General features: G+C 38.1%; 4 protein-coding genes across 6 annotated transcripts in view; 3 read left to right on the forward strand and 1 right to left on the reverse strand.

Moving 5' to 3' along the window:
• The first annotated feature begins 5,356 nt into the window (after positions 1-5,356).
• LOC139983183 (uncharacterized) lies at positions 5,357-27,442 on the forward strand. Of its 2 annotated transcripts, XM_071996568.1 has the most exons (3): positions 5,357-5,589; positions 9,924-10,228; positions 25,281-27,442. In XM_071996568.1, the coding sequence occupies exons 1-3, from the start codon at positions 5,432-5,434 to the stop codon at positions 25,313-25,315; spliced, it is 498 nt and encodes a 165-aa protein (XP_071852669.1). In that variant the 5' UTR covers positions 5,357-5,431; the 3' UTR covers positions 25,316-27,442. The 2 variants fall into 2 exon arrangements, with proteins under 2 accessions (XP_071852669.1, XP_071852668.1); XM_071996567.1 differs by lacking the exons at positions 5,357-5,589; positions 9,924-10,228 and adding an exon at positions 15,355-16,269 and having other exon boundaries at positions 25,281-27,436.
• Positions 27,443-32,587: 5,145 nt separating this feature from the next.
• Positions 32,588-36,544, forward strand: LOC139982707 (uncharacterized). Its single transcript, XM_071995774.1, has 2 exons — positions 32,588-34,176; positions 34,930-36,544. The coding sequence occupies exons 1-2, from the start codon at positions 34,031-34,033 to the stop codon at positions 36,029-36,031; spliced, it is 1,248 nt and encodes a 415-aa protein (XP_071851875.1). The 5' UTR covers positions 32,588-34,030; the 3' UTR covers positions 36,032-36,544.
• Positions 36,545-44,303: 7,759 nt separating this feature from the next.
• On the forward strand, positions 44,304-63,797 carry LOC139982784 (uncharacterized). The gene is made up of 13 exons (XM_071995878.1): positions 44,304-44,451; positions 45,812-45,892; positions 46,480-46,603; positions 47,092-47,191; positions 48,201-48,347; positions 49,218-49,334; positions 49,749-49,909; positions 50,465-50,714; positions 51,750-52,067; positions 52,654-52,898; positions 53,399-55,306; positions 56,360-56,462; positions 57,214-63,797. The coding sequence occupies exons 1-13, from the start codon at positions 44,427-44,429 to the stop codon at positions 57,559-57,561; spliced, it is 3,927 nt and encodes a 1,308-aa protein (XP_071851979.1). The 5' UTR covers positions 44,304-44,426; the 3' UTR covers positions 57,562-63,797.
• Positions 63,798-68,205: 4,408 nt separating this feature from the next.
• LOC139983654 (uncharacterized) overlaps positions 68,206-72,089 on the reverse strand; it is a 4,471-nt gene continuing 587 nt past the window's right edge. Inside the window, exons 2-5 of one of the 2 annotated variants that reach the window (XM_071997355.1) lie at positions 71,172-71,663; positions 69,710-70,083; positions 68,999-69,200; positions 68,206-68,791 (exon numbers count right to left, since the gene is read on the reverse strand). In XM_071997355.1, coding sequence (XP_071853456.1) covers positions 68,525-68,791; positions 68,999-69,200; positions 69,710-70,083; positions 71,172-71,663 — 1,335 coding nt within the window. In that variant the 3' untranslated portion in view covers positions 68,206-68,524. Of the gene's footprint in view, positions 68,792-68,998; positions 69,201-69,709; positions 70,084-71,171; positions 71,705-72,089 lie in introns of both variants that reach the window. The other variant, XM_071997356.1, reaches the window with a different exon arrangement.

Here is a 72,089-nt window from a genome sequence, read left to right on the forward strand (position 1 = left end):
GCAGAGTTGTGATAAGGAATATTTTGAACAACATTACAGCCTCGATCCACGTGTGATTACGCTTCAGCAAAATTTCCACTTTTAATAGAAATTTTGAAGATTGATGTCAACAGTCCGTCGAATTTCGTGACACCCACCAAAATAGCTGTTAATTTTTATGTTCTGTGGTACATTATGTAAATGAACATTATTTTTGCTATCTTTTACTAGCTTTACTATTGGACTTGATCTCCTCCCCATCCTTTTAACAATGACATTTTATAACTTTTTCCATACTTTAACTTTCCTATACCTTTAACCGCCTTTTTACCATGTCTATTTGTATCTCCTGTTCTTTTAGGTGTTTTTTAGTATTTTTATTCGTTGTTTGTTTTTTGCAGTTTTTGTAGTTTTGCATTTTTCTGTTTCACCTTTTACTGTAAAGCGCTTAGTGGCCTTTGTGATGTTAGGCGCTATATAAATGCTTTATATTATTATTATTATTATTATTTAACTCTTTCCTTCCCCTCCCCCTCCCCATCCCCCCGATTCAACCAGTTCCATGCATCATGAATACAAGCTTGACAAGGACGAATCTTGACTTAATGACAAACGACTTATGTGGGTAGCATCTGGCCGTTTTGGTCCTTTAAATAACCCCAGTGACATGGGCGCAGATCAGTCTTGGATAATGGTGGGGACGCGTGTCTGTTCTCTGACATTATCCGAGCGGAGCGCGACCATGGGTTCGCGCGTAACGTACACGAAATTTGTTGGCAAATATATCAAATAACACTTCCCAGACCCAATGAAAGTCTTGCTAATCAGTTTGGTGATATCTTAATAAACAAGGTAGCAGCTATTCGCGAGGAATATGATACTTTTAATGCCACGTTCAGTATGGACATAATGGCAAACGATAGTATTTTTGATGGTTGTCCTCTTGAATCTTTCTCTCCTGCCACCGAAGAAGAGGTACGGAAGCTAATTACAAGCTCCCCATTAAAGACCTGCAGCTTGGATCCTATACCTACCTGGCTATTGAAACAATGTGTCGATGCACTCCTGCCAATTATAACCACCATCATAAACCAATCACTCATTGAATCAAAGGTGCCGTCTTGATTTAAGCGTTCTATTGTTAAACCACTGCTCAAAAAGCCTGGTATGAATAAAGAAGTGTTTAAAAACTACCGACCTGTATCAAATTTACCTTTTATATCCAAACTGGTAGAAAAAGTTGTTGCAATAGGCCTTCAACATCACTGAAATGCCAATGCTTTGCATGATAATCTCCAATCTGCATATCGCCAGTACCATTCAACTGAGTCAGCTTTACTAAGAGTACAAAACGATATTGCTGCAGCTCTTGACAAGAGGTCCCAAAACAATGATGGTCATTTTGGACCAATCGGCAGCCTTTGATCTTAGTGATCATGATATCTTATTTAATCGTTTCCAACATACTTTTGATATTGCGTCAAACTCATTAAAATGGTTTAAGTCCTATTTTAGGGACAGAGTGCAATGTATACAAATTGATAATGTTATATCTGATGAGAAATAGCTAAGGTTTGGGGTACCACATGGATCTGTACTTGGTCCTTTGATATATTGTATGTTTACCCGTGCAGTTGGAGAAATAATTCAGCGCCATAACATCAACCATCACTGTTATGCTGATGATACGCAATTGTATTTGAATTTTGGTGCCCTTGAGTCCTGGAATGATGTATCATTAAAGCTCCAAGCATGCCTTTCAGATATAGACAGGTGGATGCGGGTTAATTGTTTGAAACTTAATCAGGACAAAACTGAGTTCATTGTATATTTTCAGGGTCATGCTATTCAAGACTTGTATATAAATATGGGACCTAACACCATATGTTCAGTTCCTAAAGTAAAGAATTTAGGTATATATCTTGATCACAATCTTACCATGGATAATCAAGTTGACTCTATCTGTAAGTCCTGTTATTGGCAGATCCGAAATATTGGCAAATAGAAGGTATATCTCAGATGATGCGTGTAAGACTTTAATCCATGCCCTTGTGACATCAAAACTGAATTACTGCAATGCCCTGCTATATGGCCTGCCTCACAAGCTGACCGATCGCCTTCAGCGAGTTCAGAATCACGCTACCCGGCTTGTAAGTCGCACTCGTAGACACCGGCATATTACACCTGTATTACGTGATTTACATTGGTTGCCGATTCATTGCAGGTTCAATTATAAGATTCTGTTATATACATATAAGTCACTTAATGGTTTAGCCCCTACCTACCTCTCTGAATTAATACATAAATACAAGCCTACTCGATCTCTACGCTCAGAATCCAAGTCCTTACTTACCAAACCTGTCATTAAAACTTCTACATACGGAAACAGGCGTTTCGATTACTCATCTGCGACATTATGGAACAGGTTATCGGAGGAAGCTAAGTGTGCCAAAAATATAGATGAACTTAAAATAACTAGTCAAAACCTTTCTATTTACATCTGCATTCCATTAACCGTGCTTTCTATACTATTTATATTGTCACATATTATTACAACGCATTTTACATTTTGCATTTATAGCGCTTTTCAAATTTAAATTTTACACCTATTTATATATTTTAAATTTTAAGAATTTGTTTGTATAATTTTCGATTTCCCATTTGCAGTTTTTTTATACAATTTATTGTCAGGTGGTATATAACTAATTTTCTACCCTTTTTATACCTTACATGATCGATTTATATATTTGTATATCATGTTTTTATTTTTGTATTTTACTGTAATTAAAGAGCAATTTCTGATTGGATAAGGCGCTATAGAAATTTTGTAAAGTAAATAAATAAATAAATAAATAAATGATGCTCACAAACCTCCTTAAATTCTAGATATCATGGCTTAGATATTTAGTCTGGGGAAATACATGGGCGTCTGCAGAAAAAATTCAGGGGACAAATAAAACTAATTAGACTTTTGTATATACGATGGGTTTGGGGTCCTATCCAGTAAACAATTATAGACTGCCGCAAATGCGATGTCCGTCCAATATTTAAAAATTGTGGATAAATATCATAAAATGAGAACTGCTGCATGTCATTTTCACAAAATGCTGCATCAAACTGCGCCAAAGTTTAATACAGGGTAACTTGAAATACAGCGTTTGGTCAAGACAATTGGTGGGAACACACACATTATGTCCCCACCACTGACAAAGTTGGTGGGGACGCGTCCCGCTGACCCCACCAGGATCTGTGCACATGCCCAGTGAGCCTTTGATTTAGAATTAATCTAACAAAGATTTTTTTGACAGACATCAAAAGTGCCTGGAAATTGCAATTCGAAGATTACGAACACGCAATGAGACGCCGTCTTTGTCAATGTGTTTCCTCGTAATCGGAAATAGTACTGATACACAATGGTTTTATCACTACTACGAACAGTCCATAACCACCTACCCTGTTGATGTTTAGATGTGGTTGTTGCTTCATTTGTTTTGCGTGTGTTTGTGTGCTTTTCTATTCTGTGGGGATCGTTTTCAGCTCGTATTTCCGTTTTAGCTGTGATGTTTTGATTCTGATAGACTTGGGTCTCTTGATGTGAAGAAACCATTGAAATTGTGGTGTGAACTTTACTGTCACAGGTTAATTCCGAAAAGGGAACTCAATTTGAGGTTCCCCGCTTAGGCTTGTACATATTAAGACCAGGTCGAGTGCCTCTCACCAGTGTGTGACGTAATGGGGTCACTTCTTTCTAAACAGTGCGTTACCGCAGGTCCTCATATCACAGTATACCCGCTTCGTCAAGTACGAACTATATCATGTCCCTGAGTCCATAATATATCTGGAGATATATGTTAAGACCAAGGGCGGCGGAACCGGGGGGCACAGGGGGCACGTGCCCCCCACTTTTCCTCAGGCCAAAAATGTGCCCTTTTTCTTCATAAAAATGGTACTCTTGATCAACTTATAAAGTCATCTATATTTCGGTAAGAGATCTAATCCTAATTTAGAACTATCAGGGGCGTAGCCAGTATGTAGCACTGTAGGCCCGGGCCTACACTTTTTTTGGCCAAGTTATCTTTTTTTTTAAACACCCATAATTCAAATTCATAAGTTAGCTGGACGAGTTTAAGAGTCTAGACAGGAAAAACGATTGAAATGAACGTAGGAAGAACATGGCTAAATTAGGTGACCTATGCTTCTGTCATTTAGGCTGTCATTTCTATCGTGTGTCGTTTCATTCAACACTCTACCCGCCGAAAAAGACAAGGATCCGATCTTGTCAGTTTTTAACATCTAGTTAAGAACCCGTTTATACAGATAAAATTTCAGTTGAGAACATTCCACAGTCAAATAAGCCTATCGTTGATTAACAGACTTCATATGTATAGAGCTGCAGCACTTTGTTGCCTGTTGTTGTCACGATCGGCGTTACAAGTTCCAAAGCAGCCTTTTTGATAAACATTTACTAGCTACAGTTGTATCAAAGACAATTACTGGCTATAGTTGTATCAAAGGCATTTCTGGCCTATCTTTGTATCTACAAGTATCAGAAGTTGAAAAGTAAGACTAGGCCTAGCTATTCTGTACATGTACCTTGCTAATATTAAATACATTATGTAGTATTGAATTACGTACTATTTTAACTCGTTTGTTTTTTGGGGTTTATAAGTGATATTGAATGAGGTGTCTCAAGTTAGCAAGAGGCCAGGGAACCAGAATGAACACTAGGGAAGGGCCGTTTCCGGCCATCGGGGGGGGGGGGTTTGTAAAACCAAAAATTTTCTAGTACGCATGGTGGCGCTCCGCTCAGATAGTCGTGCCTATACAACTTTGCAAATCCTGGCTACGCCCTTGACTTTTAATGAATTTCTGTGGGTCAAACTCAAAGCTATTTCGAATGGAAAAATTGTTAAGCTCTTTAACAAGAAATAAACTCTAATTCGGCAGATTCCTGCTTTAACAATTAGCATGATTGCACCTCATTTTGTCTCAAAAGAAAACTTGTTCCTTGTTTCCCAATTTGCACATTGGATATTGCAGTGCTAGTATGTATTTTTTCATTGAGGGGGGGTTAAGGAATGATGTGTATACGCAAATAAGATAATACATTAAGAGTTATATAGGGTACTAAATATCAGGCTTTCGATTTTCTGCAAAGTGCCCTTTAACGTCGGTTCCCCCAGATTAAAAGTGCTTCCGCCGCCCTTGGTTAAGACTGTTTACTATATCTTACTCGCTGACAGTTATACCACACTGCAGAATAAAGCTTCCACTCGCGCATGACAGTTATTTGGCTCTTAAGCAAACGTTATGGTTGACCGAATTCAAACTGCACGCGATGACGTTTTTGGTTCCCCCCCCCCCAAAAAAAAAAATAATGAAAAAGTGAAGGTAACAATAATGTCTCTGTTGCAGCTTTAACTCGGAACTAGTCTGTTAATGGTTTTACAAGATGATGGGTTACGGGAACTCTCGTTTCATATACTCGGTTTTGAGTGTTACTTCGTTCATGATATTGTGGTGTTTTTCAGGTCATCATTCTTGGATAAGTGTCGCGACCAAGCTGCAAAAATCAAACTGGCGGCAAATAGCTCCTCGGCAAGGAACAGAGTAAGTACAAGTTAGTATATCATACTTGAACGCTATCATTAAAAACAGAATATTCAAACATGGTAGACGAAATATGGTATCCATATACATGTGCAAATTTGATAACAAAATTGATTTGTTCCTTCAATTATTATTTTGCTAGCTGAAAACAAAATCCTACGGGATCTGGAGGGATCATAGTTATAGGTTGTATAGTGTGTGCGGAAGTGCTAGGAATCAGTAGCACATCCTGCAAGATTTTCGATTGGTTCGATTTGCACCAAAATGTGCATGCATATACTTCTGCACTATTATCAGGTGTTATTCCCATGACAGAGTAATATGTTCCACTCAAAATACAAAAAGAAAAACGTTTTAATGATAAAAATGTTGCTCGCTATCAGGCTTCAAACTAGACATATATCTACTCCGGAAGTCCATATAGCCTTATGTAGAGAAACTATAAGTAGAGTGACTAGCCGGCGTATGTGTTCACTCGCTCCATATATATACTGACATATACTGTAAACGACAGTATATAGGCCTGGTCAAACTTATGTTCACGTCACGCCCTGCATTGTTCGCCATATAGTTGTATAGGATTATATAAACCACATATACCTGCATATACCGTAATGCTTAGCCTATGCGTCATCTACACGCGATAACCATATCCAAACCTACGCGGAGTTTAGCCTATATCATGATCTTGTTGATAGGCTAAATACTCGTCTTCCTAAACAATTGAGCAATTCGCGAATCTTGATTGTACTTAGCCCATACAGCGAACTTTTACTCATGAAAATCGAAAGTTTTGTAAAATAATTGCACACATTTTACCTAACATATGTGTACTGAACTTTTTCTTTTGCTCAACTGCTTACAGAGTGTAATAAGTAAAATATTTGTATCAATTTACATACAAAACTTACTAGATAGTATGATAGGTATATAGAGGTCATAATAAGTTGAAGAATTTTTCTTCAGTTTTCTTAATAGGCTACTTTTCTCATGATTTCCCTTCTGCCATGATACATCATATAGCTATCATACGCAAGGTTTCTAGATTAATTGTCAAGTTGTGGGTTTATGTCGCAATCTTCAGGTTAGGCTACTGTATCCAACAATTATTTTGAACCGTGTATTACTTTTTCACCTAATTGAAAGACCCTTCGTCATTTCTTGCTTCGCACCCATATAGAGAACTGCTTTTCTCACCTTTATTTAACGCCTTAATGTTTGCAATCTAAAGATATAATCAGCTCTGTCTTATCGAGTCTGACAGTTTCTGGTTATTGCCTAGCGTTACACTTCACGCATCACTGTGCAACAATTATATAGCAGGTTAGGCTATACCAGGGAAGGTGTCTTTACTCATTGTTCAATTACGGGTTGTAGTGTAAGCGTATAATCTGGTATTGTGAGTTTAAGATCTTTATCCAAGGTTTTCAACACACCCTGTACTGTTGCTACTGGCATAACCTTGTAACCTTGTGTGTTGATATGATACCTTGTTGTATCGAAATGTAGGCCCCATATACTTTAGACAGTGAGAGTCAACATCAAACATTCCCGCCAAAGTAGCCTCCTAAGCTGTCGACAATGGCTTTACCACATGACTTGATCGCATATACAGCTATTGTGAACACATAGTTATTGTCGTATCGAGTCCGCTTCCCGGTGGAAGAGGTACGTACAATGTACCTATACCTGCATGTTGGTATAAAGAACTGTAAGATAAATATTAAATAATCTGACAGAGTATTTAATCTGCCGTAAGAAATTATTCATTATTTAGTAAACTTGTTTCAAATTATATATATAAACAAAGGAGAAACCACCAGGCTGGGAAGAATTAGAAGACTATAACCAAACTGCAACATCTTCAAGTTTGTAAGATGATTAATAACAAACATGCATGGCCATCAGGAGAATATTAAAAATTTCTTTAAATTCCCACAAAATTACATCTAAATCCTCATGAAATCCAGGACAATGTGCTGTTATGAGTGGGATATCACAAGTCTAAATTGTCAATTCGAATAGTTGAATGTGTCAACACGGTGTTTGAACCTAAAATCCAGATGAGGCATCAAAATACGTAACAGAGTGCATGTCTACTTGGAAAGCGAGGTCAAAAACATGATACTGCCCAACCCCACTTTCAAGAGCCGGGACATTTGGAAAAGTTGCATATTCCGTATGCTATCCGGCGGGGCCCCTTAAGTAATTGGCTCAATGTGTGATTTCTGTGGTAATCGACTTTCTCCTCCAATAATTACATTGGGTGCCCAGTTTATGTTAATTGGAAGACTAATGTGTCCAGCAACGTTAAATACATCAACTTTCGTTCAGTTTCGTGTCGGACTGAGTGTTTGAAAATAAACCGTACATAACATTTGTTTTCAGTGGAAATTATCCTCAAACCCTCGAAAGTCCATGTTGGTTCTCGTTTACTCACAACGCTCTTACTTGATCAAAGCGAATATGGTTGCTTCTGGAAAACGGTTTTAGATTGAATATTTTGTAAGCTTGCTAAAGCGGTGCCGATTGGTTCAGTATAGTTTTATCGGACTTGACTGTTCTTTCATACGAAAATCAAGTGACAGATCACCATTAAATAGCTAATGGATATGCAACAGTTGATCAACAAGGATCACGTGACCAGGTTATTAGTTTTTCGTTTCGTGTTTGTTTAATTACATAAGTATTGAAATGCTTTAAGATTTGTTACGATTGCTTTCCGTCAAACATATGATTAATATCTTGTAAACTAGAAAGCAATATTCTGCGAAAAAATTAGTTTTTCTTATGATTATGCTGACTATGGCGACCTAATTACAATACACACTCTCTACACACAAGGTACGTTCCTGCGAAGTGTACAAGAAGTGTTCACTAAAACACACATAGGCTGGTATTCTAATATACGACCGTACGGCGAGTTTGCCGAACAAATGCGGTTACCATCATGGGATTTAACAGTAGTTCCAATCACTGAAAAATATAAAGAATGCCACTTCAACACATGGTAAGTTACCTATTGTTCAACAGATTTGGTCTATAAAGGTAGCAGTTGGTCAAGGTGATGAATTCCGCATCGTTTGAGTCATATATATATTAGAAGGTACTAACGTATCCTAGCCTATCAGTACAATACGTAGCTATATACCTATGTTAGGCTTATTAGTATTGTAGTAGTAGGATGGTGGTCAACATGTTGATGCGATTGTTGTCAATAAAGTTGAGCACGAAATGAAAATAGTTAATCAATAGCCACGGGTGCTGGACTGTGTAAAGATGGTAACTGAGCTGATCAATAGATATGTGCATAAACCATATATAGGGCCTGTTGAAAAATGATCATTACCCCCCCCCCCCCACCCCAAGCGAACGGAATGTGTTTATATGAACGAGTTTACATCATAGAATCGTGGTATACGTATTGCGCAATGTTTAAAGTGACAAACAGCCAGAGCCTTTCTATATGCTTCTTGCTCCCCTTGGTCAAAATATTGAAAACATTAACGTCAAATCATACATTAACGCTGGAGGAATGTATATGTACCAAATTGTTCAGTGGACATAAGCTATAAAGCAAATATTTGGTATGTACGTACTACATCGATAAGAAAGTGCTGGTTTTGTATCCTGCTCTTCAACTATCGATTCAAAACTAATGCACTGCTTCGACAGTAAAATAATCTTTCACAGCAGATAAACTAATATGTTACCACAAGTATACTAATATATAAAGACAGATCTACTAATCTCTTGCGGCAGATTAACTAATCTGTTACGACAATACAATAGATGGTTCGACAGATTAACAAATCTGTTATGACAGATTAACTTATATGTTTTGAAAGATTAACTTATATGTTATGACAGATTAAATAATCTGTTACAACAGGTTTGCCAATATGCTAGGACAGAATGACTAAACCGATATGGCAGATTAATTAATCTGTTACGATATATGAAATTGATCTGTTATCTCTGATTAACCAATCTCTTAAAATCAAATTAAATTATCTGTTACTGCTTATGCAATGATCTTCTACGTCAGATTCATAAACTGTTATGAAAGCTTAATAGTACGTTATGACATTTATATCGACGGATTTGAAAAACAAGTTACAACATACTGATTTGTTCTCTATTTGTTTCTTTGACCAAAACTGAACCAACATTATTTCCAATGGGCCAAACATTGTCGATGGCACTAATGGGCTTTCGTAGCATTGTAACCCATATTAAGTTACATTTAAACACACACCACCCCTCTCCCTCCTTTTTGCCCATTCACATGTACACCTGGTAGTACAAAATGAGTTTAATTGTTCTCTTTTCAGGATCGGTTCCTCTACCACCTCACCAAGTGACATAGTCGAGGTGTCCGACGAACGTCGAACGTTACTTGTCCAACATTACGGTCCTTCAGGAACACCACTCCCAAACTTCTTCACCAAAGGAAAACCAGGAGGTCTTACACTACGGGATTACTCGAATGGCGTCGTTGTATTTGTTCACCATAACAAAGCAGCTGGAACCACGATCAAATCTTGCATGAGGAGAATGCAGCGTACAGGGATCATCGATGGACCAGAACCGTTTCTAGTACATGCTCCTGGAAGAATGGAGCTTCACTTACGAGCACGTAAGGGCAGAAAATACAAGCAAATGAAATATTTTATGGGTGGCTATTCGTTTGGAATGTGTGATTATTTTACAGATAACCGAAAATGTTCATATTTTACATTCATGAGAGATCCAATCGAACGAGTTATATCCTCAGTAGTACTATAGTAGTACTATTGCCATCGTAACCGCGGGGACCAACTTTGTGGCCCTACTAGGGTGGATAACTTTACCTTGGAAGAATGGGCGATATACCAGGGTAGTTATTTCTTTTATCAACTTCTTATCCAGCCTGTATTTTGTTCAAAAGATTGGCCTTTAAAAAAGGTTAGCACCAGTGATCAGTATATTTTAAAAGAGTTTCAAACCAATGTGACAAATGTGACCAATGTAAGACAATGCTGGTTCCGACAGAGACAATATTTTGCAAATGTTCTGACCTCTGCTGAACTAACAGTTTTGTTCGACTACATATCTGCTAACTTGGAAAACTGGTTTGCATTTATTGGGATGACTGAATATTTCAGTTCATCTTTGAAAATGCTTACACACATCTACAACATACCGTTTGAGGATAAATGCGATCGGAAAACTAACGAAGGACGATACAAAACAGATTTAAGCCAGGTTAATGATCATTCTTACAACAAATCAGAATTAAGAGATACGTTGATGGGAAACCCACAAGTTATGAAGGCCTTAGAATTTGATATGTTGTTATACGATAAGGGGATGGAAATTTTTCAAAACGAGGAGAAGGTTTTTGCCCGAAGGGGTTTGAGAAATTAAATGCGATTACTTGATAACAATTTAGTGAGAATTAAAAATGATTCAAGAAATGTTGTACATTGACACTCTTCCATTGAACTTAAGAGCGTAAACATTTATAGAACGTATATGTCCCGATAATATAAAATATAAACGAGTGCTGCAGAGTCCCTCAAAGTATTAATTCTTAATTCCGACAGCTAGAGGTATTAGTTATAGTACTGAATTCAACTGTTGCTAATTCATTCTAAAAAATACTCAAATACATGTAAATATTTCCGATAAATTCCAATACTTTCATATTCATCGAGGTATTATATTCTTATACGGCTTCTAAAATTCTTCTTGGAATTTTGCACGTTCTTATACCTTAGGATGTTATACTTCCAATACATGGCTGTATGCATTGTTGAAACTGAAGTTAAACAAGTAAAGAAATACTCTGTCAACTTCAAGTAATACCGATACTGATTTCACTGATGCGACAATAACAGTTGTAGTTTTCAATCTTCCAACTTTGAGCGGAACAGAAGCTTAATTCTATGGACATGACGGTTGCATTTCTCAATGGCATACCAGTTATACCACCAACTTTGTCTTTCACAATAACACATGGCAGAAAAAACCAACCCCTTAAAAACATGGTATAATATTGCTCACAATTTTGAAAAACAAGCGAGCTGCAAAATTTTATGAGATTTGCTCAAATAATCGTCATTCCATTTCAGTCTCTTCTTATGTTTGGCGAGCTTTTTATTTAGTGTTGCCAGATAAACGAAATGCTAGATTCTCTCTGATTATATTAATGTGAATTTCAAGCCTGTAAGTTTATATTGCAAGCTTGTGAACACTAAAGTAGGCAAAGAGGAAATAAAATTGATATTACAAACTTGTAAATAAATACTGAATTCTGTCCTGTTATATTTTTTGTAGTCTCAACTTAGCTTAGCTAGTAGTTTCGTGTCACTATATAGTCCCGTTAAGAGCAAGTGTCACAACATGTAAGGTTATATTGACGTGAAAAAGACTTCATATCTGGGGGACGGGGCAAATTCTCAATTCATATGACATATTAATGTCGGGGCATCAACTTTTAGAGAAAAGAGGTGGATTTATGATTTTATGAAGGAATATGTGTAGTCATTGAGTCGTTTAGCCCGATTCTTATGTAGAGAGGGTCTGATAAGGTCTCCCCAACCCTGGGAATGATGTCAGATGATGAATTGTGAGGCATATTTAGACTATAAATTAGCAACATAATTAAGTCTCAACGCAGATTTGTGATAACTAATATTTTGAACAACCTGACACAGCCTCGATCCACGTGTGATTACGCTACAGCAAAATTTCCACTTTTATTAGAAACTTTGAAGAAAGATGTCAAGAGTCCGTCGAATTTTGTGACACCCACCAAAATAGATAGCTGTTCAATTTTATGTTGTGTGGTACATTATGTTAATGAACATTATTTTTGCTATCTTTTGCGAGCTTTATCTTTTCAATGCTACTATTGGACTTGATCTCCTCCCCATTTAACTCTTTCATCCCCCCGTCCCCCCACCCCCTCCCGATTCCACCAGTCCATGCATCATGAATACAAGCTTGACAAGGACGAATCTTGACTTAATGACAAACGACTTATGTGGGTAGCATCTGGCCGTTTCGATCCTTTTAATAACCCCAGTGACATGGGCGCAGATCAGTCTTGGAAAATGGTGGGGACGCGTGTCTGTTCTCTGATACTATCTAAACGGAGCGCGACCATGGGTTTGCGCGAAACGTACATGAAATTTGTTGGCAAATATACCTCCCAGATCGTCGAAAATAACACTTCCAAGACCTAATGAAAATCTTGCTAATCAGTTTGGTGATTTCTTTATAAACAAGGTAGCAGCTATTCGTGAGGAATATGATACTTGTGATGCCACGCCCAGTGTGGACATAATGGCAGACGATAGAATTTTTGGTGGTTGTCCTCTAGAATCTTTCTCTCCTGCCACCGAAGAAGAGGTACGGAAGCTAATTAAAAGCTCCCCAACAAAGTCCTGCAGTTTGGATCCTATACATACCTGGCTATTGAAGCAATGTATCGATGCACCCCTGCTAATTATAACCGCCATCATAAACCAATCACTCATTGAATCAAAGGTGCCGTCTTGATTTAAGCGTTCTATTGTTAAACCACTGCTCAAAAAGCCTGGTATGAATAAAGAAGTGTTTAAAAACTACCGACCTATATCAAATTTATCTTTTATATCCAAACTCGTAGAAAAAGTTGTTGCAATACGCCTTCAACATCACTGATATGCCAATGCTTTGCATGTTAATATCCAATCTGCATATCGCCAGTACCATTCAACTGAGTCAGCTTTACTAAGAGTACATAACGATATTGCTGCAGCTCTTGACAAGAGGCCCCAAACAATGATGGTCATTTTGGACCTATCGGCAGCCTTCGATCTTAGTGATCATGATATCTTATTTAATCGTTTCCAACATACTTTTGGAATTGCGTCAAACTCATTAAAATGGTTTAAGTCCTATTTTAGGGACAGAGTGCAATGTATACAAATTGATAATGTTATATCTGATGAGAAATAGCTAAGGTTTGGGGTACCACATGGATCTGTACTTGGTCCTTTGATATATTGTATGTTTACCCGTGCAGTTGGAGAAATAATTCAGCGCCATAACATCAACCATCACTGTTATGCTGATGATACGCAATTGTTTTTGAATTTTGGTGCCCTTGAGTCCTGGAATGATGTATCATTAAAGCTCCAAGCATGCCTTTCAGATATAGACAGTTGGATGCGGGTTAATTGTTTGAACTTAATCAGGACAAAACTGAGTTCATTGTATTTTCACCAAAATTTCAGGGTCATGCTATTCAAGACTTGTATATAAATATGGGACCTAACACCATACGTTCAGCTCCTAAAGTAAAGAATTTAGGTATATATCTTGATCACAATCTTACCATGGATAATCAAGTTGACTCTATCTGTAAGTCCTGTTATTGGCAGATCCGAAATATTGGCAAAATTAGAAGGTATATCTCAGATGATGCGTGTAAGACTTTAATCCATGCCCTTGTGACATCAAAACTGGATTACTGCAATGCCCTGCTATATGGCCTGCCTCACAAGCTGACCGATCGCCTTCAGCGAGTTCAGAATCGCGCTGCGCGGCTTGTAAGTCGCACTCGTAGACACGAGCATATTACACCTGTATTACGTGACTTACATTGGTTGCCTATTCATTGCAGGTTCAATTATAAGATTCTGTTATATACATATAAGTCACTTAATGGTTTAGCCCCTATCTACCTCTCTGAATTAATACATAAGTACAAGCCTACTCGATCTCTACGCTCAGAATCCAAGTCCTTACTTACCAAACCTGTCATTAAATTAAATTAAATTTCTACATACGGAAACAGGCGTTTCGATTACTCATCTGCGACAATATGGAACAGGTTATCGGAGGAAGCTAAGTGTGCCAAAAATATAGATGAATTTAAAATAACTAATCAAAACCTTTCTATTTAGATCTGCATTCCATTAACCGTGCTTTCTATACTATTTATATTGTCACATATTATTACAACGCATCATTTTGCATTTATAGCGCTTTTAAAATTTAAATTTTACACTTATTTATATATTTTAAATTTTAAGAATTTGTTTGTATAATTTTCGATTTCCCATTTGCAGTTTTTATTATACAATTTATTGTCAGATGGTATATAACAAATTTTCTACCCCCTTTTATACCTTACATGATCGATTTATATATTTGTATATCATGTTTGTTTGTGTTTTACAGACTGTAAAGCGCCTTTAAGAGCAATTTCTGATTGGATAAGGCACTATAGAATATTTGTAAAATAAATAAATAAATGATGTTCACAAACCTCCTTAAATTTTAGATATCATTGCTCAGAAATTTAGTTTGGAGAAATATATGGGCGTCTGCAAATCAAAAAAATCAGGGGACAAATAATCCAATTAGACTTTTGTATATACGATGGGTTTGGGATCCTATCCAGTAAACAATTATAGACTGCCGCAAATGCGATTTCCGTCCAATATTTAAAAACTGTGGATAAATATAATAAATGAGAACTGCTGCATGTCATTTTCACAAAATTCTGCATCAAACTGCGCCAAAGTTTAATACAGGGGAATTAAAATGCAGCATTTGGTCAAGTCAAATTGGTGGGGACACGGTATATCATGTCCCCACCACTGAAAAAGTTGGTGGGGACGCGTCCCGCTGTCCGCACCAGGATCTGCGGCCATGCCCAGTGAGGACTTCATTTATAATTAATCTAACAAAGACTTATTTGACAGACATCAAAAGTGCCTGGAAATTACAATTCGAAGATTACAAACACGCTGTGGGACACCGTCTCTGTCAATGCATTTCCTCGTAATCGGGAATAGTAGTGACACACAATGGTTTTATCACTACTACGAACAGTCCATAACCACCTACCCTGTTGATGTTTAGATGTGGTTGTTGCTTCATTTGTTTTGCGTGTGTTTGTGTGCTTTTCTATTCTCTAGGGATCGTTTTCTGCTCGTATTTCCGTTTTAGCTGTGATGTTTTGATTCTGATAGACTTGGGTCTCTTGATGTGAAGAACCCATTGAACTTTTGGTGTGAACTTTACTGTCACAGGTTAATTCCGAAAAGGGAACGCAGTTTGAGGTTCCCCCTTAGGCTTGTACATGTTATGGTCGAGTGCCTCTCACCAGCGTGTGACGTAATGGGGTCACTTCTTTCTAAAAAGTGCGTTTCTACAGGTCCTCATATCAGAAAGTATTCTTTACCCGCTTCTTCAAGTACGAACTATATCATGTCCCTGTAGAGTCCATAATATATCTGGAGATATATGTTAAGACTGTTTACTATATCTTACTCGCTGACAGTTATACCACACTGTAGAATAAAGCTTTCACTCGAGCATGACAGTTATTTGGCTCTTAAGCAAATGTTATGGTTGACCGAATTCAAACTTCACGCGATGACGTTTTTTGTGCCCCCAAAAAATAATGAAAAAGTGAACGTAACAATAATGTCTATGTTGCAGCTTTAACTCGGAACTAGTCTGTTAATGGTTTTACAAGATGATGGGTTACGGGCATTCTCGTTTCATATACTCGGTTTTGAGTGTTACTTTGTTAATGATATTGTGGTGTTTTTCAAGTCATCATTCTTGGATAAGTGTCGCGACCAAGCTGCAAAAATCAAACTGGCGGCAAATAGCTCCTCGGCAAGGAACAGAGTAAGTACAAGTTAGTATATCATACTTCAACGCTATCATTAAAAACAGAATATTCAAACATGGTAGACGAAATATGGTATCCATATACATGTGCAAATTTGATAACAAAATTGATTTGTTCCTTCAATTATTATTTTGCTAGCTGAAAACAAAATCCTATGGGATCTGGAGGGATCATAGTTATAGGTTGTATAGTGTGTGCGGAAGTGCTAGGAATCAGTAGCACATCCCTGCAAAATTTTCGATTGGTTCGATTTGATAAAAAATGTTGCTCGCTATTGTTGTGTCGGTCCCGGGACAACCTAACAAACTTATAGGAATACTTCACAAAACAGTATAACGCAAATGATCCGTCTAAACGGTTAACGTAATGTATTGTGAGCTTTTAACAAGAACGTGTTCTCCAAGAAACCTTGGTAGACGTTACATAACACAAACCATACCATTCAAATTAAGGTATGCATAAATTAACATATATCAAACTATATCGTAAACAGATTATTTGGTGGCGCTAAGTAACTATCCAACATTCCTCCCTTTCTTCTAATTAAGAATAAAATCAAAAATATATCATTATTCGCAATACTTGTTTTACGAAATTATTAATTATATGACACTCAACAACTTTTCAAAATAAAACGTTTCCTTTAAACTTTCTTATTCTAGACTTATAAAATTACTCACGATGAAATACTAAATGGAACAAATTGTTTACGAGTACGTGACGACCGTCTCAAATTAGGTGTTACTGGATTTGAAGCTTTTGCCACGTCTGGGACCGAAACAACAACTGGCGATTTCAAATTCTGTTCCTGCGATTCTACCTCAGAAACGGGAGAACTATTTCTCTTTAAACCACGAGTGACGTCATCAACACCAGTTGATTTCGGTTTACTGATCTCGTCAGAGTCAACAGGAATATCTAAATCCACAATACTTGGCAAAGGCTTTAAATCGTTAAATGTGTGCATTTTACGACTATAAGGCTTACATGATCTTGATCTGATTTGATTAATATGTCTTTTCCATACATGATCATCAACTCTAACCAAATATGTTACAGGACCCAATACTTTAAAAATGATGCCTTCAACCCATTTATCAGACGATGATCTAAAATCCAAAACCATGACCATATCTCCTACGGAAACAGATCTAATAGGCTTTTCAGTATTTGAGTTCTGTTTCTGTGACACTGAAAACTTCAAATTTGGTTTTAGAGCTGATAGTCTAGTTGGCAATTCTCGCTTAAAGAATAGTTTGGCAGGCGTTTCTTTGATTAAAGCGTGAGGTGTGGTTCTATAAGACAACAGAAATCGATCGATTTTAATTTGAACGTTGCCACTCTCGAATTTACATTTTTTCATTGCCTGTTTAAACGTACGAACAAAGCGCTCTGCTTCGCCATTAGATGCTGGGTGTTTGACAGCACTTCTAATATGGCGAATGCCATTTTGCTTGCAAAAGACGTTAAACTCTTCAGCAATAAATTGGGGGCCATTATCTGATACCAGCTCTTTTGGCAAGCCGTAGCGTGCAAATATCGTCCTCAATTCATTGATAGTTTTATTAGCAGTTGTGGATTTCATTAGGATGACCTCTGGCCACTTTGAATGAGCGTCTACGACTATCAAATACATATGACCGAGGAATGGACCCGCAAAGTCAACGTGAATACGTTGCCATGGTGCGGTGGGCCATTTCCAAGGATTTACATCAACCTTTGGGAGAACAGATTGAACTGATTGACATGCATTACACGATTCAACAAGCTGCTCAATCTGCAAATCTAGACCTGGCCAATATACATGCATCCTAGCAAGTGACTTCATCCTTACCATACCGGGATGACTGGCGTGCAATTCGCTTAGAATGCGATCTCGGTAACTCGAAGGAATGATCACACGAATTCCCCATAAAAGACAATTGCCTTCGACGGAGAGTTCATTTTGTTTACTAAAATAGGGCGTCATTTCTTTGTTTAAGTTTTCTCCCGGCCAACCATACAGAACAAAATGTCTAACCCTCGATAAAATAGGATCACTACTCGTAGCTGTTGCAATTTCTTTTGCGCTGACAGGTAAAGATTGAATTTGCGCCTGATTCAAATCATTTGCTTCATTCGTCCACAATACAGTAAACTGATCAACTGTTTTAAGTTTGTCACTAGTATGCGCGCTCGAATTTGGCAATCTAGAGAAGAAATCGACATTTGCATTCTGTTTGGATGTACGGTACTGAATATCATATTCATAACCACTCAGAAGAATAGCCCAACGTTGCAATCTAGATGCGGCTAACACAGGGATGCCTTTGTTAGGACCAAACAGAAACTTCAAAGGCTTATGATCGGTAAACAAAGTGAACCGCTTCCCACAAAGATATTGGTGGAAAATGCGCACACCATAAACAATTGCTAGGGCCTCCCTTTCGATTTGAGAATAATTTTGCTCAGTTTTCGTTAATTTTCTGGAAGCATATGCAATTGGTTTCTCTCCTTCCGGAGTTGAATGTGAGATCACTGCACCAATACCATACGGTGATGCATCAACTGAAAGCGTAATCTCCTTAGAGGGGTCAAAGTACACGAGCACTTTTGAGGAAGTGAGAATTTCTTTAATCTCCTCAAATGCTTGTTGACAATCGCTAGACCATATAAAGTTTTTGTCACATTGCAAAGCTGACGTCATTGGGGCCATAACAGATGATAAATTTGGCATGAATTTACGATAATAATTTATAAGCCCTATGAGTGATTGCAGTTCCTGCTTATTTTGTGGAGCAGGGGCATTAACAACAGCCTCAACTTTTGCAGGAGATGGGTGAATGCCCTTAGCATCTACAATAAAACCAAGATACTCGATCGAGTCCTGGAAAAATGAACACTTTGATTCCTTAAGTCTCAAACCAACCTCGTCGAGTTTCTTGACTACCTGACCCAAGTTCCTTAAATGTTCTTCGTCAGTTTTACCAGTGACGATAATATCGTCTAGATAGCAACCCACCCCATTTAACCCACCCAAAATTTGGTCCATGCATTGTTGAAAAATTGCAGGGGCGGAGCTTACTCCAAACGGTAGTCTTGTATACTGAAAAAGACCTAAATGGGTGTTGATCGTAACATATTTTCTGGAATCGGGATCTAAAACTATTTGCAAGTATGCATTTGACAAGTCTAGTTTTGAGAACTTTTGACCACCCTGCAGCTGTGCAAATAACTCGTCGGGACGGGGCAAAGGATATTCTTGTTGGTGCATTGCTGGGTTAATTGTGACCTTGTAGTCCCCGCAAACCCGGATATTACCATCCCCTTTTCTCACTGGGACAATTGGGGCGGCCCAATCAGAAAAATCAACTTTTTCTAGCACACCCTCCTTCACTAGTCTATTTAGCTCTTCTAAAACCTTATCCTTGATAGCTAGAGGCATGGGCCTTGGTTTGTAAAATTTAGGTGTTGCATCAGGTTTTATCCTAAGTTTCGCTTGGATGCCTTTGACTGTACCCAATTTCTTATTAAGTACGTTACTACCAGACAATATCTCATTGACTTTGTCTTTTGGTGACAAATACACACGATTGATTTCTTGCCAATTTAAAGGCAAGTGTTCCAACCAATTACGACCCAAAAGGGCGGGACCATTCCCTTCAATGACAAACAATGGCAATGCTTTTTCGATTCCATTATACTTAACTTTAACGCTACATTTTCCTTTTACAGGTATCTTCTCTCCTGTAAATGTTTTCAAAACAACCTTCGTAGGTTTAATGTCGACCTTAGGCGACAGTGCCTTAACAAACATATCGTTTGGAATTAGGGAAACACCAGCCCCCGTATCTAATTCCATAGTTATCTTTTGGTTTTCAATTTCAACTTGAACTTCAATTGGTTTGCTTGACGCAAGTAACTTTACATAGTAAACTGTGACGTCTTCGTCACCACTCTCTTCACCACTACTACTAGAATCATATTCAGGGGTTTGATTTACTTCCTTAATTCTCGAACTATGTTTACTCTTTTTACTTGACCTATGCTTAGAATTACGTTCCTTATCACGTGGTTTACTTACATCTGAATTTCGCCTGCAAACAGCCTTTAAATGTCCAACACAATCACAAACATTACACTTATAGTCCTTATAATGACAGTCCTTTTTAAAATGTCCTGGTTTACCGCAGCACGAACAGAACACTCGATGACTCGTTGGCTTAGATGCCACGTGATGAACGCTGGCAGACCCTTCCTTGATAATAGCTGCGTTTTTGGCGGCGGACTCCATACTCATGGAAATTTTCACGGCATTATCCAGCTTTAGTGAATCGTCTTCCGACAAGAGCCTTTTTTGGATATTGTTGTCGTAAATCCCGCAAACGAACCGGTCACGCAGTGCATCCTTCAGGAAACTTCCGAAATTACACGTGCTAGTCATTCTCTTTAGTTCGGCTAAAAACTCTGCAATTGTAGTTGACGAGCTCTGGTTGTAGTTGTAAAATCGGAATCTCTCCAATAAAACTGGGGGTTTGGGATTGTAGTATTCCCTCAAAGTCCCACAAATTTCGTCAAACTTCTTCGATGATGGCTTGTCTGGCGATACAAGATTTTTCAAAAGTCCATAGCCTTTTGCTCCCATTGAAGATAAAAGTATCGCCACTTTCTTTTTATCATCCTCTACTTCATTTGCTTGGAAAAACAGTATCAAACGTTCCTCGTATGATTCCCAAATTTCCACATCAGGATCATAAATCTCCACTTTTAACATGCTGGAAGCCATAGTTTCTCCTTCTCCCGGTAAGAACTCTTTTTAGAACTTAGGTTTTATTTCCGACCATCCCATCCTCGTCGCCAGTTGTTGTGTCGGTCCCGGGACAACCTAACAAACTTATAGGAATACTTCACAAAACAGTATAACGCAAATGATCCGTCTAAACGGTTAACGTAATGTATTGTGAGCTTTTAACAAGAACGTGTTCTCCAAGAAACCTTGGTAGACGTTACATAACACAAACCATACCATTCAAATTAAGGTATGCATAAATTAACATATATCAGGCTTCAAACTAGACATATATCTACTCCGGAAGTCCATATAGCCTTACGTAGAGAAACTATAAGTAGAGTGACTAGCCGGCGTATGTGTTCACTCGCTCCATATATATACTGACATATACTGTAAACGACAGTATATAGGCCTGGTCAAACTTATGTTCACGTCACGCCCTGCATTGTTCGCCATATAGTTGTATAGGTTTATATAAACCACATATACCTGCATATACCGTAATGCTTAGCCTATGCGTCATCTACACGCGATAACCATATCCAAACCTAGGCCGAGTCTAGCCTATATCATGATCTTGTTGATAGGCTAATACTCGTCTCAATAACAATTGAGCAATTCGCGAATATTGATTGTACGTAGCCCATACAGCGAACTTTTACTCATGAAAATCGGAAGGTTTGTAAAATAATTGCACACATTTTACCAAACATAAGTGTACTGAACTTTTTCTTTTGCTCAACTGCTTACAGAGTGTATAGGTAAAATATTTGTAACGATGTACATACAAAACTTACTACATAGTATGATAGGTATATAGAGGTCATAATAAGTTGAAGAATTTTTCTTCAGTTTTCTTAATAGGCTACTTTTTCTCGTGATTTCCCTTCTGCCATGCTACATCATATAGCTATCATACGCAAGGTTTCTAGATTAATTGTCAAGTTGTGGGTAAATGTCGCAGGTTAGGCTACTGTATCCAACAATTATTTTGAACTGTGTATTACTTTGTCACCTTATTTAGTGACCTTTCGTCATTTCTTGCTTCGCACCAATATAGGGGTCTGCTTTTTTCAACCTTCATTTAACGCCTTAATGTTTGCAATCTAAAGGTATAATCAACTCTGTCTTATCAGGTCTGAAAGTTTCTGTCTACGGCCAAACTTTAAAACTTCATGCATCACTGTGCAACAATTATATACCAGGTTACTGAGGTTAGGCTATACCAGGGAAGGTGTCTTTACTCATTGTTCAATTACGGGTTGTAGTGAAAGCGTGTAATATGGTATTGTGAGTTTAAGATTTTATCCAAGGTTTTCAACACACCCTGTACTGTTGCTACTGGCATAACCTTGTAACCTTGTGTGTTGATATGATACCTTGTTGTATCGTTTTGCGAAATGTAGGCCCCATATACTTTAGACAGTGAGAGTCAACATCAAACATTCCCGCCAAAGTAGCCTCCTAAGCTGTCGACAATGGCTTTACCACATGACTTGATCGCATATAAACTATTGTGAACACATAGTTATTGTCGTATCGAGTCCGCTTCCCGGTGGAAGAGGTACGTACAAGGTGCCTACCTGCATGTTGGTATAAGGAACTGTAAGATAAACATTAAATAATCTGACAGAGTATTTAATCTGCCGTAAGAAATTATTCATTATTTGTTAAACCTGTTTCAATATATATATAAAGAAGGGAGAAACCACCATGCAGACTGGGAAGAATTAGAAGACTATAACCAAACTGCAACATCTTCAAGTTTGTAAGATGATTAATAACAAACATGCATGGCCATCAGGAGAATATTAAAAATTTCTTTAAATTCCCACAAAATTACATCTAAATCCTCATGAAATCTAGAACAGTGTGCTGTTATGAGTGGGATATCACAAGTCTAAATTGTCAATTCGAATAGTTGAGTGTGTCAACACGGTGTTTGAACCTAAAATCCAGATGAGGCATCCAAATACGTAACAGAGTGCATGTCTACTTGGGAAGCGAAGTCAGAAACATGATACTGCCCAACCCCGCTTTCAAGAGCCGGGACATTGGAAAAGTCGCATTTTCCGTATGCTATCCGGCGGGTTCCTTAAGTACGTGGTTCAAGGTGTGATTTCTGTGGTAATCGACTCTCTCCTCTATTAATTACATTTGGGCGCCCAGTTTATGTTAATTGGAAGAGTAATATATCCAGCAACGTTAAATACATCAACCTTCGTTCAGTTTCGTGTCGGACTGAGTGTTTGAAAATAAACCGTACATAACATTTGTTTTCAGTGGAAATTATCCTCAAACCCTCGAAAGTCCATGTTGGTTCTCGTTTACTCACAACGCTCTTACTTGATCAAAGCGAATATGGTTGCTTCTGGAAAACGGTTTTAGATTGAATATTTTGTAAGCTTGCTAAAGCGGTGCCGATTGGTTCAGTATAGTTTTATCGGACTTGACTGTTCTTTCATACGAAAATCAAGTGATAGGTCATGATCATTAAATAGCTAATGGATATGCAACAATTGTCAACAAAGATCACGTGACCAGGTTATTAGTTTTTCGTTTCGTGTTTGTTTAATTACATAAGTATTGAAATGCTTTAAGATGTGTTACGATTGCTCTCTGTCAAACATATGATTTATATCTTGTAAACTAAAAAGCAATATTCTGCGAAAAATAAGTTTTTCTTATGATTGTGCTGACTATGGCGACCTAATTTCTACAATACGCACACTCTACACACAAGGTACGTAACTGCGAAGTGTACAAGAGATGTTCACTATATCACACAGAGGCTGGTATTCTAACATACGACCGTACGGCGAGTTTGCCGAACAAATGCGGTTACCATCATGGGGTTAAACAGTAGTTCCAATCACTGAAAATATAAAGAATGCCACTTCAACACATGGTAAGTTACCTATTGTTCAAAAGATTTGGTCTATAAAGGTAGCAGTTGGTCAAGGCGATGAATTCCGCATCGTTTGAGTTACATATATACGCTATTAGAAGGTACTTACGTGTCCCAGCCTTCAGTACAATACGTAGCTATATACCTATGTTGGGCTTATCAATAGTAGTGTAGTAGTATGATGGTAATCAACATGTTGATGCAATTGCTGTCAATAAAGTTGAGCACGGAATGAAAATAGTCAATAAATAGCCACGGGTGCTGGACTGTGTAAAGATGGTAACTGAGCTGATCAATAGATATGTGCATAAAACATAGGGCCTGTTGGAACATGATCCTAACCCCCCCCCCCCCCCCAAGCGAACGGAATGTTTTTATATGAAAGTTTATATCATAGAATCGTGGTATACGTATTGCGCAATGCTTAACGTGACAAACAGCCAAAGCCTTTCTATATGCTTCTTGCTCCCCTTGGTCAAAATATTGAAAACATTGACGTCAAATCATACATTAACGCTGGAGGAATGTATATTTACCAAATTGTTTAGTGGACATAAGCTATTTAAAGCAAAATATTTGGTATGTACGTACTACATCGATAAGAAAGTGCTAGTTTTGTATCCTGCTCTTCAACTATCGATTCAAAACTAATGCACTGCTTCGACAGTAAAATAATCTTTCACAGCAGATAAACTTATATGTTACCACAAATATACTAATATGTTAAGACAGATCTACTAATCTCTTGCGGCAGATTAACTAATCTGTTACGACAATACAATAGATGGTCGACAGATTAACTTATCTGTTATGAAAGATGAACTAATCTGTTATGACAGATTAAATAATCTGTTATGACAGATTAAATATTCTGTTACAACAGGTTTACCAATATGCTAGTACAGAATGACTAAACTGATATGGCAGATTAATTTTCTGTTACGATATATGAAATTGATCTGTTCTCTCTGATTAACTAGTCTTTTAAAATCAAATTAAATTATCTGTTACTGCTTATACAATAATCTTCTACGTCAGATTCATAAACTGTTATGAAACCTAAATAGAACGTTTTGACATTTATATCGAAGGATTTGAAAAACAAGTTACAACATACTGATTTGTTCTCTATTTGTTTCTTTGACCAAAACTGGACCAACATTATTTCTAATGGGCCAAACATTGTCGATGGCACGAATGTGCTTTCGTAGCATTGTAACCCATATTAAGTTACATTTAAACACACACCACTCCACCCCTCCCCCTCCTTTTGGCCATTCACATGTACACCTGGTAGTACAAAATGAGTATAATTGTTCTCTTTTCAGGATCGGTTCCTCTACCACCTCACCAAGTGACATAGTCGAGGTGTCCGACGAACGTCGAACGTTTCTTGTCCAACATTACGGTCCTTCAGGAACACCACTTCCAAACTTCTTCACCAAAGGAAAACCAGGCGGTCTTACACTACGGGATTACTCGAATGGCGTCGTTGTATTTGTTCACCATAACAAAGCAGCTGGAACCACAGTCAAAACTTGCATGAGGAGTATGCAGCGTAAAGGGATCATCGATGGACCAGAGCCGTTTCTAGTACATGCTCCTGGAAGAATGGAGCTTCACTTACGAACACGTGAAGGCAGAAAATACAAGCAAATGAAATATTTCATAGGTGGCTATTCGTTTGGAATGTGTGATTATTTTACAGATAACCGAAAATGTTCATATTTTACATTCATGAGAGATCCAATCGAACGAGTAATATCCTCATATTTCTATTGCCATCGTAACCCCAGGGACCAACTCTGTGGCCCTACTAGGGTGGGTAACTTTACTCTGGAAGAATGGGCGATATACCAGGGTAGTTATTTCTTTTATCAACTTCTTATCCAGCCTGTATTTTGTTTAAAAGATTGGCCTTTAAAAAAGGTTAGCACCAGTGATCAGTATATTTTAAAAGAGTTTCAAACCAATGTGACAAATGTGACCAATGTAAGCCAATGCTGGTTCCGACAGAGACAATATTTTGCAAATGTTCTGACCTCTGCTGAACTTACAGTTTTGTTCGACTACATATCTGTTAACTTGGAAAACTGGTTTGCATTTATTGGGATGACTGAATATTTCAGTTCATCTTTAAAAATGCTTACATACATCTACAACATACCGTTTGAGGATAAATGCGATCGGAAAACTAACGAAGGACGATACAAAACAGATTTAAGCCAGGTTAATGATCATTCTTCCAACAAATCAGAATTAAGAGATACGTTGATGAGAAACCCACAAGTTATGAAGGCCTTAGAATTCGATATGTTGCTATACGATAAGGGGATGGAAATTTTTCAAAACGAGGAGAAGATTTTTGCCCGAAGGGATTTGCGAAATTAAAAGCTATAACATGATAACAATTTAGTGAGAATTAAAATGATTCAAGAAATGTTGAACATTGACAGACTTTTGTTAAACCTTAAGAGACTTCAAAAACACAATTGAAAGTAGGACCGTAAACATTTATATCATGTTTGTCCCGAGAATATTAAGATTACAATTCATTTTGACAAACAAGTGTTGCAGAGCCACTCAAAGTATTGATTTTTATTTCCGACAGCTAGAGGTATAAGTTTTAGTATTGAACACGACTGTTGCTCATTCATTCCAAGAAAATCGATAAATATTCATTGAAGTTAAGCAAGTAAAGAAGTACTCAGTCAAGTTCAGGTAATACCGATACAGATTTCACTGATGCGACAATAACAGTTGTAGTTTTCAATCTTCCAACTTTGAGCGGAACAGAAGCTTAACTCTATGGAACTGAGGGTTGCATTTCTCAATGGCAAACCAGTTATACCATCAACTTTTTCTTTGACAATAACACAAGGCAGACAAAAAAAAACAACTTAAAAACATGGCATAATATGCTCAAAATTATTAAAACAAGCGAGCTGCAAAATTGTATGAGATTTGCTCAAATAATCGTCATTCCATTCTCTTCTTATGTTTAGAGAACTTTTTATTTAGTGTTGCCAGATAAACGAAATGTAGATTCTCTCTGATTATATCAATGTGAAGCCTGTAAGTTTATGGCAAGCTTGTGAACACAAAAGTAGGGAGGAGGAAATTAATATAATGTAATATATTACAAACTTGTAAATAAATACTGAATTCTGTCCTGTTATATTTTTTGTAGTCTCAACTTAGCATGTCTATTAGTTTTTGCTAGTAGCAAGTGTCACAACATGTGAGGTTATATTGACGTGCATAGGTTTAGTCCTTGAGTCGTTTAGCCCGATTCTTATGTAGAGAGGGCCTGATAAGGTCTTCCCAAGCCTGGGGATGATGTCAGATGATGCATTGTGAGGCAAATTTAGACTTTAACTTAGCAACATAATTAAATAAAATGAAACCCCCCAAAATAGATAATTTGACGGTTAGCTTTTAAATGCCATGTGCTGTGGTACAATATGTAAATGAACATTATTTTTGCTATCGTTTGCGGGCTTTATCTTTTCAATGTTTATACACTTGATCTATATAGACCAGTGGGGTGCACAAGTTAGTGGGGGAGGGGACCATGGTTCAGTTGGGGATTTTACATTCAATTGGGGACGATTATGATCACTCACCTCTTTGTCCTCCCTTTTTTAATTTCGCAAAAAGTATTTATTAGCACAACCTTGCGATTATAGCTACTTATATAGACATCGTTCATAGTCTAAATATGCCTCCACATGCACCGTGTTTTATTCTTTCTGGGGCAGTACTTATTACCCCACTACATTGGAATTAGCTTCAATGGCCCAGGGCATAGACCCTACTTTATAAAATCATTAGTTCGTCTCTGGACTTCCCATAACGACTTAGGCATCTATCTGCGTTTATCGAGCTACTCATACACTCAAAAAAATGAAGTGTTGAAAAGTAATCGATAAGTGTTATATCAAACACTTCAGCCTAGCTCGTACAGGGACAACACCCTCCTTGCTAATTTTACACTTTCCGAGTGTTGAAAATCTAACACCTCGCTGGTGTTGAATTTATCAACACTTGCAGGTGTCATTGTCACACCCAGTCCCCTAAATTTATCTCTTCAAAGGTGTTTATTACTCAGTTGATGGGAGAGCTGTAGTAACACCACATGTCTGGCTATTCTTACACTTTTTGCATGTTGAATATAGCCAACACCTTACTGATGTTCAATTGACAATTGCAGGTGAAATTGCAAACCCCAAATCCCATAAATATAACACTTACACTCAAAAAACGTGATACACAGGTTAAGTAAAATTATACTTAATTTTCATGTGAAATAAGAACACTTAAACATTTAAGTAAAAGTTACTTAACTGCTGGTTTGTACAGTTTTACATGTTTATTATGTAACGCAAATACAACACTGTTATGTAAAATTTTGCCAGAGAAGTTTACATAGCACCCATTTAGTAAATATTTTATACAGGTTTTAGGTTAATTATTACCTAGTAATTAGGTAAACAATATATGGATGCATGTTTGAATCGCTCACAGCAGAGAGGTACATTTAAGAGAGAGCAAAAAGCAATGACAATACAAACAATTCAGAATGTGCGACTTTCAGCAATTAAGAACCCTACTACCTTCCTATTCCAGAGGTCCATATATTATATCCCATTAAATGTAAAATAAACAATTTAGGCTATAAAAGTACTGTCTTGTGGAATGAAGTCAACTTAAAAGTGCCAACATTTTCAATTGCTACAGTTCAGTTACTTGGTCTTTATTGTTTGCGCATGCCTTTTGGTATTCCAGATTAAACACAAAGAAACAATTCTTCCCAAAGTCAATTTCAAATACGCAACAACTTTAGAGAAATTCTGATCCATGGGATGAAAAAACATGGAGTGCTGTGTATGATGACTGCTACACTACAGTGACTATGTATTTGTTGTTGGCAAATGCCTTTTGGTATTCCAGATTAAACACAAGAAACAACTCTTCCCAAAGTCAATTTCAAATAGGCAACAACTTTAGAAATATGCTGATCCGTGGGATGAGAAAACGTAGAGTGCTGTCTCTGATGACTGCTACACTGCAGTTACTTTGTCTTTGTTGTTGGCTCGTGCCCTTGGTATTCCAAATTAAACACAAAGAAACAACTCTTCCCAAAGACAATTCCAAATAAGCAACAACTTTACATACATTCTGATCCGTGAGATGAGGAAACGTGGAGTGCTGTCTATGACAACTGCTAAACTGCAGTTTCTTTGTCGTTTTTGTTGGCACGGTAAGCATAAAAATCTCGAATCTGGTTGCACTTCACACCACCAGGCAACTGGTTGACAACTTTTTGGAAAAATTCCCAGGCACCGAAACTTGCAATTTGGTATAATTCAGATTTAACGCGTAGAATCATTTGAAGCAACATCAATGGCTTCATAAATGTCCTCTCGGGTAGCGCATATCTCTCGATGATCACAAATGACTGCTGAGGATGTATTTTGCTTCCTCCAAGAAGTAACACATATTGCTGAGGTCTTTCTGAAATCTTTTGCAAATAGAATTCCAAGTTGATGCTACCTAAGTAACAAAGAAAAGAAAAGAAAATTCCCATCAAAATGAAGTTGTGTTAAAACATTCTTGGAGCATAAGCAGTTATTTACATGTACCCCTCAAAAAACATTGACATTCCTAAAGAAAATGCACACAATTTAATCAGTTGTGGTTGCCTAGAAAGCCAGATGGCCTATAGTGATTCCTTGTCAAAACAGGAACTTGCATTAAACTTTCATCAGACAATGTAGGCAACTTTTACAACCAATGCATCATGTTAAAACAATGCTCACTCCCATTGTATGCAATTGTGTAGATGGCTATGAACTATAACAGCTAGATCACTTCCATAATATCGCTAAATTATAGTTGGGCCTAGGTCTAAAAGTATCACCGATCCACATCAACTTCGGCCTACTTGCTACAACTTACCAGCTAAAATGGCAATAAGTGATAATTATATATTGCATTACATGAATATATGTTTATCCCTTAGTAAGCATAGTACCAGCGTAACTATAGGCCCATGCCCGATGCTATTAAAAACAAAGTGGCTATTCTTACGACTGTTCGTAAGAATAATTTCCGATTACGCATGCGCAGTTGCTATTTTTATGACAGGAGTACTATTTTTTACGACCAGGAGTAACAATAATTTCCGGTTAGGGTTAGGATTGGGGTTTAGGGTTAAAGTTAGGGTTACCCCTACTACATGCGCAGTAGCTTTATTTACTTTACTGCGCTTGAATTCGCCTTTGTTGTAAGAATAGTTTATAAATGATTGTTACGACTAGTCGTAAGAATAGCCACGGCCTATTAAAAATGCATTGCCTTGAAATAGCCTCAGTATATCCTACTAGTATGCTACTACTACTACTTAAAAAAGTGACTCGCAGGGTATACGAAGTTACGGTTAACGCCCAAAAGGAATAGAATGCACTAGGTTACATAAAAGGCCTAGACCAAAGACCTCCATCAGTCCGTAGGCAATTCCGTTTAATTTTACTTGTATGTAGGTAACACAGATTCGTTGACAATTATGAGTTGACTATGACAAACAGAACCTAGCCTATTATATTAACTTATCGTATGACTTTAACGTTAGGTCTACGTAACGCAAGCGATTCAAATGCATTCGTCTACCCAACTTAGTCGTGGGTCTCTAAGCATATCTCGTTCTTTTCACGTTCACTTACATAATATCAAAACATACCTCCGAATTTTTCAATCAATTCTTCTCCTATAACGTCATTTTCCATGCCATTGTAGCTCGTTATCGCACACTGAATATGTAACGTTATGTGGCTTGCACTTATGTATATGGCCGTGGTTACTATAGTACATTATTAACGATAAATGTTGTCAGTGGTTTAAACACTTAACTTGCACTAAGAATCCAGCTGATGGGAGGTTCGACCAATCGGAATGCTCGAACTGAAAGTACACTTTCTGCAGGTGTAAAAAATACATGCTACATTATTTATGTAACCCTACTCAGGGTCAGAGTAACCCTTCAGGTGTAGGGTGAACGGTTACACCTGGAAAGTGTTCAAATTCAACACTCCATTTTTTTGCGTGTATAAACCTACATTATAGCCTAAGTATTCCTCACAATGCACCATTTGAAGTTCAAATATATATTGTTATTATGGGGAAGACTCCAGACGGACCGACGTAGAAATCAGCTTCAATGACCCCACGGCAGCAGCCATCCTTCATACAATATTTCTTTTTCATCTGACACACATATAAAGCTTCAGGCCCTAACCAAAATCAGTTTAGGAAATTTTAAGTTTATTACTATTAAACAGCACCATCTTGCGTTTAAGGCGATATATATATATTTATATTTATATATATATATATATATATATATATATATATATATATATATATATATATATATATATATACCTAACTTATAGTCTAAATATGCCTTCGAAAGTCCAATTTGACGTCTAAGTATTTAATTGTCTAGTGCAGGACCCGAGACTCCAGTCGGTTTCAATGACCTCCGAGCAGCACCCCTTTCTGGTCCTTCCATAATGGTTCACGCCCAGGTTCGGTTCTACGGGGGGGGGGGGCTAGGGGGCTATAGCCCTCCCACAATTAATTCTACCCCCCCCCCAAAAAAAAAAGAAATCCGCACAATGTATATAATTTAGTAGCTATAAAAACTCTCCATGGCAATATATCGGGTTCAACGGGTTGTTTCCCCGCATTACAAAATATAATACTAGACTAGAGTGAGAGTCATGTATTAACCGGAGTACACCCGCCGCTTTCACAAGTTGTCATTTTTCCTGCTCTGATGTTCCAATCGAACATCTGATAACAGATGTGAAGCAGCTGAAGCGCGTGGTCTGTTCATCTAGCCTAGATCGTTTCAAGCTATTGTCACTTTGAATCTCCTATACGACTTGCTGGGGAAATCTAATTCTATGTCACTGACACTCCAAGATAAGACTTTGACCATGGCAAATGCCTCCAAGTTGACAGAAGCTACAATTTCAGCCATAGAGATGATGAGATCAGATGAGGCCTTTGAAGAAATCCTTGGACTTTCTAAAGTTATGGCTGAAGTTGCTGGTACTGAGATCCGAGATGAGCCCACTAGAGGAAGAGTAAAGACACGCCCTCGCCATCTAGAGGATTTTTTCATCACGGAATCGGTGGTGGTGACACAAGCATCTAGAGATGAACGAAGTTTCACAATGTACCGCAAAAATGCAACTTGAAACGCCCGGGAAGTGTCTTTTCCGACGATCTAGGAGTATTTATTGGCCCAAAAAATCCGTGGTACGCTCCCCGCCAACTGATGGTGGCGCTCCACTTAGATAGTATCAAGTAGTTTGTTCACCTACATGACCTACTGATCCCCTCCCCTTGTGAACATTTTTGCGGTAGCCCTTGCTTGGACCTGATAGGAGCCGGGGGCCCCCAGGCTCATCTTTACGCCACTGGTTTGTTGCACATGGCATGATCATCTCTTAACATCTTCAACGGCATATTAGCCCCCCCCCCCAAAAAAAAATGGCCCCAGAACCAGGCCTGTTCACGCCCCTACCTAAATCAGGCGGTGAAAATGTTGACCCCCCTCCCCTTACTTCCAAATCCTAACCACGCTACTGATATTTTTATGCCCAGACAGTTTCATTTAATCCTCTCCGCATTCTTATCATACAATTCCTCTTCTTTGCTAACAAACTGAAACAATACGGAAATTCCGAGAACACGGAATCGCTCTATATATGTATTGTTCGTTAGTGGAAACCAATTACCAATTAAACTCTCAAAGGAAATGGTTCTACTGGGTTACCATGGTGTACCCTTGCTTTTTGCCCCCTATATCCGTTGTCAGGTAATATAAGTAATGTTACAGTACCTACGGTCTGTTCCGAGGAAGGACAATGCACGTTTAAGACGATATGTAACACTTTGTCGCGTTGCATGACAAAACCATTAACACAAATGGCCCCTTCGAATTGTGCAAAATCTATTGAGCCGTGACCTGCGCTGAGATAGTCGGTTCACGTTTCAAGTTGATTAGATAGATTGGCTTACAGCTGGCTGGTGGAAATAGGTCGATCATCATAGCATCGATTGCTTCCGCTATAGTAATTGTAATAGCATAGACGGTCAGGTAGTCAGTTTTGAAGTCTGTATTAGAGCCTCTTTTTTATATTCTCTCTACTCATATAATCCTTGCTGATTTGAAGTTTCCTTTTAATTCAACTTTGCTATAATCTCAGTAAAGTTCTAAATCTGTTGAACTTTGAATAGTAATTCTTCCTTTACCTGTTAAACATGTATATTTTATCGCGGTTGGTGTTAGTATTTTAGAAATTCATAAAACAAAAAAAACTTTCACTTGTCCTGAGCTGCCTAAAGTGGCACACGTCTGGTTGAACTGACCTCTACCGCGACAGCATCACCAAAAAAATGTTCTGCCTGTAAAACGGCAATAACGATCTCTTGGATTTTGTTCCGCTTCCTCTGTCATCTTTAATATTTTGCAAGTTGTGAGCGTGACATGTGAAAATATGAACTGGCTTAAATAGGAAATTGACCTAAAGCTGAATCACGGAATATAACGATCTTTCATAAAAGTTCAAGATCGATTCTAAGAGGGAAGTTGACGTTACAGAAACTGATCAATTTCAGTTTAGTTTTATGAGCAAAACGAACGGCTGTAAAGAATATGTCACAATCAATTTTACGAGAGAACATGACGTTAAATATTTGCAAGTGTTACAAACGAGCGAACGTTTCGAAATTATTTTAAATATCACGACAAAAAACGGATTTAAAATTCATCAGATTTCTACGTGGATCTTTAAAATGTTATGGCCTCACTAAGGACACTTTGTTTGAGCAATATAAGTAGTTTGATTATCAATAAGCTTTATAAGTGATTGACGATACACGGAACGTCGGGAAGAATATGAATAATGTGGAAAATAAAAAGTTTTTACAACAGCAATCTGAAACCAAGAGCTGGTAAGCCACACTGAAGTATCCGTGTCAATTATATTAATGTGGTGTGAAAATGGCAAGTGGACACAACCAGATATATCGCCTTGTGCCTGTTCTTTTGACTCTTACGTTGATTGTCTGCATGATGTTATTATCGTCGCAAAATTATTCAAGAATTATTGTAATGGGTGTCGGGACCCACAAGAAATCAATATGGGGGTAAGTATAGTTCGTCGCCCCCCCCCCCCCCCCTCCACCCAAACACTATTTGAGATAACCAAATGGATTGTCCTCAACATAGTTAGGTAATATGCTATTGCTAACCAGCTCAATGCTCTTGCTTAAGTCTTATAATGTTGATATTTTAAAACTCCCTTTAAAGTAAATCAATAAAAGTAATCAGTTTCTCGTCAACTTAATACAAAGTGTTTACTCTGGTTATGTTTAAACCATCCACCCTCGTCCAGCGATTTCGTTTCTTGTGGACTAAGTTGACAAGATAGGACTACGTTTTTCCATGGAGGGTAAAAACAGTCTGTTTTTACCTCCATGGTTTTTCGGGCATATCAGGCTATCCTTCAACATAAAGAGTATATATTCAGCTTTGTTGTTATAAGCTTAATGGAGACTGTTTCAAAATAACATTCCATTCCAATCACAATGGCAACCTTAAAATTCAGGCAACCACCTTAGTATGTTGATATTTATCTTTGTCTGTAAAAAAACCTTTGAAAGTGGAAGCAATATATCGATTGGATTCCTTTGGCCCACCATGGATCCCATGAATTGTCGGTTGGATTGCTTACCGACACAGTATGATATCATGGATATTAATAAGAGGCATCTTTAGTTAACATTTGCAGTATTGTATTATTAAAACACACCCTCCCTTCCATTGCTCTAAATTACGTTGAATAATTACTGTATGGTGAAAGTGGAAAATAATATAAATATTACTTTTCTTCGATTCAGGATTGGTTTCGCCAATTACCAAGGTGGTCATTTTCTGTCTCCGAAAGTTCCTCCATTGTCCCCCATTCAACTTTACGGCCACTCGGGGTCACCGCTTCCAAACTATTTCATTGTCGGTCAAGCACATGGTCTAAAGCCCATGGATTATACAAATAGTGTTACAGTATTTCTGCATCATAACAAAGCTGCTGGCAGCACGGTAAAGACTTGTCTTGTTCAGATGCAGAAAAGAAGGTCCATAAACGGATCCGAGCCTATTGTTGCAACTTCTAAAGAAAGAATCAAGATCCACTTGCAGGCAACTACCGGCGTGCTCTTACAAAACTACCGGCAAACTCAATATTTCATGGGTGGTTATGCCTTTGGGATGTGTGATTATTTTAGTCACACAAGAAATTGTTCATATTTTACTTTCATGAGAGACCCTTTCGATCGAGTCATATCTTCATATTTCTATTGTCACAAAGTTCCATCGGACCAACTTTGTGGCCCCGTCGCAGTCGGTAATTTTACACCAGAAGAATGGGCTGTTTATCAGGGTAGTTACTTCTTTTATCAACTTCTCATCAATCCCTTATTTTGTAAAGGATCATCACATTTACAAGCTACACAACTAAGTAGCGTCGATAACATTATTCTACACAAAATGCAAACTTATATGGCACATTTGACTACTGTAAACCAGTGTTGGTTTCGACAAAGACAATATTTTCAACAAGTCTTAAGTTTCGATGACCTTCACAGTTTGTTCAATTACACTCTCGGCAATCTAGAAAATTGGTTTGCCTTTGTTGGTCTGACTGAAGATTTTAATTTTTCGTTGGAGATGTTAGCTCACGTTTACGAAATACCGTTTGATCAATTCTGCAAAATGAGAATAAACAGAGGGAATTACGGACAAATTGTCAACGGCCAGAGCAATACGTCACCTAGCAACCTGACTAAATCGGAAATCAGGGAGATACTGATAAGAGATCCGGAAGTTGTGAAAGCTTTAAACTTCGACATTTTATTGTATAACAAAGGAAGGGACATTTTCGAAAAAGAAAAGAATACATTTTTACGAGACAGACCGCAAAGGTATAGTCCGAGGTTAAAATGATAGATGGAATTCCTCAGTTATAATTAGAATACAAAACTTGGAGGATCAAGAATGTCTCGGAAGAGACAAGTATCGACAAGTATCGACAAGTATCGACAAGTATCGACAAGTATCGACAAGTATCGACAAGTATCGACAAGTATCGACAAGTATCGACAAGTATTGACAAGTATAGCAGCATGCTGTGGACAAGTATCGATTCGCTAAATACGGAAATTACTGGTACTACCGAAATAACGATGCATAAAAACACCAGTTTTGTTATAAAACAACCACAAAGGACGTTCCACCGCGAAACGTGGTAAATCTTTGCTAGGTGTCTTATCTTAAATCCTCCAGCCTGTGTTTTAGACCTATACCGGGTATGTTGTGCCTATTCTGAATATAAACCAGTTTGTAAATGCTACAGACCCTCCAATTCTTATCATAGGTGACAAAGAAATATATCCACAGATTTTTATATCTATTATGAAAAATTAAAGAGTCTGAATAAAATGACGGTGATATAACTTACTTTGTTCGATGCTGTATCATCTTTTAAGCATCCTGCTAATTACAACTATTATACTTAATGATACTTAAAGTTACTTAAAGTTCAGCTTAAAGTTCAACTCAAAGTTAAGCTTAACGTTACTTAAAGTTAAACTTAAAGTTCAACTCAAAGTTAAGCTTAACGTTACTTAAAGTTAAACTTAAAGTTACATAAAGTTAAACTTAAACTTAAAGTTACTTAAAGTTAAACTTAAATTTACTTAAGTGAAACTTACTTAAACTTTCGTAGGCCGGTAATCTCACATTCTACGAACTTTCAAAACACTGTTAGAACTGGATGGTCGTTGCCGGAAGTAATTCCATTCTATTGTTTAAATAAAAACGGTCATTTTATTTCAGCCTCATTTGACCTGCAAGTATAGCATATTGGATTACTTCGCATTACCAAATTTAAAGATGATTTTATTAGCAGAATGTTAGCTTTATCTGAACCTTTCTAAAACAAACTAAGAATAGAGCTAGTAATTTTTGTATAACTTTTTCGGTTTGAAAGATATTTTCGATTAAACTCAGTGAATATTAAATCTCTGGAGCGCTCCTTTAAAGGCTCAACGGGTGACGATGAAAGCTCCTCGATGCAGATCCTAATGTTAATCCCATTGTCTTATAAGTTCTAATAACTCAACCAAAACAGGTCCATTTTACTTTATATAAACCATTGGATGACATTCAACACCATTTGACAACATAATTGTGATACATTGAAATCTTGTCCTTGATGGGCATTTGGTTTTCCAATGAGATTTTTGTAGCGGAACTGATCTAATGGGTCTATATTATTGATGAACCTCATACGTTTTTAAATTATCATTTCTAAAAGTTCAAATGCAAAAAGTTATAGAAATAAAAGTTGAGTTGATAGCAGTGCTTTTAACGGTATACAAAATATCAAACTTAATTTTTAACTATTGACATACCAAAAGTTTAAAACAAGATTGCCTTGCGACAAAATTTGCCTTATCATTTCTCAATGGTAGTATTTTTGTTCTCTCCAATGTCTAAGTTCCATCAGGCTCATTGATTGCCATGCCATTGTTCTCACTGGAACATCTACACCTGCATCATGCCTTGTTATATGTGTAGCTATTTGGTTCATCAATGAAACATGATCCAAATTTCCCTTCTGTCGATAATACAATTGATCATCTTGAGCGTACTGTTCTGAGAGATTAAAACATATATTGGTATTAAATTTACACAAGCACTAGTATAACCCTTACCGAAATCCCAGATCTGGCTTTATAACTGGTTTAATCTGGCCATATCAAGCCTTTATCTGGCCATATAAAGCCAGATATAACTGGATATAGAGTCAATCCAGATATGCAGATAAAGTTTTATCTGGCCCAGATATGGATGCAAGACAATTTAACTAGATAAAATTTTATATGGGCCATATAAAACGTGATTTTATATCAACAGGCGCGTATCCGGGGGGGGCGTTGGGGGGCGCGCGCCCCCCGGGTAAGAAAAAGAGGAGGGAAAAAAAAGAGAAGAAAAAAGGAAAAAAGAAGGGGAAAAGAGGAGGAGGAGGAGGGGAAGGAAGGGAAAAGAAAGAGAAGAAAGAGAGAAAAAGAGGGAGTAAAAAAAAAACAGCAGGGAAGAGAAAGGGGAACAGTGACATAATTACAGCGCTGATCCCCATTATGTACACAGGATAGCCAGTGGCGGATCGAGGATTTCGGAAGGACGTGCGCCTCACCCTACCCCTTACACCGACAAATCCATTTTTGACGTTTCCATTTTACCTCTCTCACTAATGTATCTATATATATATATATATATATATATATATATATATATATATATATATATATATACTATATATGGTCTATCATAACGCGTGTGTTTGTATGGACGCCTTAAACAATTGTGCTATGAAACCAACTGTGGCTGGTCTCGAACTCGACCGCGTCGTCGGGGAACATGACGCATTTCGGGAAGGGGAGGAACGCCCCCCCCCCCCCCGAGTATATATTTTTTATGATATCGCTAGTAATTTCAAAATAGAAATGCTTAGATGCAACTAACAAGGCATGGGAAGTGTCATTTCCAGAGATCTGGGAGGCATTTTCGGCCAAAATGTTCTTGTACGCTTCGCGCCAACCCATGGTCCTGGGAATTGCCATTTCTAACGATCTGGGAGGCAGTTTCGGCCAAAATTTTCTTGTACGCTTCGCGCCAACTCATGGTGGCGCTACGCTTAGATAGTTTGCCTACATGCTTCGCCCCTCCCTTGGCAAATTATTCGAAACGCGCCTGTTCGAATTTGTAAAGCACAGCAGATATGACATGATATCAGTGAGCATGTAAATGGCGGTTCCAGGATGAACAGCCTCAAAACTGTCGATGTGTGTAGTCATAGGAACCCAATTTGATTTGGGGGCTGTAACGACTTGCCCGAAAAATACATCCTAAATATTTCGCGCGCTCCGCGCGCGTTCAACATGTTTGTCAATATCATATAAGCAAGAATCGGTTATTACATCGCATGACATCAAGTACCGTACGGTCAGTGGAAATTGCGCAGTATACCGCGGGATGATTGTAAACAACGAAATGTCTTATGTAGATGTAGTAAAAGCATGGAGGTCAAATAATGTCAAATTCTCTGTTGTACCATCTGTTTTTACCTCCCTGCTTTTACATTAGTAATGGTCTGTTTTTACCTCCATGGTAATGGCCATTTCCGGTGATCTAGGGGGTATCAAAACCAGAAATTTTCTTGTACGCTGCGCGCCAACCGATGGTGGCGGTCCGCTTAGATAGTAATTCGCGCCCCGGATTAGAAAATCCTGGATACGCCCGTGATCAAGTTATATCTGCCAAAATTGTTTATCTGGCCAGATATAAATTCCAGATCTGGAGCAGATCTGGATTTTTATATCAGGCCCAGATCTGGGATTTCGGTAAGGGAACTGCAAAATGTCTACGACATATAATGATAAACTAACAATTGTCACTTGAAAACAAAACAATCTCTTCTGCATTTAATTTCCCAGAGTTGTATAGTCTAGCATGGTTGGAAGAATATTTTCCAAATACGCAATAATAAGCAGGGGCGGATCCAGGATTTTGAGAAAGGGGGGGCCGACATCCCGATGGTAGCACTTTAGTGATCTGCGTCCTGGGGAGGGGTCTGTCCTAGGGAGGGGTCTGGGGAGGGGTTGTCCCCTCCTCCTTGGAAATTTTTGGTTAATTGTGAGTGCTTAGATGCAAAATGGTGAAACATTTCGCCAAAAACTAGAAAAACCAGAAACGTTGCAGACACGCTTTTTTGTGCACATATTTTTTCTCGATAGACACATATTTAACAACGCTCAACAGTGCATGTGCACATATTTTTTCTCGATAGACACATATTTAACAACGCTCAACAGTGCATGTACAATGGATACACTATTATTGCGTCGATTCGTTTCTTTCTTTTGCGCGAAAATTATGACACCAGATTCACCCAGGCGCGGCGGAATGGGAAAATTATTGGGGGGGGGGGGCTAATGTGTGGAGACTATCTAAGCGGAGCGCCACCATCGGTTGGCGCGGAGCGTAAAAGAAAATTTTGGGTTTTTCAAACCTCCAGATGGCCGGAAACGGCACTTCCCGAGTGTTTTATGCTTCGAATACCTAGCCCTAAAATATGGGTCTCAAGCCTGCAATTTCTCAGATTGCACGTAAAAATCTGTAAAAACATTGTAATTTGTTTATTCGATGGTGTTTTAAGAGAGTAGCTATTACTCGTAGTGTACTCGCAAAGACGTTTTTGAGTGTAGTAAATTACTACTTGCAATTAAATGCAATAATTAAATAATTAATTAAATAAATATTGGGGGGCTTATCATGCATTTGCCCCCTCAACTTTTTCATTGGGGGGCTGAGCCCCCCAAGCCCCCCCCCCCCCGGTTCCGCCGCCACTGGATTCACCCCAAGAAAAAACATAAAACAAGATATATTCAATGAGATAATTATGATATACATATTAATGAAAGGGGGTATAGGCGGTTTTACACTATCTAACGCAACGTAGTCGCCAAGAACCTGAAGTATTTTTAAGGGAGGGCCCGATAATAAGCGGAAACGGATCACCGACCGAAAAAATATCGGAATTTGTGGACTATTTCTTGCTTCCTATTGTATTAAAACAAAGCACCTATGTGAAAGACACAAATCACATTCTGAAAATTGTGGAAGCCCCCCGTTACCAAAAGCAGTAGTACTTGCTACACTCGATGTCGTCGCCATGTATGCCAATACTCCTCAAGAGGAGGCATTAGATATATGTCAAGAAGTCTATGAAAAGGCGGAAAAAGCGAATATGGAATAAATAAAATATCTTCCATATCCATGCGCAAACTAATTGAACTTATTTTTAACAAGAAACTGTTTCGAGTTCAATAACCAATTCTATCTACAAAAGATCGGTTGCGCCATGGGTAGCCAAGCCTCTCCGGAAATCTGTGATATCGTCATGCATAGACTGGAAAACCAGATTTTACCGACAGATAATAAAATCTTAAAATGGCTCCGCTATAGAGATGAAATTCTATTGCTTTACGACGGTTCACCTCAGGAACTTGAACAACTAGTAAACAGGTTGAATGAAATTCACCGCTTAAAGTTTACGGTAGAAATATTACACACAGAGGTAACATACCTAGATTTGAAAATCTTCAAAGGTCCAAGGTTTGAAACCAATGGGTTATTAGACACCAAAGTCTACACCAAACCCACGGAAACCTTCCAATACCTCGACAGAAACTCTGCACACCCACTTGCCACCTTTAAAGGCTTCATTAAAGGGGAAGTCTTACGATACGCACGTCTATGTAACAATGAGACTGATTTCTTACAGAAAAAGAATGCGTTCACAGAGAAACTGTTACTCCGAAAGAGGAAATTGCCTCAGCCACGAAAGGCATAAAATTTGAAAACCGTGGGCAATACCTCACTACCAAACCTAAACAAATGGAACCACCAGTGGTGTTCAAGCTTACCTATACACCCCATATCAAAACCACGCATTTGCAAAATGTACTCTTGAAACATTGGCACTTAATCTCGCAACACGCGGACAGGGGCGTAGCGAAGGTTTTGTTGTTGTTGGGGGGGTGGGGGATTTGATTTGCCGACTGATCTGGAAGTAGTGACTGAAATGGGGGAGGGGTCTAAGGGGAGGGGGTGTCCCCCTCCCCTTTGGAAAATTTTTAGTTTTGAAACGGCCTGATAGATGCAATCTGGTGCATATTTTAAGTCAAATTTGGCACCGTAGAATTTCCATTTCGATATTATTTTTATGGCAGTCGGCAGAAGAAGAATTAATTGGGACCAATTATCGAACTGTGTTTTCTCTTTCACCGATTGTTGAAATAGTGAAACTTCGTGATGAAAATGTTCAGAAAACTTCCCGGTAATGAGAAATAACAACATTCATTGATATACAAGCGAGAAACGTTAAAAATTGTGTACAATTCGTGAGCCGTGTCCTTAAGTTTTCCACGGAGAATGAATGACATCTGTGATGACGTCATTCTGAACAGAGGATAATAACAACACGTTGTCACACGATAGCACGACTCATGGGCTGCGGCCTATACGGAAGCCCTTAATTCCATTTCTTTCACTGAGTTGCCGGCGATTCTGGCACTCGTCTAGCTGAGCCTGGCTACAGTAGCTATACTGACGGCCGTGACATTATCAGTTATTTGCCGAGAGGTTTTTAACTTGCAGGCGTCGGGTGATTGGATTGGTGAATGAGTTTATCAGATGAAGAACTGGAAAATCGAAATAACCGATAAAGAAGCTCCCGTTCTCCTTTTCTCTATTCAGCTTTCCTTCTTTCTTCCCCTTCCGCTCTCTTCACCTTTTCTCCTTTTGCCGACAGACCCAAAATTTGCCCACAGCGACCAAATTATTGGGGGGTGTTACACCCCCACATCCCCCCCCCCCCCGCTCGCTACGCCCCTGCACGCGGAATTATCCAAACTGTTTCCAAAAGAACCGATTCTAGCCTACAAAGGGCCCAAAATCTCAAAGATTTACTTGTTAACTCAAGGTTTCATACTAACGAAGAATCAGCTGACTCTCAAGGTTCACACGAAGCTCTTTTAGATGCTCTTATAGCTGCACTATGAGTCCATAAAAACTCGTGCACAGAAAATAGATGCATTTTGAGAACGAGACGCCCAGGCCGAATATAAAATATTCAAAGGCTACTACTGATGAAGCTCCTCCTATAAAGTTTGAGAGCAGAAACCGGTCGAGTTGGTCATAAGAACCTACACTAGTCTCTCCTACTATTAACAGTACACTCAATTCACCTAATAGGTGCAATTATGTTTCACCACGAGGAGCATGCTGTAAGTTCATGTTCCTCGGGCCCTCCCTTAAAAATACTTCAGGTTCTTGGCGACTACGTTGCGTTAGATAGTGTAAAACCGCCTACACCCCCTTTCATTCAGATAATTATGATATACTTGCTAACTGTGCATTGATTTTCCCTGACAGTAATAGTCAGCACTATAGTACTGAGCCGTAGCTAATTAATACGTGATGTCGCGTAGGCCTGATAATTGCCTTAGTTTCAAATTTGGAATAAAAACGATCTCGTTTCAGGGAAGAGCAGCTGGATATATATTAGGCTTTTCTTTCACCAAGTTATGCCTATTAGGAATTTGAAGTACTCCCACATAAAAAAAACGCAACTGATTTCCAAAAAGGGGGGGCCGGGGCCGGGTCGGCCCCCCTCCTGGATCCGCCCCTGATAAGTTGAAATATTGCTATATAGAAAGTCAAACATTTCGGGTTCAAATGTCAACACATCGAGATAACATGTCAAAATGTCCACATTATACATTACAATTTTGTGATACAATATCAATCTTTGGAGATGACATTTTAGAAAGTCAAATTTGGATATAATTTGTCGATATGTCGAGATAAAACGTCAACATTTTGAGGTAATATGTCACAATGGTCCGGTGTAATGAGCAAACTTTGGACGTGAGATGTATAGCTGCAAGCGAAATCAAACTGTCGCAAGTTTGAGATAAAGCATTAAAGTTTTGAGACAATAATTTTCATTGACGAAAGAGGATCATCTTTACTTCAATAACAATTTTGCTGACCTGAGTCTGTAACTTTGACACATTTTTGCTTAAACTGGTTCACTTATTAATCGAAGGAAACGATTTGTGACAATTTCAGTTATCAATAGGTCGACAACGTTATAAAAAAGTTACTCGTTTTTCAACAAAAACACGCCTTGTCATTACAATTTTGTTTTAATTAAACACAAGGGCACTCTCTTTAATAACAATTGCCATAACTGCTCAACAAATTTACACAGCTTTGCAAGATAATGACAAAATTCTCACTAACAAACTGAGAAAGGCAACTTCTCATTCACAAACAGTGACACTTTTAAATTATGCAAAGGGGTTGACGTTATCCACCAAAGTGAGGCTCAGTCTAAAGTTAAGACTGAGTGAGTAACATTAGTATATTTTAGTTATTATTATATATAAGTCGATCTCAAATCTTATTCAGTTTCCCGTTATTTTCCATGCGCCTAATTCTAACGACCACCGCAAATTTCGGACTGGTGACCGAGAGATTCGAGACACTGTCAGTCTATCAAGGGAATTTCTTTTTCATAGAATGTCGCCCTCTATAGGTGAACAGAATTTGCTTGTAAACAACACAACGGCAAGTGGTTATTCATACTGTAGCCATTGAGTATCACATACAACACAATGAAATGACTAACGTTATAACAATGAACCAGGCCTATATTTTATCGATCATGTCGGAAAAAGAGAGGTTTAGAATACTTTCATAAACGAAAATGGATGATGAAGAGAGAAGAAAATGTGAGTTTTAATGTTACTAGTGGCATGACAATTTTCGTAATGCCTTTAATTGACTACAGTAAGACGATCAAAACGCGCTTTAGACAATCAAAATTTACTATCGCCTAGCCTAACATTTACTACAACGTATGTTTATTTCGAGCCTAAGCGGACTTAGTTAGAGTTAGTGTTATGAATAGCCTAGTATGAAGTCTGAGTATATAGCAGCTGTTTCAATTCAACACAAACTTAGTTCAACTAGTGTGCTAATGTCAGTGAATAGGAAAGAAATGTGTAAATATTTGTAAAGAACGAAAAACAAATTACATTGGTGATAGGCTAGTTCATGTAATTTTTATCAAAATTTATTGAAGGGATATCAAAACAAGGCCTAGACTAAGTGAAAGTTAGCCCTAACTAGTAAATATATCCCCATGCACATAACATGCCTCCTCTTTCTGCCTTACGTAGTTCTTCATAGTATCTTCATACTTGTTGCAATTATTTTGTTCTTTGGCAAAGTGGTTCCCCACATTTATTGAAAATGAGGGCCTGATTAGGAAGTTCTTTGAAAATCAAATGATATTGGTCGTTTGTATTTATATATATACTTTTTAAACTTGGATAATCATTAAACTGCACCTGTACCTGTACACGAATATTGGTGTAAAATGTGTACCTGGGTATGTTTATTGGTGAGGAAAAAACTAGATTATCAACACCAGTGGCCAAATTAACGAGTTGGAAATATAATTGATGAAAATTTTCAGATAAAAAGTTGACATTTCAACTTAATAATCTCCAAAATTTCCATTGTCCTTTTTTGAGTCACTATGGTTTGGGACCCATTAAAATAAGGATCTATTTATTATCTTGATAAAAACTGCAGCATATTGTCTCAAAATGTTGACTTTTATTTCGAAGTTTCAACTTGTGCTGCCGTAAACTTTCCAGTTCACCATACAGACTAAATATTACAGACTAAAGATTCTGGTTCTGTAAATTGAGTCTGACAGATATTTAGATTTGGTAATCAAGCTGGTAACTACGATATTTGAAATAGGCAAAAATACTGTCATAAATACCCTTTTTATGATTTATTCGTTATATATAAATTAGCATACATTCTTACCTTTATTTGACACAGTTTAGAAGCCTACTATGTGATACAGTTACTAAGTATATACTGTATTGTGTTGCTCCAACATCTCTCAAATAGTCAACAGTACGTAAGAAAAAGAACCATCCATTGCTCTTTAAAAGGTAAATTAATATTGTTTAATTAATGAAGAGCATTCATGATGCTGGACGTTACGTAGTTCGAATATATTTTTAGGGGTTGATCTTCTTCTTTGGCAATAACTTTTTTACTCTCATAAAGGCGTCATGTTGTCTCGGGACCAGATGGCTCCGAAGATGCCAGAGGACCAGCTAATTCTCTCTGAAGTTGCAGTCTACACAGGTACAGTTTGAAACCTGTAATGTACTTTACAGCAAAGGAACACCTTTTTACTCAAAATAAAACGTCTGGGGTTTTTAGTAATTTTTTGAAAATTTTGATTCATGATGTAATCATTAGCATCATGCAAGCATTTGAAAGTTCAGAAGTTAACAGGTCATCTTTCTTGGGCTCAAATTTCAGCTTGCTAAAGAGCTCTAGAAAGTTTTCAAAAGTGCTTTTCTAAATGCTTCTGATCCTCCATTTCATTGTCAGATATAGAGGAGGGTACAAGTAAATGTCTCAGTGCTTTGAGGATAACAATAGAGTGATTGAAATCAGGAACAATTAGTGACCAATTATTCGACTATCTAGCATATTTGTCGGCTATACTTTATGACCTTTAATATCTGTATCTGTTAACAATGTTCTCAACAACTTGTGCTAGAATCATTGGCACCCTGGTTTGTGAAAGCTGGTATATAATTAAAAATGTAGCATCTGAGTCCACAAATAATTTGAAATAAAATGAGATGTACTGTATGCTAACTTCAATATTTAGTAAAGTATGCAGTTCAACATTTCATTTTCGTGATTTTCCTCTTCATCAGGAGGGAGGGATCTAGATGGTCGACCAATCATCTCTTTCCCATCAAGACACCATGCAAGCCTGGAGTCAAAGGTCAAAGCTAGCGGCTTGGATCACATCTTGAGATATTTTGCTGAATTGGCCAGGTATGATATCATTACTGTCACATCATTGCACTGTACGATGTTACAGTAGCCTAAGACTGTTAGACATTAAGCCATCTCGTTTACAGTCAGGAAACAAGTCTTACACAAGTCTGTTTGAAAATTCTTTTGAGTAGTTGAGACTGAAGATAAAAGTTGCCTTCTCAAGAGGTTACCACAATGCAGATGTACTCTTTTGTCATCTTCATGCAATGAAGCTCAGATTGGATGAGCCCGATATGGTCCTTGAAGGTTCATGTATTGTCCTCATGAGGTCCTTGTATTGTCCTCATGAGGTCCTTGTATTGTCCTAATGAGGTCCTAGTGTTGTCCTCTTGAGATCCTAGTATTGTCCTCATGAGGGCCTTAATTGTTCCTGGTACTGTAGTCCTATTGATTCATCCAATCAGTGCAATTCATTTACACCCCTTGCTGTATACATATACAGTCATTTTTATTTGTATGTTTATTTTATTTTTGTTTACTCTCAGTCCCAGAGACAGAGCTCACGGTTTGGCATTTGTTGCAGACCTGCGATTTTCTTCAGTGGAATTTGTCTCCCTACTTAAGTCAGCGTTGAACAGCCTCCAGGTACAGTATGCTTATATTAGTATTTTATATATATTCATATATCATTTTATAGATTTATATATTCAGGACTAATAGCCATATCAGGTACTTGTGTTTTGGAACCTGGGCTAGATTTGCCTTTGTGGTGACCCTGGGACCGATATCAATTTTTTTTTGTTATTTGCGTGCAGTTTGTTTAATTTATAAGATATTGTCTCAAATATATTGCTTCCATGTCGCCAAGTTTATAAATTTTATTCAAATCATTCTGCATGTGACCATGACAGGTGGGTTTTTGGTGTGTGGTGCTTGTGTATGTTCAAATTTTGTCGAGCGAAGAAAATAAACATTTAGAAACAAAGTCAGGTACTGTATTACGTGATACTCTCGACGGTCTCTCATATCTCTACAAAATTGTTCATAAATCTGATCATCATTGGTGCTGCTCCACAGGATTATGATAATTAAATACATCTGGTTTATTTGTGCAAATAATACCCGCTTGCGCTCATTCACTCTGACTTATATCGTTAGTAAACATAGCCAACTATTTCTTACCCAGATGATGTATTTTATTACACCTTGTATTTATGGGTTAGTCTGGCCCTGTCTTTGATGTGTTGTCTCTCTCATGGAGCAAGTCAACTCTGTCTGCTCTTCCAGTAGTTTCTTGCAACTTATTGAAAAAATAAAAAAAACAAAATATCTGCCCTATATAGAGTGCTACAGTAGTCATGTGACCTGCTCCAATATACAGCATTGTCATGTAGCTATGTTATGGTATCATTATAAAGCTGAAGACTAGTGGTCATATTCAATTAGTATTTTTAGTGGTTTCCATAAATTCATTGCTCTATAGTTACTTCTATCTCGTTCAGTTGAGAGCTGATACTTTTTGAGAGAAGCCGCCTTGAAATTTGCTAGACCATAAATAAATGATACAAAGATGACTCAGATTTATAGGAAAAAGTAAAAGTAAAGAAACTAGAAAACGAATCCAGTGACTCTTAAAACACATCATCATTTGCAGGCTGAGATGCAGGCAGCTGGAGGGAAGTCTGTCTTTTACGCCATCCAGCCGCAGAACAAGAAAACTATGAAAGACACCATGACGATCCTAGGGCTGAGAGTTAGCAAAAAGAAGAAGAACAAGATGCTGGCTTCACCGATATTTCAGGTAACGATATTTAATAGCTCGTTTGGGAAGTAATGTTACTGCTAGTCGGCTATATTTAAAGGAAGTGAAACTCAGTCCAGGGATATTTAGCACAAAGCTAAAGAGGACACCATCAACAGATTACCAACACCATTGTCAGCACCAATGAGTCTCATTTGTCCAAATTGTTCACACATTACAGTTGACACCATTGTGGACACCATTGTTGTCATGTTTGTTTGTGAACACTGCTGGTCTTTTATTTACAAACGTTTGCCAACACCATTGACTGCACCATTGTCAACACCAATGACTATTATTTATCCAAATTGTTCACACTATTGTCCACTCTATAGTCCACATTACAGTTGACACCATTGTCAACACCATGGCGGAAACCATTGTTGTCATGTTTGTTGGTAGACACTGCTGGTCTCTCATTTACAAACATCTGACTAGTACAAGCTCATTTGTGCCCATTGTTTACCAATTACTTTCAATTCTATTCATCATCTGTGTCTCTCTAATTATTAGTAAATTTTTCTTTCTTTGGACTGTTAATCCTGTCAAGTTTCAATTTCATAGTCTCTAATGCAAATCTTAGCTGGAGTTAAGTAAACTGTTAATGCTTTCATGTACCAGACTTTTCATTCAACTGTTGGAGTAATTGTACCAGCCCGAAGATTTGACAAACTCACTGCAAACAAAAAGGAACCATAAAAAATAGTTGGCAAGAAAGAACCTGAGCATAAGAAACATATTCTAAGTCCAGACTAATTACAAAATATTTATGCGATAATATACATAATCTGGACAAAGATAAGGCATGGCATTAACAGGATACTCTTTGTTGATTTCATCACTTTTCTTCATTACCCTTTTTATTTGCAGACGCTTTTATTAGCTGACGAGACCGATCTCCATAATTATGTGGATCAGAGCCAACTGTTGACGGATCTTGGAGGGTATCTGCAGTATTCCCATCTAGCTTGGGTTAAATTCAGAAAGGTAGGTCTCCCCTAGTGGTCAGATGGTCATGATGTGGGGGTGCGGGAGGGGGGTGGAATAATCAAGGAATCCATCTTTTCCTAAAGGCAGAATTTGACAGTTTCCTTCTTGTGGTACCAAGGTAAAAATCAAGATTTTTTTTTTAAATGATTTTTTGAGAAGTACGGAATATTTTAATGTACAAATTTTGCATAGCAGCTTTGAAGGCTATGAACTTTGCCTCTTATAAAATACTAAGGTTCTGTGTCCAGAACCTGCTACATTCATCTTCTCAATTGTATAGCAATTTGCCTATTTTGCATAGCTTTTTGTGATGCAATACCGGATAAATTATTCACCGAGTAATACAGAAATGAGTCATTAAATTCAGACTTTCTCCAATTTTTATTTCATTTTGATCCAAACTTCTTGCAGACCGTGGAACCATTCTTCGTGAGTTTCCACGAATGCTCGACGAAGTATTCGTCCGCTCTGGACCGCCTGACCAATCTGGAAGAGGTCCAGTTAGGGGCCTCGCAGACAGAACTGGAAGAGACCCTCCAGAAGACCAAAAGGTGCTATGAAGAGGCTGTCATGTAAGATTTGTCAATTTTTGCCAAATTTATTCAGATAGTTAAAAATGAAATTTTGTGGAATTCAAACACTGCAAAAGGGAGGGAATTTGGGTAATTCTTGAACTGGAAAATTGATGGCACTATAACTATAACTATAACAGATTGGTTCCAGGGTGGTAAAGATCGTCAAACAGCTTTTTCTACATGCTTCAATATTGTCCTAGTTTTATCAAAACTATCAAGATAAAATCACAGTTGATTCAACTAAATTCTTTAATTTCTTTTGGGTAATGAATTAAAATTAAAATTTGGGATTAGTGATTGTATTCTGGTAGAGGAAGAAACAGTAGGATGTGTTCATTTGAGTCTTAAACAATTGCAAGTCACAGTGGGTACTATCAAGTAAAAACACTGCTAATTTCATTATCTTATTCCATGTTGTCTATAGACACATCAGAACACAAAGCTACCTCAACGCAGTAATGTAAAGTACCTGTCACTATTTCTGCATGATGAAATTGAACGCAAATTCTACTTTTTAAATTAACATTTCTTCTCCTTTTCTTCCCCATTCAGTGAATGTAATCTTCCACCCACGTGCGAAAAATGCACTGACCTCTTACAAAAGCTGAAACATTCTGAGGATGATCCCATTTTCAATGAGGTGGCTCAAAAGGCTGTTTTCAGGGACACCTATAACCATGTCAAGGATTGCATGGCCAGTCTTAATGAGATGAAGAGCCGGATGGACCATGTTTGGAAAACCGCTGAATCGAAGATCAATCTACTTCTCTCTGCCATGGAGTACAGTGCTCAACTGAAACAGGTTGATATATATATACTACATGAGGTTCTGAAAAGGGGTGAGGGTTGGGTGGGGAGGGGGAAGTGGGTGAGGGTCTGGTCTGTTAAAGATTTCATTGACCCACTTTCAAACCTCAGTATCTGAAACTTATGTAAAAGTGCATGATACATGTGCAGTCTTTTTCTGATGTTTCTTTTAATATCATTATTTTAGATGCAAAGTTTGATGCTTTTGTTGTGCTTGCATCCTACTGGGTAACAGAGGGAAATTGTATACTGTGCATTGAAGCATTCCCTGCATCTTTTGGCTACTTCTAGACATCTTGTGATAAAAATGTTAAATTAAATGTTTTAATGTTCAAAAGCTAAAGGAGAGGTGTACTTTCTGGTCTGATAATTCTAACTCGATAAGTCTCCCAGTAGACAAGGGAAGATATGGAACATGAACATTTTGACTAGCTTCCTCCAGAGAGTAGATCACATCAGGTAGTTTGTGATGTCGTTGTAGCAGATGTATATTTGTCAAAGTGCTTTAGTTTTCTTCTATAATTTTTGTATTTAATATCCTTGAAATATGATACAGTAGAAATGTTTACTTCACTTATAGATGTTATTTGTATTTTGGATTTCCTAAGTCTTTTTTTATTTTTTACATTATTTTCCTCATTGGATGAACGATTTCAATATTATATTTAAAAGATAAATTCATCATAAAATACATCTCAGATGAAATGCTAACAATTATTCACTCTGCTGTGGGCTGATGCATTTGCAGGAAAGCGCCTAATTTCTGTGATGTTGACTTGAAGATTTTCAGCAATGTTACATCAACCAATCCACTTCAGCTAATATCCCTTTAAGCCAACTTTCACAAACTCGGGCTCTTCAAAGATTTTTTCACAAACCTCTCTCTCGTGTTAGACCCGATCACTGGAGACAACTCCACTTTTGTAAAACTGTCCATCATACCTACCCTTCCCCACATTTTATCCTACTTTTCAAAATATCTGCTTTTTCCTACTCTAACCAATTTCACATTTTATCACCCTCTCTGTAGCTCATCAAATGGTTTACCAAGGATAGCAAGAAACTGTTAAGGGAAAGAGAGATCGGGGATACGCCTGGCAGGGCAGAGGCATTAAAAAATCATTTCGAGGCTGCGGAACTACCCCTCGCTGAGGAAAAAATAGCCAACGCCGAACAGCTAGTAGAGAAGATTCAGGCAATGGTGGTTACGAGTCCCCAGCAGGGCGCCCTCGATGTTAAAAACCAAGCGAGAAGACTGCTGAAAATATTGAAAGAATTCCGGAAAAGACTGGACGAGAAAGAAGATTTTGTGATAGCAGTCTGTGATTATTACACCTTGTGTGATGAGGTAGGGATTAATGGTTATTGGATGAAGCAGAGTGGAGACGGGGGCAGGGAGGGGGGCTGGGGCTGGGGGAGGGTTAAGAGGAGGAGGTGGTTGAAGTTTGAAGGTACTCTGAATTAAGGGTGTTTGTGATCAAACTAAGACACCCTTCTAGATTTTTATTCTTCACCAAGTCAACAGTAAATATCAAGTAATTAAATGAAACTTGATATTAAGATTTTTCAACAATTTGTCGTTGGCCACATGTCGTGACATTTTGTAGACGAATGAAAATAGGAAGATGTCAATTTCATTTTTGACTTTCACAGTTTCATTATTTAAGACAAAGTTTGGTGAGTCATGTTATTTGGCTACATTGTCATGCAGATTTTTAATGTGGATTAGTTTCAAAGAATTCATCAACATTATCTCAAAAACAGCTGCCTCAGATCTTTGTTCTGGGCACTTTTTGATTGCACTATCAGTCCCTATCAAGCACTATCAAGCTTTGATTGCACTATCAAGCTAATTAATGGATCACAACAACTAGAAGTTACTGAGATTACTGCCCAACCCGATTAACCACTCTCTCCATTTCTCTCCGTAAAAGATTGAGCGTTGGTGCAATAAAGTGCTGAGATTCCTTCCCCCTAACCTGGATAAAATTCATGACTTCCTGTCATCCAGCCATCTCTCTCGGAGGTCGGCCATCTTGGTGGAGTGGAGAGAGAGCCTGAGGAAGTTCATGAGGCGGAGACCGCCACCTGACGACGAGGAGATCATCAACCTGGAGCAGTCCGTCAAACTGATCGGGGATGAAGTCATCAAGAGGCGGAGCTTAGAATTGATTGACAGGTATTTAAAAGCGAAGATATAAAAATATAGAACACAAAACAAGGGTTCCCCCACGGTATATGAAATTTTTGAAAAATCATGTTTTCCAGGCCTGGCAAAGGGCATGGAAAACAAAGATGCTACGTTTCTAATTATCACAGGCAACCTACTGTGATCCATTCCAGAGAAGAATGGATGGTTTAGCCAGTCAAACTCCAGTCAACCAATCATATCGTTTAGGACAAGATGTTGAGATGGGTTTGCCATCTAACAGTGTGGATATTTTTTCTTTTCCCATGTCAAATTGTCTGCCACCGAAATATCCCTCTAAGGCCAACCAGAACAATTTTGTGCTGGATATATCGTGGCTTGCAAATTAAACTTATCCTTGTACTGCTTCTGGGAGAGGGTCTTCGTAGCAATTGATGCATTTTATGGACAAATTACAAAAAAAAAGCAACCCTTTAAAAACAAGACAATTTTAAAGTTAACCCTCATTTTGTATGTCCTTCCTTTGACAGGTATGATCTGCTGATGTCTGTGCTATCAGCAAAGAGACCAGCTCTCAGGTCAGATGTACAACAGGCCCTCAGATGGCGCTATGACTTCCTGGAGGAAAACGACTTCCAGGACAGCGACCTTCTGTCTCACTCTGGTTCCTACGTGGAGAACAGATCCGCATCCGGCCGCGAGGACCAGTCCGAGATAGTGGACCCGTTGGTCCAGAGGTTGATGGCCCCCGAGACCTTTGACCCTAGATATTACCAGCAAGAGGAGGACGAGACCAACGTCAGCCACGGCGGTGATTTGCATGATGGGAATGGGTTCGATGGTGGCATGAATAGCCAGGGAAGTAGCACCCATAGAAGCCTCCACGACGATAAATGCTCCGTCAGCTCTCGCTCGCAATCCTCCACGGTCGGAAGAATATCCGGCAGGGACTACTACAGCGGTAACATTCCACCGGCTGACCAAATGTTCACACCGAACGGAGGTCAAAGGTCGAACCGAGGGTACTCTCACGGGCAGCCGTTGCATGGTGGACACCCACAACAGTCCCTGTCGAGACAGAACTTGATGCTCTCTGCTTCCCAGCCACACTTGCCAATAAATACAGACCCTTATGTGCATCCATACACAGAGGTTGAACACAGGTACTCCCCTTACATTATGAAGGACCAGATATATCATGCAGGTAACGGCGCCCTCTATTACCCGTCTATGAATCGCTTCCGCAACCACACAGAGTCCTACATACCGATGCTCTCCGACATCGAGGGGGGTAACTCGAGCGGTGCGGAGGTCAAAGGTCAAGCCGATACGACCCATTACGTCACGGCGTACGATACAGTAGGCAATCACAGCCAATTCTACTCAAGTGCAGTACAGTCGAACAGCTACTCTAGTGTACACACCCCAGTCTCTCCAGACCAGGCCATGCATATTCATAACTCTATAAATAATCGTGATGGTAGTTACGTTGCATCTCAACATGCCGCGGGTCTGGATCTGTCCCCGGGCCAAGTCCCCGAGTTTGGGCTCCGAGCAGATCAGTTCCATACCAGCACACCAAGGGGCAATAACTCAGACTTTGGCACGCATCATCAAAGACACAATCCTGGTCTTCCCATTAATCAGTATTCATCAGTGAGTCCGACCAATCAGGCGGTCAGTCACGGGTCACATGGTCAGAGGCAGAGGTCGCCGTACGATGACGTCATCAACGGCATACATCACATCAAAGTCAAGGGAAATCATCACCACCAACCGGCACCCTTGGCCAAATCCACCCCTGACCTACGGAGGCTCTCTGCCATGGAGATTAACTTTGACCTTGATCCGGAGCTCGTGGCCAGCGAACTGGATTCCGACGAACAAGTGGAATATTACAAGAGGGTCTGCGGCTTTCTAAAGAGCTTGCCGACAAAGAAGAGGAAGCCAAGGAGGCTTAGGAACCGTCAGGGAAAGTCTAAGGAGACGGGAGAAAGTTTAGATGCTGAAGGTAAACCCCTTGGTAATGTGGATAAGATCTCGGAATACTCAAGGTCCACTGGTTCCCTCTTTGACACCTCCTTAAACGAGGACGTGTCCTACGAGAGCCACGGCTTTGCAGAATCGCCCCACGTCAAACTCCCCGTCGGGAGTCGGCCTGCCTCACAGCAGCAGGACAGACCTGAAACACTGACGAGAGAGAACATACTAGCCAACGGCAAAGAAGAGAAAGGGAGCGGCCCCATCCTGGACAGACCCCCCACGGGCCTTAACCGTACCCTCTCTCCCAGCCGACGTCGAAACCTGATACCGGATGGCACCCCTCCCATTGCACCCATGACAGATAGCTTGAGGAGGTTTTTAGAAGACACCGAACAGGAGAGAGACAGTCCTGGGAAGGAAGGACAAAGCCGGGATGAAGAAATTATTTTAGAAGTGTAAGTTATACCTTTGTAGATAATACCTTTGTAGATAAGTTTGTTGTTTCTTTGTGCCCTTTTCACCTCTTTTATCAGATTTAGAGACAACTGAAGTTTGCATACCTCCTTTTTCCACAGCAAAATGAAGACTGATATGAACTTCTTAAAAAATTAAAATTTGATAATTTGTAGGTGGGGATTATTTTCCCTATTTTTAGTTTGCCAATTTGGTTGACCAATAGGATCACTGGATTCCTTGACTGATTTCTTTTCATATAATAAAAAGTAATTGTTTTGCTTTTATCTTTTATCTGGTAGGTCACCTGAAGATTTGTTGGAGGTTTCCTTTCACATTTAAACTTAGTAGTTTCTAGTTAGTCATCCGATAAACCCCTAAAACGTAGCTCAGATTAATGAGTGTAATATTTAAATATCAAAAGACAATAGACATGTATGCAATTTACATGATAACTGATTGTGATGGTTATTAAGATCTATTACACATTGCTCTTGGACTGTCTAAACTTAAGAACAATAGTCTCACCTCAGGGAGTGGTCACACCACTGTCTTACCTCATCAGTTCATGTTTTGAAACTATTTGGTAAATCTGAATCATCAGCAGGTTTATAGAAAGCGATTATCTACTGTAGAGGCAGTTATCAAACAAGTTATCACTTGTTTCCCACTGTCATGGGTAAAATTTTTGAAAGTTGAAACTTCAGCTTCCTAAAGAAAAAGTTGTGGAAAAGCCTTGGAAAGTTGATAGTCAGTTTCCAAAAGCATATGTGATGGAAGAGAGGAAAAAAGTTGAAATTCATGGAAAATGGATTGATTTTCCAAAAATGGAGCATAGCCCCATTTCCTCATGAACGTTTGCCAAATGTTACAATCTCTGGAAGGGGTCCTGGAATTGCCTCAGTTTGTCATAGAAGTTTACCTGCAAAGAAGTAGAGGAATCCTGTTTTCAGTCTTAAACCGTAACAAACCAACATTGGACAGTAATTGTTTTTACTGCGGTAAGGGCTCTCTTAACGAGGACTCGACATGAATTTCTTTTATTTTCTAAACAGCGTGGATGATGACGATGACGACCTGCGTCGGTACGAGGAACTCCTCTCGCATCGAGAGGAAGACTTAGAGGGGATGCATCTGCCAGGTGACACAGATGATGAGGTGAGAGAGGTTGTAGGTCAGAAGTTGTAGGTCAGGAAATGTGTTACTGTAAGGATCTGTACAAACTTGTTACTTTGGAAGAGGGCGTTGTGGTCAAGTGGTTAAGGCAATCTTTGGATCGCAGGTTTCACTCCTGACCAGATCATTACATTGAGTTCTCGGGCAAGGCACTTAATCTCAATTTCCTCGCTTCACCCAGGTGAATAAATGAAGGGGGGTGGGGGTATGGGGGTTACCTGTGAGGTAAGTTGAGAGGGCCATATTGTGGTTGCACCATATATGGGGTTTCTATTAAGACCTGCCAGATGTTTTGTTTATTTATTCATAAAAGAATGAGATTTTGAAAGAAAACAGCCATAACGTAATTTTTTTTCCAACATATCATCTTACAACTCTTAAAGCCTATCCCAGAATTATAATGTGAGACAATTCTTAGCTGGTCATAACTGGACCATTTTAGCATGTTTTACATACAAATAGGATTTCTGCAGGGAAACACTCGTCTGGCCACATTTCAGGGAAAGTGGAGATGTTTTAAAGGAGATGTTTTGGAGATTTTTGGAGATGTTTTGGAGGTGTTTTAATGAGATGTTTTAAAATCTGGCGACCCAGTCTATCAGAACTAATATTGAATGTTAATCTTTTCTTCCAGAGTTGAGATAATCCAGAATCATAAAATAGACTTTGTATAAATTGTTCATTCTTTGTCTTCTGTTTGTTCACTAACTCATTTCTCTGTCGATAATTCTAGGAGGAAGACCTCATGGAACACGAGGCGTTCCTGAATCAAGTCTCTTCGATCGAGAGACAGCAAGATCGGACCAGACACGAGGCAAACCAGATCGCCGCCCAGAATAACATACGGATCGGCCAGGCGGACGAACTGCTCAGAAAGCTGAGCCAGGACGACCACCACGAAGACGGGCCGCCCAGTCTACACCTCTCAGACGAGGGCGCCATTCTGGACGGGATGTCCATTGAGGACGTCGGCGAACACGGCAGTTCCATAGCCACGGAGAGGGAGAGCGTCGAGAGCGGTGTCGGGATGCAGTTCAAGAGGGAGAGAAGTTTGGTCGGCAGGTATCAGGCGAATGTCTAAGACTTCTCCAGAAGTTTGTTTTTCCATTATTTTCTGTCATTTCTTGGGAAATCAGGTAGACATATAAGGTGTAAGGTGCTTTTTAAAGGGTAAATAGTTTCTTAGGAGCAAAGTGACTTTTAAGTAGTTTTATTTGTGATTCATCAATCTGTGCAAAGAGAAGTTTGATAGATATGGATTTCTTCGATCAGACTAAAAAATTTGAGTCGCCAGAGTTTTAAGCATTTTGGAAAAGAATTTTCGAGAAGAGAACGAATAAAATATTGGAGCATCTGTCAGATTAAGCTGGTTTGGATAAAAATTAGAAAGAAATTATTATTTCCTTGAGATCTGTTTGATGGATGGACCATTAGACTCGGGATGAAAAGTCTGTGGGACCTCCAGCAAGTTTTTAGTGTAAACATTATCATGTCACAGCTCACTTTGATTTGCAGTTTTCTTAGAACTGTATCGGAGAAATAACTTAAATCCTTTTACCCTGTAGAATGCAAACTTCTTCTTACTCGATTTAAGTTTTAGCTTTAGTCGCATTTTTTAAATTTAAATGGTCTATTTATAAGAATCCTGTACAGACTTGTTGCTAATACTGGTGTAGTTATTGGCCTGATCTGGTCTGTCTGGAAAATGTTTCTTCAATTCATATTTGAAACGTGAGGTTTTCGTGAACGAACACTGTGTAAATTTGTAAGCAGGTATTACTGCACACAACTAGTATACCTGCAGTGGTGGAGGGGTGTTGCCTAGCAACAAGAAATATTTTAGTACTTATACAAGACTGGAATGGGCATTTTAATGTTCACAAGTGACCAGTGCTAACTTTTTTTTTTTTTTTGGTCACATTCCTAAATCGTTACCTTGAGATATAAAAAAACTTGCCACACTAATTTTCTCGTAATACAATTTCTTCAATTTTCTTTCCCAGTTTGCTGATCAGTTTTGGGGAATGTGTCCCTAAACCAAGTTAGCAATTGCAAAAAAAAATGGTGCTCCTTTAACTTATAGCAAAGAGCATCTTACTTGACAAGAAGAGAACTAAACTATGTCTAGTCTGTCATTTCTGCATCGTGAAAACTGACACACTGCCCTCTATATGCATCCTGAATAATTACACTGCCCTCTATAATTTTCAGGACCATTCATTAATCACTACTTTCCTATTTATAACTTAAAAAATTAAATACTTTGCCAAAAAATTTGTGCTAATTTGGACATATCTTTACCTTGAACCCACTTCTAAGTATTCATTTTATTCGTTTATTTATGTTTAATTTAATGTTGTTGCATTGTGTGTCAGCCAAGTAACCAGTTTGAAACTCAGGTATCATATAAAATAAGGAAAACAATAACATAAGGCTGACATTGTTTTGGGATTTGGTGATGGTTTGAAATAAGAATCTCCAGGACAACATCTCAGCACATCCCTGTTAGTGTAAAATTGTAGGCCACTTTGTTTATATACAATATTTTGCAGGCCAGAATTTGGCCAAAGGACTACTGCTGTAGGACAACCATTCTACATACAGCAAACAGAGGAATGGGGTGGAGGATTAGAAAGATTTGATTGGTTCCTATGGAAACTATAAAAAAACTATCAATTCACTGATCAATGTTGTTTTCAACTGTATGATTTATTTAAGCAACCCAGAATTTTGCCATTTAAAAGTGTTTCTTTCTATTGTTGACCTAAGAATCGAATTTCATTCATCCCTGCATTACTTTGTTAACTTTTAAGTCTCCACCTAAACACCTTCCAGGATTGATTATTTAGTTAATTAATTAATCTGTTTACTATCAGTTGTGCAATGTCATCAGTCTCACCGTGTCTTGTATTTTGTATTTATTTTTGTTTTTCTTGTTGCTTGTGTTGGAGACATTTGTTTATTTGTAAAGGTACATGGATTAACCTTTGGATCGTGAACCATCTCCAGGTTCGTTTTAGTAGAGTAACACAGTGCTCTGTTGTTCAGCTTTGTCTCTATAACAACAGGTGGGACAATTATTGACGTTTCATTCCCTTTGGGGTAAATAGCTCTCTTTGTTTTTTTGGTTCTCACAGGGAACAGCAGTATCAAAAGGTGAAAGAATATTAGACTGATTGTCTAAGTAATCGCCTGATGATGACATTTTCCTAAATTTTTACCAAAGCTGTTATTTTTGTTAATTTTTTTTTTCCATTTGGTGGTAACAATAGGATTTGTTACTTTGGAACTATTGTTACATTATGCTTTAACCTTAAAACACCTTATGTTGCAAGGGAAGCTGTGCTATCTGTTGCCTTGACGATTTCAAATTGCGGACTTGCTGCCAATTTATCTGATGAATATGTGCTATTGTTACACACCCCCCCCCCCCCACTGTGGCTCATACATCTAGGATCCTGTCCCTTTTCAAAATTTTGTCAAGCTCTTATTTTACGGCAGAACTTGTCCTTGATATCTCCATGTTTTGTCACTAAATCTTTTTACCTTCTCGTTGATTGAAATTGTAAATTTATACCCAAAGAATTTCCAGGTTCCATACACTGTATTATTTCAAAAAGGTCCCAATGTTTTCCTTGTAACATGTTTTTTTGTTATTAGTTTGTTAGTTTTGTATGTTTTGCACATACTTATTAAGAGTTAATGTATAAAGTATTGTTTGTATGCACAATGGCCAAAGGTGCCAGTTTATACAACTTCTCACAATTTCTGAGATGGGAAGTCTATTCCTGCACACCTTGATGTTGTAAAAATCTTTGAAAAATTTCCACTTTGTAGATGAATTTTTTTTTTTTTACTACGAACATGATAAAGATAATGCAGTGCTCGCTGTGAACAGATGGTTCATATCATGTGCAAATTGGCCATGATGGAGAGATCGGTCTCTGCGAGGGCAGGGATTTGAAAAATTCCATCACTCTCACCTATGAACATGCTAAAATATAAGGAGCTAATTCACCCATGACCTTTGTAGTACTTACATGTATCCTTTTTCCTTGTGCTAAGGAATTATAAACACTAAATGCATCTCCTTGTAAAAGTTGCATGCATGTATTCGACTTTGAAGTACTGAGAATTCTATAGCTATTTTTGTACACATTGTCTATATATCCACACTCTACACACATGTGAAAGTTGTGTTGTTGTTTTTTGGTATAGTAATACTTATAGTAAGATCTTGACCCATATATTATCCTCATTGTTACTATATATCCAAGGGGAGGAATTATTTGTCTCTTTATTCAATGCAAAGAAAAATTTGAATTCATGTTACACCCCTTGTACAGGAAATGTTCTCCCAAGTCTACTACTTAATTGCTAATGGATTCTCTTGCACCGTTTACCAAACAATATTACTGTTTTTTTTCTGTTTCGGACACACATGTGAGTGAAACTTTTCATGATAGTACTTAACCATATTATGTATAATTATTAATAATTTAGCTAATATATTATACTCATAGCTGCTTATATCCACATGTAGAATATCTTCCTTTTCCCTTCTTCTTATCTTTCTCAATTCAAAGATTAAATACATGTTAGTTTTTGGACAGGAAAGTGTCCTGTGTAAATGTGTTTGGATGTTTTCACACCGCCGTCCGCACTCTGTTACCATGTTCCACACGCATGTGCCAGTCATCTATAGTAATCTATTACCTATAACAACATCTCTATGTATTATACTCGTTGTTACGGTATCCAAGTAGAGAATTTCATCTCCTTTCCATCTTCTCATTCTCAATTTAAATATTGAATTCACGTTTCTCCTTGGGCAGGAAAGTTTCCAGAGGAAATTTGTTTGGATAATGAATGTATTCATGGTAGGATGTCTGCATAATGTTAAACCTTTATCGGATTGAACGGGCCCTTATTTTAGGTGTGGGCCCAGCAGCAGGTATATCCAGAGTAGCCTCTGGCACAATGTAGGTGTAAGGATGAGAAAGGTAAATATGCTTTGAAGGTAAAGGTGTGGTTAAACACTACGACTTCAAGATGGGTATATGCATATATCATATATACATCATCAATAGTTTGAAATCGTTAGTGATTCATTGCAAGCGACACTTTTGTCTCACGACATGTTGATTTGAAGGAGCAGTTTAAAAGTGGGTGAAGTGCTTCCAAAGAGTAACTCACTTCTATAGTAACCCATACAATCGGCATGGCAACAGGCATTTCAAATTTGTTAAGGGTGGGGGGTAAGGAGGCAGTAAAATGTATCCCGTTGTTATCAGGATGAATATTATAATTATTTTTATAAGTAGTAGTAGTAGAGAGCAGTTGCAGCTGGTTGACAGATTAAATGATTGCTTTGATCGATTGGTCAGTATTAAACTAGATTGTGATGGATTTATTTATTGGTTGAGAAATTATCTGGAATGTTTGATTGATTGATGAATTATTGATTGGTTGATTTATCATCTGGTAGATCAGTTGATTAATTAATTAATCAGTTACTTTAACAGATGATTGATGGATAATCCATTGAAGGACTGTTAAATGAACTCAATGAAAAAAACATTGATTGATCCATCGGTTATATGGATAGATTGATTGATTGTTATATTTTTATTGATTAAGTTTATTTTATACCATTCATTGATTGATCAGCCGCTTGGATTGATAATTGGTCCATTACCTATTGATTTGTTGACTGATTAGACAATTCACTCAAGCAACGATCCATTGATTGATTGATTGATCAGTTATTTTGACTCATCGACTGATTGAATATATATACATAGTTATACAATGTTGCATCAAATAACTGTATTGACAATTGAATGATCTGTTCATTCAGATCAGATTGACTGACTGATTGATTTCCGGCTGCCAAAAAAAAAGCGATTTGAGTTTTGTGGAGTACTACGTGAGTCATTTAAATAACATAAGTGCAACCTTTAAGACATTGGTTGTGTCCATATAACATTCACAACAAGCTGAGACGAACATTTTGCAAGAAAGGGGCCATTCTTACACATATTTTATATTACTGTGTATATATGAAGTATAAAACACAAATATGCTTTTGTGTCACTATGTTTTATATTTAATGAAAGATAACCTAATGACACAAGAAAATTATATCTGATTTCACAATGAAACAGTCAGAAAAACTTTTGCAGTTTGGATACCAAAGTAACAACCCATTTCTACATTTGCATTATTGATCAATGCATACATCATTACATATTAATTCAGTGTCATTAGCGTAGATCGAAAACCAATCCACTCAGCTGTGGGTCGCTAAATTATAACTTTCTCCATTCAAGTAGAGATTAATTTTTAGTTTTGACTTTCATAATTTTCAACAGAATTTGCTTTCAAACAAAATAGTGTGATTAATTAAAAGAGAGAAGTTTCTAAAATGATTTAAAAAAAAAAAAAGTTCGAAAGAAAATAGCTTACATTTTATGATCTAGTGTAGAGTTTTTATTTATTCAGTATATAGAGCAAGAGCAACTATTATTCTTTTTTATTTATTTCCTAGTTCGTATACTCTTTTATTTCTTATTTGAGGAAGTGGGGTGGTAAGGGGGGGGGTGTGTGAAGGAAGTGGTCTTTTTGGGATAGGTCAGTTTTTACAAGGGATTTTTCGGTTTGCCTTATGTTGGTAATATTATAACTTTTATAGAGTAACAGTGACTATTTTTCAAATAATTTTTGAATATCAACTTTCAAATGTCTTACAACGGCAGATTCAATATCCCCTTCCCCCCATCCATTTTAATTTTAACTACATCATTTTTATTATTTCAATTCACAAATGGGATCGAAACAATTGTTTGGAGAGATGGTAATTATTTGAATATTTATTAAAATGTGTTAGATTAGCAAATTGTCCTTACATCAAGTGAGGATTTGAGGGTGGGGGAGGGGCAAGGTAGTGGTTTCAAGATTCAGATTTAAATTCTGTTAAGACTTGATCAATATTTGTTTCAAAATTTTGGATCGTCTTCAATCCTATTCATCTGTTATAAATGTCATTGTGGCCGTTATGACCAAATGACTGCTTAATTTAATTTTCATTTCAGTAATTATTCAGACTTAGTGAAAATCTTACAACTCCTCATTAGGTGTTTCTGCTTACTTTCATTCTTTTATTTTTTTATTTTTTTCATTCTACTGTTTGTAACAAAACTGATCAAATTTTAAAATATTAAAATTTGATAGAAAAGTGATGTATGGATTTGAAGTATTCAATAATAATAATAATAATAACATGTGAGCAAACTTATTATTATTATAAGAATTCAATCTTTCTTTCAAAAATGTTAGTATTCATTGTTTTTTGACTTGCTTCAATCTGGCTGTATTCTGTTTGTTTTATTTTTTATCTATTCCTTTTTATTTTATTTTATTTTATTTTATTCATTTACTTTTTTGAGGGCTTACTGTGTTGAAAGGGATGATATGGGTTCTAATGTTAGTTTCTGATTGGATTTGTTGTATACTGTTTGAAAACTCATTTGTTTATTCTTGGGGGGGGGGGTGAAGGGGAGTGGTTGATCATTACAAAGATTTCATCAAATAATATAAACAGTACACACATTACTGGTAAGTTTAAAAAGTCGCTCGACGTCACAACTAAGTCATGCCCATTTCTTGATGATGTTCTAAAAGTTCGCTCTTAATTCCTTTTTACATTTTTTTTTTTCTTTTATTTTAACTTTTTATCACCTATGACTGAATGTGAATGTTGAATTTACTAAATTCTAAAATCAGCAAGTGAGAGTTGCATTGACTGAAATTTTCTAGTTTGCTAAAAGGTTTTTAAGTAGAATCTTATGAAAATAGCAATTGTTTTAAATTGATGCTATATTTTATCCTGAAAATTTCATTCGTTATAGACAACTAAATAATTTCATCGTTGATAAACAGGGTAGGATGATAAAGTATGCAAGCGTATTATGGTGGCGTGAAAAAGAGTCTTATTATTTCTTACGTCATAGAGACAGTTAATAATTATATATTAATCATTTACAATTACTTTGTCGGGGAGGCAGTGGCGAGGGGAATTTTTGATGTAAACCAACATTTTTAAGCAAGTAGACTTGAAGAACAAAACTTTCATGTAATTTTTCCCTATTATTGCTGGAGATTAAGAAATAAAAATTTCTGGCCCATAACCGGTTTTCTCTCTGTCTTGTTTGTTTGTTTGTTAGTGTTTTTTTTGGGGGGGGGGTGTTGTTTTTCTTCTCTTATTCTTTGAGATTCTTTGGTATGGAAACGTTAACAAGTGCTGCCAAAATGTTAAGATCTTTCTATAAACATGTTTAAATTTAAACTTGATGAAATTTACTAGGTCTACATAAGAGAAGATTTTGTTGTAAAATGATCACTTTTAAAGAAATGTGTACGAAAAATATTTTACAAAAAAGTAAACTTTAAAGGGATACTCCAGGGGCACGCGCACTACAATAAAAAAAAAACGCATCTATCCTGATGGCATCACAGACCGCCTACCGTGATTCACTCCAGTGACGTGAACAGTATTTGAATGGTGTGTGTGTAAGGTGGGGATGAGGCGGTGCAAATCCCAAATTTCCCCAGACTGATTCAGATAAAGGGCTGAACTATTGTGGAAGGGCCAGGGAGATTTAAGGATTTCATCCTGGGTCCTGGGTGGCCTTTGGATCGTTGACGGTGACTCCCATGTAGGTGGTATGTGTGTGTGTGGGGGGGGGGGCTCTTCCCCCAGAAGGAAAAAAAAATATGCCACTGATTGACTTCCTGAAATAATCCAGACTTTAGCCGTACAAGCAACGTAGGACTTTTCGTTTTAGTTATCATATCTTGAGTTAAACAGGAACAAAATACTGCGATGGGGAATTTCAACTAACTGCGAAATATCTTCCCTTTAATATTATATGTATATTGTTATAATGTCTGCCTCTGGAAGTTCCCCATAAATCAATAAAATAAATAAAAATATAAAGAGCGTGGTCCACATTCTGCAATATGTCATTCTGCGGTTGGCTGTCTGCGTGAGAGGGTTCGAAGGAATCATACACAAATCGGTGAATTTGAAAGTCCGTAACACGTGATGTTTAAATTCAACATCATAACCTACTTCGTCTTCAATACCTCTTCATTTTCTTCGGTATTTTTCTGGAGATATTTTAGCGTAATTCAACATTTTGTGGGAAGTTGCTTAGTAATACAGTGACATTTTTAACATTCCAACGGCCCCCGGAACGTTTCTATATGGTTTGCCCGCAAATTTCGTAACTTTTAACCGAAAGTGCCGAGAGGATTAATCATTGGTTACGAGTCATTTTGTGGTTTATTTCTTCAGATCAAACTCACATTGTCCTAAATATTGGAAGCCGTTTTAACGTTTGCCTCAGCTCTATTCTACTTATGTAGAATTAATTCCACTTTAGAACACAAATTGCACTAAAGTGGTCATATTTTCACCGAAAGCTTTCTTGTGATTTAATCAAGTGGAGTAATTACTACTTAAGTAGAACTTAAAGAGGCAAATGTTTCAAACGGCTCCAAGTTTAGGAACCTCGTAGCTAGAGGTCTTGTGTGGGCAAAACTCCGGAAGTAAAGTTTACTTCCGGGGAACAGCCCAGCCACCGGGAAGGGACATTTTCTTCTTCCGTTTTCATTTAAGGCTAGATAATCCTTGGAGGGGTGAGGAGGGGAGGGGGGTGGTATTGCCCGCGTCCTATGTTCGTACTCCTGTTTACATAACCTTGTAGTCATGCTTTACTCATGTTGTTGCAACGATACATCTAATATCAATGACTACTTCATGATGTTTGGTCCTTTCGTCAAAAGGACGTTAATGTGCTGCCATTTTGATGATTTCATTCGAGACATTGTAAATAGTTTCTCCAACCAGATATTTCTTCCCGTGTGTAAAGTATGTAAAAACTGTTAAAATAAAAGTCGATTTTTTTCTTTCTTCATCATATTTGGACTTACGGAAACTTGATAATATTTCAAACGTTATCAAGATTGCGACATCTCAAACTATGTACACACAAAGAAAGCATTCTAATACTGGTCACAACTTTTCAAACTTCATCAAATGATTTAACAACAATTCATCGTGTGGCAAAGAGGAGTTCTCAAAAGGCGACCTGAGAACCGAACCCTGCCAGTGAAAGGTTTCAATCCGGCCCCGCAAAATACAAAATACAAGTTATTAAAATCCCTTATTCTAGCAGGCTTAAGGACCTGAGTATACCCCCATCGGCCTGACCTGTACATTGTTCAATCTTGGTACCGTAAAGTAAGATTTTGGTTCTTGCTGCAGGCCATTTTGCCCGGAATGATGTTTTTCTCTGACCCTCGAAGAAAAGATAGAAAGTACTAAGAAAAAATCTATGTTGAATTGAGAACCTCAACAATGATGAACTATTAAAACGGATTGTTGTCGGATTTTAGTATTAAGTTTCAAAAATGTACCAAAGTAAGGGCAAAAAAAGGGGAAAAAATACTTTTTAAGAAAAAGTCGCCCAAGAAAGAACATGGGCACGAAAACCAAACTACCGAACGACTGGTCCGCTTCCAACCCCAGTCCCCTTGCATCGGGACTGTGACTGTGTGATCATCGTCGGGTGTGCATCACCATTCCCCTCGAAAGGGAACAGATACTACACATGCAATTATAGCCAAAAGGCCGAGAAGCGAAAGAAAGGGAAAAAATATGACGTCAAATCTAGTAGGAAATGACTTCTCGTGGGTGGAAATGCGTAAGCATTCTGATACCCTTAAATTTACGGTTACCTGTTGTAATAATAAAGTATAATCACAGCTTAAAATATGGGGGAGGAGGAGGGGACGTGTGCGTGAAACCGATCACCCCTGCATGGTGGATTGAACTCGACTCCTTGCCTGGTTCAACGGGGTTTTAACGTGACACAATGTGAGTGTATCATATTGCTTCCATTGGAACAAGGATTGAATTATTAACTCCCTGATTTGAACAGGGAGCTCGTAAACTTGTCCCTGTTTGGAGCAACACAGCAATGAAGTGTGGCTGCAGATTGATTTTTTTTAAGAATAAATTTTGCGTTTTGTTTGAACTTTGTTTGCGAGGGTCCTCGAAATCCAGGTCGGGCCGGAGTTAAAATTGTTAGGAGGAGAATACACTTATAAAGCTCAAGGCTATAAATATGAAATCACATTTAAGTGACACTGTATACTGAAATGAAGGCTATAGGTCTATGATCTTTCCTAAGATGACTTTATATTGACGAGGCGCCTTCTAAAATACTCAAAATTCCTCTTTAAAAATACACTTTCATAAATTTCGGGATATTTGGATGCTTGTTTGGGATCTCAATGTCTTTGGGAAATTTGAACGCTTAGACTATAGTTATACGTAAAAGTGCAAGATTTACACAAAGAAAAATGTCAAAGGCGCATGTACTATCGACGTCATAGGTAACCATGACTACCTGGATGGTCCCTTAGCTAACCGAAAAGGATCTTGGGACTGTTTTTGACAGTCTGAGTAAAGGCATACTTGGAAGCTGACCCAATTTCCACTTTTTACAAAACTCGTGGAAATGTCGAAATTTTGTTTTATTTTTGCCAGCTTTCAAAGTCACGTTTATTCTTTAACGTCGAATTTTTGAATCACAATAAAAGAATGAAGAAAGAGCGAGAGAGTCGTAAATAGATTGATGGACCCGAACTTTTTGAAGAGAGCAACAACTGAAAACGACTGACGTAAATCAAGCCAGTTTGTGAAGTTTATACACTTTTCATGTTAATGTCAATTATATATTATTATTATTATAATTATTATGATTGCATCTGACTGATCTCACTAGAATTTGAAATTAACGTATGTTTGCAATGTGACATGATTATACACAGTACACGATATCATGATACGTACACCACATTTCAATTATTTTATGTGCAGTCTTTAAAGGAATATTTCAATGTTGTATACTCCGAGTTCAGACATAACTTTATATGATGGTGTACGGTAGAGCTGAAGTGCCACACCGATGAGATTATCTCTGATCAAGAATCGATCGGGGAAGGCGTTTGTAAGGCGAACTGACAGTTCGGGTTTCCGTAGATATTTGCAATTGAAAGGGGTAAAGTCTGTTGGATCCCCTTCCCCCGTATTTGCCGTTTGTGTTGCTAGGGATGGACGGAGACGAACGTCGAATGATGGGCATCTTCCCCAGGGTGGTGAGCTCAGTGGGGGAGGGGTTGTTCACAGAAAGATGAGGATCACAGCTTTCCTTCAATCTCGGATTCATTTGCCATTTAATCTATTGCAGATGGAAAAGAAAACAAAATAACAAATATAATAAATAACAACTATGAAAATATGTTACCAACAGCCAAATTTGATTTGAAAAGATCCCACTACCAAATAACACATAATCTATCATAACTAAGATAAAAACAATAATAAAAAAAATACAGCCTATACGCAATACAACATTTTTATTGTTCCCCCTTTAAAATCAACTCACGGTTGAAGGTTCTTCTCGTTCGACAATGGACCCCTGGCTTCTACCATTATTTAGAAGTTTGGACCCAGTCATTCCTTTTGCCTTTCGGTTAGCAGACTTGTAGCAAACAAGCCCCGCCCTCGGAGCACACGTCTTCTGTAACTTGGCCGCTGCTAAAGCATTCATACTTTTCTCTCGAAGGTGTGAGTAGGTGTAAATTTCTCTTTTATGTATACAAACGAAAGAAAGAAAGATAGAGGGAAAAAACTTATCCCGTTAGAAAAAATATAGCCGTAACTAACAGTTAAGCAGCTATAAGGGCAGCGATAGCTTATATTTACTCAGTACTAGGCGGTGTTTCCCGAAGGATATACTTTCGATGTCTATACAACATATTTTCTTATATGGATGATGTTTCTCCGAAAATGACGGAATATGGGTAAAACTGCTACAGTAATTGAGTTTATCATTTATGCTCGCGTCGAGGTGGGGAGGGGGAGATGAGGGGGTGCACGGGGATAGTTATAATACTGGAGCGGATGATGGGTATAACACTAAGATTAGCGACGCTATAATCTATGTAAGTATACCATATTCTCGAACTTTGTCTAATTTGTGAAGGTCACTCAACACAAACTTTACATTCTCTATTGTTTAATGGAAGGAAGAGCTGTAGGCCTAATGATTATTACTTTCGTAGCCATGTAGAATACTTTTGTGGCGTTGGCTTACCTGTACTGCTCTGCATATTGTTGGGAGTGATTAAAATGTTTAAAGGAGTATACAGGCTGTAATTCCATTTCCAGCTCCTGCCACATGTCTTTGTCTGTGACCTCTGAACTTGTTGGACGTGACCCCTGACCCTCTTTGATACCTCCTGCTCGAAGGACGGTCGAGGACGCGTGTTTGACCCCTAACCTCCCGGACGCACTTGTAGTTTGTCGTCCTGCTGTACGAGTATTCCAGCTGGAATTGTCCCCATGGTAATGAAGTCCCGTGGAACGCCGGTTGTGGAAGGATTTAGTCTTGTAAAAGCCACTGTCCGGGATACTATCATTCACAGAGAGATAGTGCAGATGTGGACACGTTATCCACTGACCAAGTCCCTATTAGGTACGATGAAAGGGACAAGATTTAATCATATTATATAGGCCCAAACACGATATAGAGTTAACAAAATACCAAGAACTTGGTATAAATAAATTGGATGGGCGGGAAGATGGACTGGGGTTGGGGTGGGAGGGGGGGAGGAGGGGCGTAGGGAGAGAGGAGGCAAGAATCTCCTCATATCTATCCACGATTACAACACGTACACATTCTGGACGCTACATTCATAAATAGACTTGTCAATTTGTAATAGCCGCTCTATCGTAATCACCGCAACCGCACCTTCCATCTGATAGTTTCTATCATATTTAGGTGAAAAACCTGGTGAAATTTAATTTGTGGAGTTTTCCTTTTAAATCGGTGATAATTTTTATCAACGCTAACATTTTGTTAACAATACAGTTCATTATGAATTCCATTTTCAAGCTTTGATACAAATAATGAAACGAAAATCCAAACTTTGAAGATCACGCCAAACAAACAAATAAACGTTGCGGGTTTTTACATTGCATATAACTAACACAAGAGCGTATGTGTGCGTATGGTGTGTGTGTGTTGAGGGGGGGGGGGGGGGTTCACTCCCCCTTCAACCTTAAAACACAAATAAAAAAATAATAAAATAATATAGGTTGTTATTGGCACAGTCTTGCGTGCAGACCTACTACTAGACCTAATGTAACTACGATGTGACGTTGAATTCACAAATGTTAAGTTTAAGATTAACATATTTTTTTTATTTCATTCTTTCGATGAGAGAGCAACCCCAACCTCGCTTCAACCCCCCCCCCCCTCCCCCCGAGCCACACCTACTTCTCTGTTTTTTCAATATCCAGGATCCACCCCTGTACTATATTCGCATTGTAGAATGTAGAATATCTAGGATTAATCTTCTACTCATTTATAATGATTCATGTTGCATTTGGAGGAAACAAAAATATCAGAGATATTGATCCCCCTTCCTTCTTGTTTCCTTATTTATTTATTTTTTCTTTTACTTCTATCCGAAAATATCGCTATCGCTAAATATGTATAAATGAACCTCCCATCCCCCTCCCCACCCCAGAAGAAGCAGCTACTTTGTGATTACCTCTGAAACCAGTCTGGGGCTGAGAAGGTGAATAAGTCTCGTGAATACTTCTTCTGACGTCATAAAATTCTGTATCTCATCCACCCCGGACACGTGACTTCCGGTCAGCTTTTGAGCGACCTCCGCGTCTCTGACCACGACGTGGCGTTTGTCGTGTTTCTTTTTACGTCTTTGATCCCTGGTGACATGCGAGGACACTTTCCCATGACTACCGGACCACGCATCGTGGTCCCCTTCACCAATCGTCAGGAGACAGGCTTGGGCGTTGTGTTCAAACGTTGCTTTGTATTTACAAGGTAGATTGTGATGCGCCAGGAACTCGTACATGAGAGAAATGGGCGTACTACACTGTGGGGGCTGATAGCACTCATTATTGGTGGCGATAGAGCTGGTTATCAAATGTGACGTAGTATCCGACGGGACCAACGAGATTTCACTTTGAGATACGGAGGTAGTGGCGTCTTCAAAGAACGGCTGTTGGCGATCCATGTGCTGATGTTATAAATTGTTACAATTCATGATGGTAAAAGTAACTGGAAAATTTGAATTTAAGAAAAACAAATGGATGAATGCATGTATGAATGACTGACTAACTGAATGAATGGATGAAGCTAAGTTTGTTATCAAAGATCAAACGCTTTCTGTCATGACAAAAGTTCTGTTTATAACAATTGTTACCTTGAAAACGGTACTATTCGGTAGAGTGGATGTAAATTTCACCGAGAGGCTCAAAATGATGCGTAATGGTACCGCACTGTTTGGCCGCCGGCAGTTTTTTTTCGTCGAGTAGTGTTTCGCGTACCACTTTGTACCCAAATCCCATGAAAATAGTCAAAATACAGTTCATTGGCTTGAAAGGCCAGGTTTTCTGATATAGGCTTACCGATCGAGAGGCAGAGGTGGAAATATGCAACACAT

Source organism: Apostichopus japonicus, chromosome 16 (assembly GCF_037975245.1).
Source record: "Apostichopus japonicus isolate 1M-3 chromosome 16, ASM3797524v1, whole genome shotgun sequence".
Lineage (NCBI taxonomy): Eukaryota > Metazoa > Echinodermata > Holothuroidea > Aspidochirotida > Stichopodidae > Apostichopus > Apostichopus japonicus.

Bases quoted from the DNA above. Each gene is read 5' to 3' on its own strand.
- LOC139983183 (XM_071996567.1), top strand. From the start codon at position 16,112: ATGATGGGTTACGGGCATTCTCGTTTCATATACTCGGTTTTGAGTGTT. The intron at 16,270-25,280 runs GTAAGTACAAGT...TTCTCTTTTCAG, and splicing joins GCTCCTCGGCAAGGAACAGA to GATCGGTTCCTCTACCACCT.
- LOC139982707 (XM_071995774.1), top strand. From the start codon at position 34,031: ATGGCAAGTGGACACAACCAGATATATCGCCTTGTGCCTGTTCTTTTG. The intron at 34,177-34,929 runs GTAAGTATAGTT...TCTTCGATTCAG, and splicing joins CACAAGAAATCAATATGGGG to GATTGGTTTCGCCAATTACC.
- LOC139982784 (XM_071995878.1), top strand. From the start codon at position 44,427: ATGGATGATGAAGAGAGAAGAAAAT. The intron at 48,348-49,217 runs GTAACGATATTT...TTTTATTTGCAG, and splicing joins TGGCTTCACCGATATTTCAG to ACGCTTTTATTAGCTGACGA. The intron at 50,715-51,749 runs GTTGATATATAT...CCCTCTCTGTAG, and splicing joins ACAGTGCTCAACTGAAACAG to CTCATCAAATGGTTTACCAA.